The 72,089-nt window shown below is 41.9% G+C and overlaps 1 protein-coding gene, 1 non-coding gene and 1 pseudogene across 2 annotated transcripts; 1 reads left to right on the top strand and 2 right to left on the bottom strand.

Annotated features, from left to right (window-relative positions):
* The first annotated feature begins 9,223 nt into the window (after window positions 1-9,223).
* On the top strand, window positions 9,224-9,327 carry LOC126029068 (U6 spliceosomal RNA). Its single transcript, XR_007502725.1, has one exon. It is a non-coding gene; the product is annotated as a U6 spliceosomal RNA (small nuclear RNA).
* An 11,057-nt stretch (window positions 9,328-20,384) lies between these two features.
* LOC126028660 (NEDD4 family-interacting protein 1-like) lies at window positions 20,385-21,507 on the bottom strand (annotated as a pseudogene).
* Window positions 21,508-21,948: 441 nt separating this feature from the next.
* LOC126028659 (vomeronasal type-1 receptor 4-like) lies at window positions 21,949-26,717 on the bottom strand. The gene is made up of 2 exons (XM_049787598.1): window positions 25,833-26,717; window positions 21,949-21,978 (listed from the first exon to the last, which is right to left on the bottom strand). The coding sequence occupies exons 1-2, from the start codon at window positions 26,715-26,717 to the stop codon at window positions 21,949-21,951; spliced, it is 915 nt and encodes a 304-aa protein (XP_049643555.1).
* Window positions 26,718-72,089: the final 45,372 nt, after the last annotated feature.

Here is a 72,089-nt window from a genome sequence, read left to right as displayed (position 1 = left end):
AAATGGGAGGATCTATTAGCAGGTGAGATTACACCGGAGGAATTGGGAGGTGTGGTTCCAATGCCCAAAGACAGTAGAAACAAAGAGCAAGAGAACTGGCTCCCAGGAGTCAGACCAGTCAGGCAATAGTCAGTGTGACAGGAAGGGGTATAATTCAGGGAAGGGATCACTACAACAATGAGAAAGAAAGTGGTCAATCCGATTGAAGACTGGGAGCTGAAAGAAAGCAAACATATACATAACACCTTATTACTGTAAACTACAGTGCCTTAAGTAAAAGAAAAAGGGGTCATGAGGAAAACTGGAGACACGGGTGGAGGGAAGTAGACATTATGGAAGGGATCCGAGTTGAAGATTACACACCTAAAACACAATCACGAATAATGTTGTAATTTATTGTGATTAAATATTGAGCAAAAAGCAGCATATTGGACTAAAACAATGCTTGAGTAAACAACTGAATATTGTTCCAAAACCTATGTTTTGAAGATTTAGGGGTATGACCATGGGATCTCTTAGTCATGATCAGGGCAAAGAATAGTCTGATGACAGTGACGTAATGTCTCATAACCAAAAAGGGGCTCAAAGTAGGAAAACACAGAGAAATGATGCTTGTGGCACTTAACAACCATCCATTTTTATCATGAAATAGAACCAAAAACATATGAAAGAGGGAGGAGAGTGTATAGAAACACAAGAAAGCACTCACCAGAACAAGGATTCTTTGTGTGGCTCTGGACTCAGCTGAAGACCTGGAAGAAACATGATTGCTGCGGATGTGTTGGACTCTTTGCTTGTGCCTGTGCAGGAAGAGAATCATGGAGCCACTGGCCCAGACTATGAGCACAGAAAATGAAACTTCAGGGAACACAAATAATGCCAAGTAGACTGGGCTAGTTGCTTCCTCAGAAGAGGTCACATGACAGTACCCCCATATAGTTTTATGAGTGACGTTTTTCATTCTCCACTTGCTAGTTACATATATCACATGCAAAGGAAATATTAGATTAATGAACACGTAGAAGATCCAGCAGAAGGAAACGGAAATGGTGACATACTGTGAAGCTTTGATTTTCAGATCTTTCCAGCAGGAGTTCGTGGGGCTCATCATAATGGCCTGGAAGACACTCAAGAGGCAGGTGGTGCCAACAGATACACTCCTGCCGACTCTTTGAACATAAAAAAGAAGGCGGCACCCCAAGTCACTAAAGAAGTGTTTCAGCCCCAAAGTTTCCGTTGTCTGGCGCACTCCATGTAAGGCAATGAGCAAAGAGTTGGCAATTGTCAGGTGCATGAGAATCGAGTCTATGGGTCTCACCTGGCCTTCAGTGCAGTGAAGGAGCAGGTAATGGTAGAGAAGAGAGAAATTTCCTAGTGCTCCCAAGAGAATCTCTGATAAGATGATTGCTCCTGCTGTCACCTCCCTGAATGATATTCTGTCAGTCCATACACTGTCATCTGAGAGAGGGCAGCACTCATTTCTCTGAGCTTGTAGCCTCATTAAAGACACTTGACTCCAAGAATAAGTTTATTTGTCTGTTCTTCTGGGTTGCCTCAGACTAATTCATTGCTGGTTGGTATTTTAGGTTTCGCCCAATCCTGTTCTGGTATTAATCTTGGCTGTGAACTCAGGAATCTCTTGTGGAGAGACACGAGGAGTGTCTGGTGCCAGGGATTGAACCTGGATCAATTGCTTGCAAGGTTAAGTTCCTTACCCACTGTACTACTGTCCCTCCACATCCTGTGGTAGATCGAGGGGCAGAAAGACATGGAAAAAAATTCCAGCGATTATCATGCAGGAGTCTAATGTGAGGGGAAATTATTTTTAACAGGGTGAAGTATTGTTATAGTGAGCGAAACAGGAAGCAAGATGCATTATGAGGGAATAAATGCAAGAATCTACCAGTGTCAGGGAAGGAAATAGTCAAAACTGTCCCCGAGGTCAAAACTCAATCTTGAATCAGTTATTGAATAAAATTTACAAATCAGTTATTGAATAAAATTTACAAATGAATTATGAAGATTATAATTTTTTCTTTGGATTAAGAAAAAGAGCATTCTTTCCTGAACTTTGCATCAATATATATTGAATATATATTAATAACAAGAATTGGTTCTCATCAAACCAGACACAAAGATATAGAATGTGAGGGGGAGTCAGAAAGATAGAAAGAGGGTGTTTTGAGAGACAGAGAGATAAGAAATAAGGGGAGAAAGATATAAGAGAATTCCAATGGAACAAAAACTGTTTTTTAATGTAAAATACACACCTAGTGTTACCCAGGCTTTTTCCTGGCTCTGAAATCAAGGCTCACTCCTGGTAAGGTTGGAGGACCTATGTGGTGTTGGGATTGAACCTGGGTTGACTATGAGCAAAACAGTTGCTTTCCACCCTGTACTATCTCTCCAGAACCTGAACCAAGCACTTTTACAAATCATAAGATGGGTAGAAATATGCCAAATGTTTCATAATGAATCCAAGAAAGTGATTATTCATGAGAAAATATTTTTCATGTGAAAAGTTGGTATCTTTAAAACAAAGAGAACATTCACATTTACCCCATATGTCTTTGCATTATCATACAATACAGAAATCAAATGAAGGAATAACAAAGTCAACTTTTCCCAGGATCTGAATAAATCAATCTCATCAAATACCTGGGTTTACTTTTGAACTGTATTAATATGAGTTCACATACTGTGGCAAATAGGTACGACTTTGTACCTCCATCATGGCGCTATAAAATTTATCATGAATATTATTCGACAGTAGAGACATAAAATTTTTGTGTTGGGGCCACAATCATGAGTTCTCAGAAGTTATGCCTGGCTCTACACTCAAGAGTTATTTCTGGTGGTCCCATATGGGATGCTGAAAATAGAACCCAGGTCAGCCTCCTGCAAGACAAAATCTCCCAGCGATATTATCACTCCAGTTCACTCATTACCCAGAATAGTGAGATTAGAGACTCATTAAATTAGAGTTATTACCCAGAATAGCCAGAAACTCAAAGCTGCCAATGTGCCCCTAACAGAAGAGCGAATGTGTTGTTTGATGTCACATAGTGACACTCTGGACATCCATACTAATGAATGATAATCATGCAATGTCATGGAGAAACACACAGAAGGAAACAAGGGAGTCAAACTTCAGGAACCGTTCTTGGAAAGTGCAGCATCTCTATGCAGTGAAATGGGGAACCACCTATCAAATATAAAATTATCTGTGAGCCTATTTCCCAATTGTTCACTCTTAGCAATGTTCAAGAGAGCTGCCTTCAGGATACTGTGTCAGCAAGGAAACTCAAGATAGCTTTGGAGAGATTGACAGCATTCTGACTCTTGAGAGTGGCATTGCGTAGAGTATCTTTCATGAATGTTCATTCATGTATGAATGTTTAGTAGCTATAGGCTTTCAACTTTCACATGTTTGAGGAACCACATATGACTGTGCTCAGGATTTACTCCTGGCTCTGTGCTCAGGGATCACTTGTAGCAAGGCTCCGAGGACCCTGTGAGTGCTGAGGGTTTAATTTAATTGGTTTAATTTAATTAATTTAATTCAGCAGCTGATTCAGCTAAGTGTCTTAGCTGCTGTTCCTAAGCTCCATTTCTCTGCATGTGACTTTTTCACTAGAAAATTCACTTAACAAGAGAACTGAGAAGGTATACAGTGAGTAGGGGGTTTGCTTTGCATTCAGCCAACAGGAGTTTGATCCCCATCACCTCATATAAGGTTCCCCAAGCCCTGCTAGAGATAATCCCTAAGCAATGAACCAGCGTAAACTCTGGGCATTACCAGGTGTGGCCCAGACTCTAACCTCCACCAAATAAATCCACATAACCAAAGAAGTGGATCAGTGATGGTTTTTGTGACTGCTCCTTACCCTTGTTTTATTTCTGAAAAAGAAGCAATTTGGGATAGCTCAGGTTCAGATTCTGTGTTCAGACACTGGCTATAAACAATGACTATGATGCTGTCATGAAATTCAGCATGGAATTATCTCAGGTATTTTATTATTGCTCCAATTTTTCATCAGCTCTAGCTGAGAATATAAATCACAAAACTTGTATATACTCACATCAGCAGATCCAGCTGTGGGAAATAGAAAGCCCGGTTGGCTGAAAGCTTTCTGTGGTGCCCATCGTTGCACCCATGACTTCTGTGTGGACAGAAAGCCGCAAATTATACGAATTACTCAAATTACACAAATTACTCAACAGTCCCCCCAAATCACTTTTACATCAAAAGTATCTTTAATCTGTTATAAAATTGGACTCATGTGTTCTTACCACTTGCATAAAATAAGATCAAATCCAATGGGCACATTGGATTCCACACCTCTCTCTCTCTGCAACCCAGTCTGACTCTTTTTATGCCTACAATGTTCCTTCTGTCACTGCAGAGAACATTCACAATTACCTTAATCACCAAATCACATTGTCATCTCAAAGACATGGCTACTATGTTTATTAAGTGCATAGCATGTCCAAAGTTAGGTAAAAGATTTTTATTTCGAAAAAAATCCAATATATACCTGATCCTCCACAGGATGTACTCATTATGGTCCTTACATTCTACTTTTGATTCTGAACATGAGGGTGTTCTGAGCATCCCCTAAAGACACTGAGCATTGCATCTGATGATTCCTGATTGAAAAAAAGAACAGACGGATTTGGTAACTCCAAGATTGACACCTTAACTCTCTATTACTTCACTGTTCACCATGACCTCTCTCTGTGAGGATCACAGGTACCTGCAGGAGGATCAGGAACTGGTGACAGGTCTGGGAGCCTCATCCCATTACTAGCTTAGCCCATCACTGAGGAAGGAATTATTCTCTCTCCCTGTGGAGAGAGATCTGCTTCTAGAGGCCTCTAGATCTGTTTCTGTCCCAGCCATGAGCACTTACTCAGCCCTTCCTTTACCCAGTGGATTCTGACCCTCGCGCTGATAGGCACAGCGCTGTGGGCACTTCTTGCTGCCAGGAGAACGGGCACAGGAGCTCCTGCGAACATCCCTGTACTTAATGCCTGTGGGAGGGAGGGGGCCAGACCTGATATAGGTTTGTGGGTAGTGACTTCACCTCCCTGCAGAACTACAATTATTACTTCCCCTGCAGTGGCAATGACAGGGGAGGCCAGGGGAGCTGACATTTTTCAAAATATCTTTTTGAAAGTTTCTAATAGCCTGAAATCAGTGACAAGTTTCTGGTCATTTTTCTGGGGTCATACTCTTGAGGTGTTTGAATAAAGGCTCCTTTTATTCATAATCCCTAACAAAATAAAGGTTGCAGAGAGAAAGGGGCTGAATCCATAGCAAACATGTATATGTAAAAAAAAAAAAATTAGCCCAAAGTACTATATAATCAGTAGCTCTGTGTTCTGACCAGGGTCAGATTAAAAAACATCAATGAAGCTAGTACCTAGGTAAGGGTGATGCTAACATTTGAGAATATAAAAGGCCAAATTATGAGTGGGGGAGAGGTCAAAAGAGGAATTCCCTTGTATGTGGACATAGCAGATGAATCAAGATCATTGGGAGGGCCGGGGAGCCAGTGTATGGGCAGAGAGTATGAGAGAACCTAGAACAAGGGTCCTCTGACTCCATGATAAAACAAGCCAAAATCCTATTAAAGCATACTTTTCTACTTTAAGCTAAGTCAGAGAAAGAGAGTTAACTCAGAAATAAAATTTAAAAAAAAGTTGCTGGGTGGGAGTGATAGCACAGTGGTAGGGCATTTGCCTTGCAAGTGGCTGATCCAGGATGGACCTGGGTTTGATCCCCGGCATTCCCTATGGTCCCCTGAGCCAGGAGCATTTTCTGAGAGCATAGCCAGGAGTAACCCCTGAGCATCACCAGGTGTGGCTCAAAACAAACAAACAAACAAAACCCAAAATTGGTTCCCTCCAGAAATGAAGAATAATAAACTAGGGGTTGAGTGAGTTAGGAGAGCTTTATCTGATGGGGCTCACTTGGCAAATGAAGTTAGGGTGAGAGTGTCTCTGGATGACCAAAGTTGAGCCAGAAAAATCAGTGATGAATTAAGACATTTATGCAATGAATTGATTGTTCTATTAATGCTTGCAATTTCTTTATAAACTGCTTGAAGATTTGACTCAGGGTCTTTGTCAAGACTCCTTTGGTTGGATGAAACTTGGAACTTGGCTGGCCAAATAAACCCCCTTTTGCATCTTGCATTGTAAGAGGTAGTCTTTGACTTTCAGCATTGTCTAGGCATAGGCCTTGGGTGTCAACTCAAACACTAACATGCACAGAAGAGAAAGATGTGGGAGGGCATTATTGTTACTACCAGATCCTCATTCCCATCAGCTGTGTCACTCTACACCTACACATGTAGTATTTCAGGGCTCACTGATCTCATTCTTCGCACATGTGTGCCTTGTTCTGTATTTTTATGCCTTGCTATGAGGACATCTGACAGGTGAGACACATTGTCATTTGTGGCCTTGATGAGCATGGTGGGAAATGATCACTCCTTTGTGCTTCTGTGAAGCAAGGCTCAGGCTTCCTGTATCTGAGACTGAGGCCTCCAGGGGGCACTGTGATTCTTGTAAAAGGTTGACCCTTTATCTTATAAGTGGGGAGGTCAGAAAAGAGATGCCCATTCTTCATCGTGGAAACAATGAGTTTCCTCTTAGACCAGTACTTCTGCCTTCCCACTACCAATATTCTGATATGAATCTGCTCTCTTAAAATAATCATTATATCCATGTAGTCTCTGACATCTACAGTGCAAACTACAATGGGAAAATAGGGTGGAAAAGGAAGAGAGAGAGAGAGAGAGAGAGAGAGAGAGAGAGAGAGAGAGAGAGAGAGAGAGAGAGAGAGAGAGAGAGAGAGAGATAATACCTGACAAGATGTAGGCAAGATAGTGGGCATTAGGGAAAATGGGAGAAAAACTGGACATGGGTATGGGAAATATGCAATGGTTAAGGGATGGGTGTTAGATATCATGTGATTTAAACTCAATCATTTGAACAATTTTGTACTTGTTTATCTCATGGTGATTCAATTCAATAATTTATTTTTAAAAAGTCATTAAAAAACTGGTTAACAACACAGAAGATGGGATGTAGTAAGCACGAGTTGGACGCAATTTGGATTCCCAGCACCACTCATTCACATGAACATCGTCAGTTCAGCCTTGGAGATAGAAAATTGTGGTGACCTGGTGATTTCTGAATTGTAGGGCAGAGTAGCTCCAACACCTCAGACCTTTGCACTGAGACAAGAAAGCAAGTGGCAGGGAATAGCTCCTGGGTTCCTGACTCCATGCATGTGGGGTAAATTTCTACAAAATATTATTTGGAGAAAAGATCTAATTGTCTGATGCTTCCTCTCTCCCTCTACCCTGACGAGTCACTCAGGCCAGTGAGTGTGAGACTGATTTTACCACTTAATTTTTCACTATCATTCCTGATTGCTCCCAGTGTTTATGACCTCTGATAATGCTGAGCACAAAGGGTCAGTTTCTGAAAATACTTACAATGTAAGGCCAGGCAAGCACCCAGCTCTACGAAGTCCAGAGTTTTGTCCTTAATACCTCATGACCCAAGGCAACATGGGATATAACCCCAGTGGTATCTTAAACACCAGTACAGTGACTATTATGTCCCCTGCTCCATGGGGCCTGAGAAGCACCATGTCAGCAGGACCCAGCACTGAACCAAGTGGACCTGTTGGCTAAGAAGCACCTTTAGGTTTCCCAGGGTCACTGAGCCATGCTGGAGAGGCATCATCAACAAAACCAATAGATCAAAGCCCAGAATAAAAGCATTGGCCATATAATAAATATAGAAAAATTCAGGATAGAGGCATCCCATAGGTCATAAGTATGTCAAAACCCCAGGAAGTTATTATCCATTTAATATAAAGGATCAAAATTTAGAACCTTTCTCATCATCCATATATTAAATCCCAGCAGAGGCCTCTTCAATTAATGGTGCTGGAACAACTGGTCAGACACATGCAGAAAAGTGAACTCGAGAGGCAGACGCGGTAGCGCTAGAGGTAAGGTGCCTGCCTTGCCTGCTCTAGCCTAGGACGGACCATGGTTTGATCCCCGGGGTCCCCTATGGTCCCCCAAGCCAGGAGCAACTTCTGAGCGCATAGCCAGGAGGAACCCCTGAGCGTCACTGGGTGTGACCCAAAAACCAAAAAAAATAAAATAAAATAAAAATAAAAAATGTGAACTCGAACCTTCATCTAAAACCATGAATGATCAAATCAAAATGGATTAAAGACCTTGATATCAGACCCAGAACCATTAGGTATAGAGAAGAACACATAACCCTATCAAAATGGGGAGAAGAAATGAATAAAAGGCACATGAAAAAATGTTCCACACCACTAGTCATCAGGGAGATGCAAATCAAAACAACAATGAGGTACCATGTCACACCACAGAGACTGGTACACATCACAAAGAACAGAACAATCAGTGCTGACTGGGATGTGGGGAATTCTCATTTACTGCTAGTGGGAATGCCATCTAGTCCAGCCTTTATAGAAAAAAATGTGAAGATTCCTCAAAAAACTGGAAATTGAACTCCTATATAATCCATGTATACCACTCTAGGGATATAACATAGGAACACAAAAACACAATACAAAAAACTTTTTGAACACTAATATTCATTATAGTGCTATTTACAATAGCCAGAATCTGGAGACAGCCCAGATGCCCAACAACAGATGATTGACTGAAGAAACTATGATACATATATACAATGAACTACTATGCAACTATTAGGAAAATGAAGTCATAAAATTTTCCTACATATGGATGGACATGAAAACTATTATGATGAGTGAAATAAGTAGAGGGAGAGAATAATCGCTCTCATCTGTGGGATGTAAGAAAAATAAAAGTCATTATTGTAATAATACCCAGAAACAACAGAGATGAGGGCTGGAAGGACTGGCCCAAGATATGAAGCCTACCACAAAGAGTGATGAGTACAATTAGAGAAATAAATATACTAACAACTATCATGACAATGGTAGTGAATGAGAAAAATAGAATGCCTGTCTCAAATACAGGCAGGGGTTGAGGGAGGAGAGAGATGGGTGTATTGATTGTGGGAAGGTTGCACTGGTGAACTTCTTTAGAACTGAAACCTAACTACAAATATAGTGTTTAAATAAGGATATTTAAAAAAAAAAAGCAGAGGTTTTGATTAAGAAACAGATATATCAGTGCTCACTTTGGCAGCACATATACTAAAATTGGAACGATACAGAGATTAGCATGGCCCCTGCGCAAGGATGACACGCAAATTCGTGAAGTGTTCCATATTTTTTAAATTAATAAAATCATAAAAAAAGAAACATATCAAAACCCAGGACATGCAGAATTTTAGGACTACAGTTGTGAACACGTGTCTTGCATGTGTTTGTTGTCTGTTTGTTGTTTGGCAACTAGAGCCCAAACAAACAAATCTATGTAGATTACCTTAGCTTCCATGCCTTAACACTGACCCAGGTGACCCTGCCTTGGCCTAGGTTCACAATTCTGAGTTCTGGCTATATCACCCACCACCTTACCAGCCACCTTAAGGCCAGGAGTCACTTGCTAGTGATTCCTGGGGCTGAGCATAGCTGGGAAGGCCTCAGTACCTCCTTCCAGCCAAAGCCTTCAGTAAATATCATTGGCGGGATCTGTCCCAGCTACCTGTCCTCTCGGAACTACCATGTGTCACGGTTGTATCACAGTCAAACTTCCTGCCTTACAAGTTTTAGGAATTCAATTAGTTGTGCACACACTTTATTTTTAACAATTGGATATTTACAAACATTGCAAAGATTCTAGAATCCCCACAAATCTGAGGAGCATCCCTGAATGTCCTTTGCTGGAGGCAGGAGGAAGCCACAAAGGGCAGGTCTGATGTGCTTGTACAGGAAGAAAATGACAGTATCTGAAAGCCCATATCTAGGCTAAATCTCTAGGGATGGTCTTTTTCTGAGAAGTTCTTCTCATATATTTTCAGGTAAACACTGGTTCTTCCTGAGGATCAGGTAAGGTACTTTCTTGGTCTTCAAAGTCTTAGAATCTCTACTATTCCTTAATGTCTTGAGCTTATACACAATTGCCTCATCAATGAGTGATTATGACAAGGCCTTGTACAAAGGAGATTCAGTCCTCTCCTTTCTAGTATAATCCTAGGTGGGTCTTACCTGTTAGAGTTAAACTTTGAACAGCTCTCACATTGCTTGTGGCAGGATCAAAAGGGTCTTAACACAAGATTTAGAGCTATACTTTTTGACAGCCTAGGACACACTCTCTCTCTGTCTCTCTCTCTCTGTCTCTCTCTCTCTTAGATGAAATATCTAGTTCCCCATGCATTAGCCTAACCTCTTCTGATTTTCCTACATACAAACATATGTGCTTTTAACAGGGCCAAATATTTATCATAAACCTCCAAATGAGATTCTTTATCACATGCTTGGACCACTGGTTCCAAACATATCCACCAACATTATCTCCCAAGATGGTCAACCAGACCTTGCGGAACTGTCATCTTTCCAAGTAGCAGGTGTGAGACATAGTGAACTAAAAGGATCTAAGAAAGGTCTTTCTCCTGGGCAAGTGTGAAGTGAAGTGTGTACCATGTGCAATGTTAGTTTCAACCCTCAACTCTGAAGCTTAAAAGAATCGAGCACCTGAATCTGCTGGTAACCAGAATATGGGGAATAAGGGGATAGACTGAACAATAAATCCTGAAGAGGAGATGATACAGACATACATCTTTAGGTCTTGAAGTTTGTCCCTTTCAGTGAGTTTCAGGACTTGATTTTAGTTGAGGTCAAAGAAAATATGCCTTTCTTCCTGCCTAGTTCTCCGTGAGTCAAGTTTGGCTCTGGTGTTTTATGACCAGAGCCTTAGTAATAAAATCATCTTATGCTCTGTATCTCCAACCTCAGGTGAATGAGTCTGAATCAGTGTCGCACATGAAATAAGGCTGAATGGGAAACATATATAATCTGGCAGTCTTCTACCTCACATGGAGAGCCAGCTGCCTGCTAGAATTGCTGTTTTATTTTTTAATAATATAATTTTTATTTTAATCATAGTGGGTTACATATCATTGACAATAATATTTTAGGTACATATTAACATAAAATCAGGGGAATTCCCACCACCGAATTGTCCTCCCTCCACCTCCATTCCTGTCCTACCTCCCATATCCTCTTCCCTCCCCCACAGGGCTGCTAGAATAAGTGGTCCCCTCAGTGCCTACCTTACTACTAAGTGGGCTTAGCCCTGTTTGGTCTTGGTACCTCCCTTATTACCCCCTCTAATTGAGAGGCAGGTCTAGATAGTTCAGGTTATGTGGTTTTGTTTGAAGAAGAGAAAAGTAATAAACTGGGGGAAAAAATCAAATACTCCGAACATGGGTGGAGTCCAGAGGTTCTCATCCTAGGTTTGAGATACGAAGGGGAAAAAGAGGGTGAAACACCACAACAGTACAATAAGAAGTGTCAAATAAAGTATCCAGTGAGCACTCCAGGGGGGGGGGAGATAAGCATCACATAAAAGCCATGGTATTGAAATAAAAACTGTGGCAGAGCACATAAAGGAAGAAAAGAAAAGAAGAAAAGTAAGTATAAATGGAGACAACGACTTCAATAGCCAAACCAAAACAATTGCTGTTTTTATTGGGTACAGAGACCAGCCCTGAGTAGGGCAGTAAGGACAGGTTATCCTGAGCCCGTCTGCCCAGGTTTACAAGTAAGATAATCTCTGTTTTGGGATAAATCCAAGTTGTAAACAAACGTGCAAAAAAACCCAGGGATGACCTTTGTTTTAGGTTAAATAAGGTGTAACCCAGAATAGTCTCACTCATCTATGGCTTTTAAGAAAAAATGAAAGATGGTGAAATAATTCCCAGAGATGAGGGCTGGAAGGACCGGCTCAAGATATGAAGCTCACCAACAAAGAGTGGTGAGTGCAGTTAGAGAAATGACTATGCTGAGAACTATCATAACAATATCAGTGAGTGAGGGATGTAAAAAGCCTGTCTTGAAGAAAGGCAGGGGTGGGGGTGGGAAGAGATGGGGGCATTGGTGATGGGAACGTTGCACGGGTGAAGGGGGGTATACTTGTCATGACTGAGACTCAACTACAATTATGTTTGTAATCAGTGTTTAAATAAAGAAATTATTTACTTAAAAATAAATAAGGTGTAACCCAACACCTTAGTTTTTTTTCATGAAATATTTGATCACTTTTCCAATGAAAGATTCTCTCTCTCTCTTACAAGGCTCTTTTGATTCATTGCTTTTGTTTTTGCTTTTTTGGGTGGGGGGCACATGCCATTGCATTCAGTGCTTACTCCTGCCTCTCTGCACAGGGATCATCGCTATCACTCATCATGCTGGGTCCCTGGCCACAGGTGATACAGGGAATCACACCTGGATTGGCTTTATGAAACAAAATGCCTTTCCATCCTTCCTATTTCTTCCATCCTGTTTTTCTTTGTTAATATAATCTACCTGCAAAACACAATGGTTCCTGGCTCTGTCTAGAGTATGCACATACATGAGAAGCATCATGGAACGTCAGTGGGCAATCAGTGGACCAATAAGTCACATCTCACTACTCACTTTCCAGTGGTCTCCCAAAGGTACAATGGCCATTTGGTCATCTACTTTGATTCAGGGTGAGGAGCTGGAACCCAACTGGCTTCATTATGCTCAGGCAATATTTGATGATGCTAAGGAATATCTTAAAGGCTTTGTTGATTCCCCTACACTGCTGTGATCCCACATTACCACAGATAAAACTCAATAGCTTATAATGTGACTGATTATATCTCATTGTGACTTGTTCACATTCTAAGTTTTTAGGTCATATGCTTGAAGAAATCTACATGCTTGAGTTAACCACTGAATAGTTTCCCAAAACCTATGTTTTGAAGATTTAGGGCTATGACCATGGGATCTCTTAGTCATGATCAGGGTAAAAGATAGTCTGAAGACAGTGACATCATATCTCATGACCAGAAAGGGGCTCAAAGTAGGAAAACATAGAGAAATGATGCTTGTGGCACTTAATAACCACTCATTTGTATCATAAAATAGAGCCAAAAGCATACTAAAGAGGGAGGAGACTGTGTAGAAAAACACAAAGGAGCTCACTATAACAAGGATTCTTTGAATGGCTCTGGTCTCAACTGAGGATCTGGAGGAATCATGATTCCTGTGAATGTGTTGGACTCTTTGCTTGTGCCTGTGCAGGAAAAGAACCATGGAGCTACTAGCCCAGACTATGAGCGCAGAAAACACAATTTCAGGCAATGCGATTAATGCTGAATAGACTGGGCCGTTGATTTTCTCATCATAAGTAATATAACAGTACCCCCAATTTTTTTTCTTTGTGAAATTTTTCATGCTCCACTTGCTTGATATTTCTACTAAGTGCATAGGAAAAATGAGATTAACAAACATGTGTAGTACCCAGGAAAGAGAAACAGAGACAGAGATATATTGTTGGGCTTTGAGTTTCAGACCCATCCAGCAGGAGTCCCTGGGGCTGATCATAATGGCCTGGAAGACACTCAAGAGGCAGAAGGTGACAAAGGACATGCCCCTGCCCACTCTATATATATATACAAAAGAATTTTGCATTCAAAGTCACCGAGGACATTTTTCAGCCCTAAAGTTTCTATTATCTGGTGAACTCCAGGTAAAGCAATGACCAAAGAGTTAGCAATTGTCAGGTGCAAGAGAATCGAGTCTATGGGTCTCACTTGGCCTTCAGTGCAGTGAAGGAGCAGGTAATGGTAGAGAAGAGAGAAATTTCCTAGTGTTCCAAAGAGAGTCACTGGTAAGATGATTGCTCCTACTGTCACCTCCCTGAATAATATTCTGTCAGTCTGTACACTGTCATTTGAAAGAGGGGAGCTCATTCCTCTGAGCAAGAAGACTCATTACAGACACTTGACTCCAAGATAAAATTTGTTTTGTCCTCTTGTGAGGTGGTCTGGGACTTCAATTATTTATTATATTTTTTGGAACAAACCCTTCTCTGTTCACTGTTAGTCTTGGCTTTGCACTCATCGATCACTCCGGGTGGGAAACAGCATCCAAATGTAGTGGCAGCTATCAACTCTGGATCTGCCGTGTGCAGGCTTCTCTATCTTTCCGGCTCCTCCCTGAGACATCAAGACACAGAAAGAAACGGAGACAAAATTAGCAACGTTTATGGGAGAGTCACCTATGTGAGAAAATGTTCTTCATTGTGTTCAGTTTAATGTAGAAGAGAAAGAGGAAACAGAACTTTTTGTGGAGAGAATAAAGGGAATGACTCTACCAATGTAATGTAAGCAAAAAGTTAACTCTACTCCCAGACAATTTGGGCAAATTTATATATAATTTCTATCAATTATTTATAAAGAGACAGAACATTTTATTTAGAAATTTGAATCACTACAATCTTTAGATAGCAAAGAATTTACTAACTGCATATAAAAACACATTATTACAAGTAGCTACTGGTTCATATTAAGTCAAACACAGAGACAGGGAGCAGAGCTACAGTATAATGGAGAGGGCACTTGCCTTGGAAGTCGAGAATCCTCCTTCAAACCCTGACATCTCATACATTCCCTCCAAGTACTTTCAGAAGTGATTCGTGAGTGCAGAGCCATCATTAAATTTCAGCACCTTTCATCCTGGCCTGCCAAAAACCAAACCTAAGCAAACAAAACCACAATAAGAATGAGGGGAAATGGGGCCGGAGAGATAGCATGGAGGTAAGGCGTTTGCCTTTCATGCAGGAGGTCATCGGTTTGAATCCCGGCACCCCATATGGTCCCCCGTGCCTGCCAGGAGCAATTTCGGAGCCTGGAGCCAGGAATAACCTCTGAGCACTGCCGGGTGTGACCCAAAAACCACAAAAAAAAAAAAAAAAAAGAATGAGGGGAAATAAGAAAGACAAAGAGAAAAAAGACAGTAGAAGAGAGAGGCGGTAAAGAAAGAGAATGATGCAAGAAGGAAGAGAGATATAAAGTAAGGAATATTTTTGATGACCTAAGATTTCTTGTTTGGGATGGGGGAGGCCACACTGACTAGTGCTCTGACTTCCTCACTGCATTTCAGGGTTTGCTCTTGGTGGGTTTTGGGGACTCCATACAGGCTGTGATTGAGCCTGATTTGACTGTGTACATTCAAGTGCTTTCCAGTCTGTTTTTTCTCTCCAGACACTGCAACTAGAATTCTTCCAGAATCTACATTTGCTTGAAAATGGCAGAATCTTCGCCTATCAAAAGGTACTAGTCATGAGACAGTATCCTGTGAAGAGCTGATAACCTTGAAACAGAAAATTTTATAGTTAACCTACTGTAAGTCTTTGGATGTACACACAAAATAGAAATAAAATTAGGGTGATAGACAACAATAACTTTGTTCAACATATGGTCTCCCATCTTTGGGGGGCATGGAAATTTGGAACACCTTTTGAAAATCATGTGCTCTTATGTGGTCTGGCAACCAGATGAAACTTTGTGTCCATCATGACACTATTTACTCAAAGAAATGCAGATATTCATCATGAAACATAAATGAAGATTTTGATACTGGAACTACTCATTACCCATAAAGTCTGAAAGTTAGTGCTCCCTAAGTACTCGTGACAGAAGAAATAATGTGCTATTTAATGTTACAGTTTGCTCTCCTGGCCAGCCATGATGATGAAAGATAGACATGCAACTTCACAGGGAATCTCACAGACTAAACCAAGAGAGTGCAAACTGCAGAAATTGGTCCTGGACAGGGCCACCCAGAAGAGGTTGTTACCCATGTCAATGAAAGAAGCTGTGAGCCCATTTCCTGGGTATCCAATCAATATGTACAAGGGAACTACCTACCAGAGGACTATCTAAGCAGGGGGTGCTCAGTCAAGTTTTGGGGAGACTAACAGCATTCTTATTCTTGATCTTGGCATTAGGTAGATTTGTCTGTTGTGTATTAATTTTGGGTGGCTGTGTACTTTGAACCATTCTATGATTTTTTTTTATTGTTTCAGGGTCCACCTATGACTGTGCTCAGGGTTTACTCCTCATTCTGTGGGGAGTACTTCTGTCAGGATTCAGAGGATCCTATGCAGTGTCAGGAATGTAATGACTGTGAAAGACAAGTTTCTTTCACTCTCTACAATCTCTACAGTTCCCTCCTCTGACTTGTTTGTTTTTGTTTTTTTGGGTCACACCTGGCAGTGCCCAGGGGTTCCTCCTGGCTCTACACTCAGAAATCACTCCCAGCAGACTCAGGAAAACATACGGGATGCCGGGATTCAAACCACCATCCTTCTGCATGCAAGGCAAATGCCCTACCTCTCCAGCCCCCCTCCTCTGACTTTTTTTACCCCCAAAATACACTTAAAATAGTGGGTATTAGACATACCATAGTGGATAGGGCACTTGCTTTGCATGCCCCAACCTGGTTTGTATCTTGGCACATTATATGTTCCTCTGAGCCCCATCCATAATGATTCCTGAGCAAAATGCCCACAGAATACACTCACTGATCACTAAGTAGCTCCCCACTAAAAAACAAGCAGTTAAAGAGAGTCAAAGATGGTTGGTGCTTATTTCTGCATAGGAGGTCATTTGTGGTTCTCAGTTCAGATCCTGTGCTCAGAAACATACAGAAAAATATGATTTTGTGAGGCTTCCATCACATTCAACATAAAACTATTGTTGTTCTTATTTTGATGCCCCCCATTGCTGAGAAAACACAAAATTTGGTATAGACTCTACCTGGAACACCAGTTGTGGGGACAAAAATCTCAGTTGACTTGAAGCTGCTGTTTTAGGAGGTGTTCACATGAAGGTCTTAAGCTGGGGGTGTTTGCGAACATACCCATTTCTGTGGACAGTAAGTAAATATGACTCAATATTTCAAGGAACCACTTCCACCTTAGAACTACCCTTTATCTTAAATGTGTGACTAAGTTGGACTCAGGTGTTCTTACCAACGCCACATCCAATCCAATCCAATCAAATAAGCAATTGGTTCCCACAACCCCCTTTCTGAAGCCCAGTCTGTTTTCATGCCTTAAATATTTCTTGTCTCACTACAGAAACATCCATGTTCACCATAATCATTGACTCAGGTTCATCATAATCATTGACTGTCATAATCATGACAGTGTTTCTGTTTCTTTTAAGTACATTGTAAGTTCAGAGGTAGATAAAAATTCTCTTTACCCATAAAAAATGACAATATAAACAGTTTCTCTATAGACTGCACTTATTCTCATGCTTTTATTCTACTCTTGATTCAGAGCATGGGGGTGCTCTAAGTATTCCCTAAATACAGTGAGCATTTCTTCTGTGATTCCTGTATACTGCAGGGAGAGCAGATAGATTTGAAACTCAAGGGTTGGCTCCTAAACTCTATCTCTACTGAACTGTTCCCCACAGTCTCTCTCTATGAGGATCACAGGTACTTACAGGAATATCAGGGATTGAAGGAGTGTCTAAAGCCCTCATTCTGTTATTTGCTCTACTCATCACTGCAGGAAAGGAGTTAATCTTCTCTGTTGTTTTGTCCTTAAACCTGTTTCTGCCCCAACCATGAGCACTTATTCAGCCTTCCTTTCATGGATGGATGCTGCAGCTCAAATTGACATGCAGAGCAGCTGTGGCATTTCTTGTTGTCAAGAGAGCAGCATCAGGAGCTCCTGCGTATGTTGCTGTACCTAGTGCTAGTGGAAAGGGGGCGGCCAGACCAGATAAAGGTTTGTGGGCAGTGACCTCACCTCCCTGCAGAACCGTAATTATCATTTCTCCTGCAGTGGCAGTGACAGGAGAGGTATGGGGAGTTGAGAAGTTTTAGGAAAACTTTTTAGAAGTTGCTAATTGCTAAAGCAGTGACATTTCTAGTAAATTTCTGCAGAAAGGTCTTTGTGGTGTTTGGGGGAAAGGCCCCAGTCTTTCAGGATCAATAAGAAAAAATTAAATTGCAACTGGACTGTGATATCACAGCAAACAGGTGCATGTGTAAAAATTTACCATAAGACATTGGGAATAGGTGATCTGGGCTGTGATCAAGTGAAATAAAAGGATGCAGTCAGAGTGTAAAGAAGCTAAACAGTTCTTAAAAATATTCACAACCTCAAGTCTTTTGGTTTATTCTGAAAGGGATTTTAGCACCACCAAAGGGATATTGGTACATCCATACTGATAGCATCATTTATACAATCACCAAGTTCTTATTAACGTAAACAATGGAACCATTTCCAGTCAAACAGGGATGCAAACATATACACAGGTACTGTGTGTCTGAATGGCAAGATGCCTGCTGAGAGCAAAAACCCAGTCACATGGGGCCGGGCGGTGGCGCTAAAGGTAAGGTGCCTGCCTTGCCTGCGCTAGCCTTGGACGGACTGCGGTTCGATCCCCCGGTGTCCCATATGGTCCCCCAAGCCAGGAGCAACTTCTGAGCACATAGCCAGGAGTAACCCCTGAGCATTACTGGGTGTGGCCCAAAAACCAAAAAAAAAAAAAAAAAAAAAAAAAAAAACCAGTCACTAGAGGAGGTGTTAGGGTCTGAGCAGATAAACCTGCTCTTAGAGTCAAAGACCACCTTTGATAATGTAAAATGCAAAAAGGAAGGAATGAAATCTATAGTCCTCACTTTGCCTTCAGAGCAGTAAAAGGACAGGTAATGATAAAAGAAAAAGAAATTTCCCGGTCCTCTCAGGAGAGTCTCTGATTTGGGAGACCATATGGGATGCCGGGGGAATGAACTCGGGTCAGTCTCAGGTCGGCCACGTACAAGGTCAACGCCCTTCCACTGTGCTATTGTTCTGGCCCAAGACTTTCTGATTTTATATGATATACTCTTAATTGGATTAAGTATTACTGGAACAGTAAGAGGAACTAGAAGAAGGAATCACAATCAGAGAATCAACTGAGTCAACAAGTGTTAGTGAAGGGCAAAGTCAGCACTTTCCACACCAATAATTCAATCCAAACTCAATTCACAAGGAGGCATGAAGTGTTTTATTTATTTTGATTTTTTTCGCTACACAAGAGACGTTTATTAATGTTCTGCTGTATTTACAGTTTTAACATAGCAAACCAAGGTGAGTTACCACTTGGCAGAAAGCACATCATTCTACATTGATAACACATGGGTTTCTGCTAACACACAGTAAAAAGCAAGTCATACAGGATGTTAGGGATAGTCTCAAAGATTCCAAGCTAATTCTTCCTTTGCTCCCAGTATCTAATCCCCTCCCTACTCCCAGCCCTTGGTCTAAGCATCAGGAGACAAAAGAGTAAAAAAGGCTTGAGGGTTATCTTTTAGTATTTAAGTTGCATTTGTCACTGTCTTTTCTATTTTAGTGATAACACCTTTAGAATTCCTTAGGTACACAACACAGAACTGGTACTGCAAAGCAGAACACAGGCTATAAAATTAAAAAAATAATCAGTGCATGGGCCGGTGCGGTGGCGCTAGAGGTAAGGTGCCTGCCTTGCCTGTGCTAGCCTAGGACCGACCACGGTTCGAACCCCTGGCGTCCCATAAGGTCCCCCAAGCCAGGAGCGACTTCTGAGCGCATAGCCAGGAGTAACCCCTGAGCGTCACCGGGTGTGGCACAAAAAAAACCAAAAAAAAAAAAAAAAAAGAAAAAGAAAATAAAATCAGTGCTTATTACTTATCAATTAAGAACATACTCTTGACCACACTTTTTTTTTTTTTGGTTTTTGGGTCACACCTGGCAATGTTCAGGGGTTACTCTTGGCACCATGCTCAGAAATCACTCCTGGCAGGCTCAGAGAACCATATGGGATGCCAGGATTTGAACCAATGACCTTCTTCATGAAAGGCAAACACCTTACCTCCATGCTATCTCTCTGGCCACCATCTTAACCACACTTTAAATGTATTTTGCACTGTTTTTCATCTCCAGGTGTTCACAATACAACTGAATAAACTTCTAGCTTAATTTTAACAGCAAGTATGAAGGATGTGGTGAAATTGCAGTCAAAACGAGAAGTTTTAACTTTGGAGAAGATCCCTTTAAAACAGCCAGCACTATACATCTCCTACACTAAAATACTGAACTCCAAGTTCTTGCTGAATGGAAGATGAATAAAGCAAGAATGCCCCCTACTGACTACAGGAACAAGGCTCCTGCTGGTGAAAATGAACACAAACAATAGATAAGGCATTATTATTAATACGTCACAGACTTGATTGCAAGAGCTTTTTCAAACATTAACCACTATGATTCAGTGATTACAGAATTCTGCATTAACTATTAAAATTTTACACCTAGAAACAAATAGAGAGAAATGATAGTTTTCAACAGTACTTTATTGTTATTTTTTAAAGCAGGTTTCTTTTACTCCTCTGTGTTCTGTGTCTTGATTCGTTTGCTTCCTACAGGTGTTTCCATGCTTCTTGAGAGAGAATTTATTCATACAGGAAGGTCCAGGCCAGAAAACAGCTTTAATAAATAAAAAGAACTCTGGTCCTGGGGAGAATTGGGAAAGTTTCTGGCATCTTTCAAACTTTTGTATAATTGATAAATCCTCTGAGGAACAGGAGATAGCCTAGAACTAGAAACACCCACCAGAGCCAGTACTGACCATCAAAATATCCAGGGAAATAGGTGGGAAACCTGACAATGAGGATCCACTTAATTAAAGAGACCCCGAATCCTGAGATGGCCCCCTACCTTCCTGCAGCTGAGGTGGTCAAGCAAAAACGACAGGAAAAAGCCAATCCAGATAAAATCCAGAGAAATGCCATGAAAAATGTTAACATGAAAATCCCATCATTTCCTATCCTCAGCTGGTCTCCATCATCAAAATCATCCCGACCCATAAAATCATCATCTGGGCCAGGAACCAAGGAGACAGTCGCTTCAGCCTTGGTCCTCTCGGCCTCGTTGTAGCTAGGAAGTTGGAAGATGGAGGCTTTGGCAACCCAGACTCATCTTTGGAGTAGAAATAAACTGTACTCTCGGCAGCGATGCTGCAGGGAGGTTGGAGGGAACACACAGCGGGTGGGTCTCGATGCCTGCCTAGGACATGGCCCCAAGTGTTTTATTTTTTAAAGATAAAGCACACTTCCCCCCTGAATTGTTAGTCAGAAATTATCTCTCTTAAACATCAGACAACTAATGAACTATATATAAATGACAAAAATACACAAATCAAGACTAGTTGTTATCAAGCCAGGCAAAGTCCCATAGAGTGTGGTGAAATCAGGAAGAGAGAGGCAAAAAGAGAGGAGAGACTTCAAGATAAAAAGAGTAGGAGAGAGAGAAAATTATACAGGAGAATGAGTACTATTCTTAAGAGAGAGAATATACACAGGAGAATGCTTATTTTACTCAACCAATATATTTGTAGATTTTTGGGGTCAATCTGAGGGTGCTCAGGGCTTACTCCTGGCTCTTCACTTAACAATCATTCCTGGAGAGAATGAGGGAACCTATTAGGTGTAGAGATGGACTCCATGGTTGGCTGTGTGTGCCAAACAACAGCACCTGCTGTGCTATCTCTCTAGTCCACTTTGTGTAAATTTTTTGGGGGGAGGGTTTGGACCATACCTGGTGATACTCAGCTCACTAGGGGACTCTCTGGAATGGCTGATCGAAGCCTGGTCAGACACATTAAAGGCAAGCTACGTACCACTGTGTATTGGTGGGATTTTTTGAAAGTAAAAAAATTAAATAATTTACATGGGGCCTAGTAGAGCATGAACAGGGATTGAGCCCCCTGTTAGTGACACCACAGAAACGACTCCAAAATTTGCCTAAAATGGTCTTAACTAATGGTTGTTTTGATTATGCTGCTGCCATAGGTGCCAATCTATCACACATACCGTATATACTTACATCAGCAGACCCAGTTATAGAGAATGACTGGAAAGCCAAGTAGACTTAAAGCTGCTATTGCCTAAGGGTACCTCTGCAGGATCTCTGTCTTCTAAAGGATTAATGGAAGGTTGATGCACACATGTCCCAGGTGTGGATAGAAAGCCAGGATGACTCAACATCCTCAAGGGACCACTTTCACCTCAGAACTGCCCTTGACCTTGATAAAGTTGAACCGTGGTGTTCTTACCACCCACATCGAATCAAAACCAATCCAATGAGAAACTGGTTCGCACACCTCCTCTCTTCAGCCCAGTGTTTTCATGCCTTAAATATGTCTTGTCTCATGTAGAGAACATTCATGCCCCTCATAATTATCAACCACACATTTTCATTAGGACAGTTTTTGAGTTCATGAAGTGACTAGTGTGTCCAGAAAGAGATAAAACGTTTGATCCAGGAAAAAAACACAAATGTGTACATAGTTTCTCCATGTTTCACTAATTCTTAGGCTTGCATTCGACTCTTGATTCTAAGCATGGTGGTGCTGTGAGCACCCCCTAAATTCAGTGTGCATTTCATTTTTTATTCCTATACTGCTGGGAGAGCTCGTGGGAATCCAGTTGCTATAGATCAGTGCTTCTCAAATAGTGGGGCATGCCCAGAGGGGGGGCGAGGCTCTGTAAAGGGGGGTGCGTTTGATCTCAGCAAACACTGTCATAACAAGCTAAGCCCCGTGTTTATGTCTCTGTATGTCTCTGGAGCTGAGAGTTGTTGTGTCCTGCTTCAAATCCAACTTCAAAAAGCTACGCATTGCAAAACATGCTCATTGTAGCCATTAATCCAGACATCACCTCTGATTCAAAAATCAGCTCAAATTATTTTAATTTTTGTTCTGCAGGTTAAAGTTTTTTTTTAAATAAAAATACTATTTAAAGTCACACGGGGGGGGCACAAAATGTTTTCTTCTTCCTAGGGGGGCATGACAGAAAATAATTGAGAAGCATTGATATAGAGGTTGGCACCTAAACTGTTTCATCACTCCTAGGACTGTCACCCAGAATCTCCCTCTATGAGGATCATAGGGTAGCTACAGGAATAGAGGATCTGGGACCCTCATCCCATTACCAGCTCAACCCATCACTGCAGGGGAAGGAATCATTTTCTCTTCGCATGTGGCTGTGCCTGTAGACCTGTTTCTGTCCCAGCCATGGGCACTTACTCAGAAGACCATCAACTCCTCCTAACTCTGCCCAATGGCAACCACCTAGCAATAGGACTCTTGCCTATGTGGAAAGCCCCGTGTGTGCAGGTTGGGAAAACCATACCAAAGTCAACTTGGAGCAAAGGAGGTACTCACACGTACTCCTCTGGCCCAGGAACATAATGCCTCCCCACACGTCTCCCTCCTCTCCTCTCTTGAGATGTGAACTTTCTTGCTTGTATAATGTTTCCTGGAGCTCCCATCGAGAAGGGCGTGCACATGTATTGCCTAGGCGCATCATTTCTGAGCACATGCCACCTACTTCTCCCTTCCTGAGATGCGGCCTTTCCTACTTTAGCTCTCGGATGGGTCCAGGATCTCTCTCTATCTTTAGAGAAGTCTGTTATCTCCCTCCGTGTATTAGTCACTCTTTGTCTTCCTTATCTTTTTGTCCTTTCTCTCAATGTCCAAGTAAAGACTGTTTTTACTTTACTGCTTGTCTTCTCCTTAAATTATTTTTGGAGAAAAAGGCTGTGACCAAGAAGGCCTGGCTAAGGTCTAGGTCTTATTTTTCTTTCCTGCTAAGAGCAAGGCTCACAGTTCTGGGTCACTCCAACAACTTGACCAGGTGGCAGAGAGAGAGTGGAGGAGAGAGAGAGTGAAGGAGAGAGAGAGAGAGAGAGAGAGAGAGAGAGAGAGAGAGAGAGAGAGAGAGAGAGAGAGAGAGAGAGAGAGAGAGAGCAGATTCCTTTATTGAGACTGCAGGCTCTTCTCTACTTTGCATAAGTCACCCAGGACTCCCATTGTCATCAGCTGCATTGATAATTTTTTCTAAAGTGGGCAACACATCGAAGGTTCTAGATAGAGATATTAAACTAGTTCTTATGCAATGTTCTTACACAAATATTGAGTTTTACAACTGGCATGTTCCTGGCTTCTTTGTAAATATCTTTAAAAAAAAAAAAGACTTTTTACTTTGTTTCCTCTAAAATAATGGCCCAGGAATATTGTTTTATGTATTCTGACACCATAATAATAACAAACGTTAAATTGTTGAGGAAAACAATATTTATTGTGGGAACGTCATGCAGATGAGCTTTAACATCTATGTGTTAAAAGAGCTGAGATTTAAATGGGATCATCTGTGTTCCTTTATATATATATATTTTTTTTTTTTTGGTTTTTGGGTCACACCTGGCAGTGCTCAGGTATTATTCCTGGCTCCAGGCTCAGAAATTGCTCCTGGCAGGCACAGGGGACCATATGGGGCGCCGGGATTCGAACCGATGACCTCCTGCATGAAAGGCAAACGCCTTACCTCCATGCTATCTCTCCGGCCCCTCCTTTATATATTTTGATGTGGTTATAACAAAATATTGCAAACTAGGTGACTGATAGACATTAGAACTGTATTTCTTACAATTCCAGAAGATGAATTTCCAGCAGACTTAGTATTTGGTAAGTATCTACTTTTTATTTCACAGAGAGCAGGGATTGAATGTGACACTGTGTTCAGAGATGACTTGGAATGAGACTTAGGAGCAACAAATGACAATTTAGATTTCTCTGCTGCAAGGATATGACTTCCCTGCAGTTTTTTCTCTTTGACCCAATTTAAAAAAATAAATTAGAATCTTGCTGATATATACTTTTTCATAAAATAGATTCTATAATCATCTTGAGATGTTCATATGTATGGGAACTCAAAAAGCACTGTCTCAAGAGGACTCAGCCTTTGTATTTCATTATTAGCTTCCCCACAATCTACCCATGGGCATGATGACCAGTGTTCTAAATTAAGAAAGAAGAGTTGGAAGCCAACCTGCCCCATTCTCCTCAAACATCATTTTGTGAAGATGACAGATGTAATGAGTTAAGTTGGTTTTACTCGCATCCCTAGATGCCCAGAGACCCTACATTCACTGAGCCAAAACTCAAAAGCTTTATTCTTTTTAAAAAACTATCTTTTGTTTTATGGGAAATACTGAGCTATTTCAGGGAAAACTGGCCTTCACTCTAGATCATGACAGTGATGTAGGCCCTTATAATTAACTCTGATGGCTTTCTCTTTTACATGTCAAAGATCTATCCTGGCAGTAAGAACTTCTACATAGGTCCTTTACCTTAGTTCCCCCCACGCACGAATGTGGTCCTATCTTCCCAATAAATATCTCGTTCCTAGTCAGCCTCTTCCTCTTGCTCCATGTGTTGGAAAGGGACCTGAAGCCATGTTTAATCTCTTCAGCCTGGTTTGGATTATGTCCTGTGGCAGCCCTGCTCCATATCTGCTTCTCCCTTCTCTGGAGGGATTATGGTGTGTGGGTCTATTCACATGGTGCCCAAACAGGGACCTGAGAAGATCTTAATAACAGTGAATAAGAGGATACCTTGCTCAGAAGTTACTCTAGACTTAATTCAGAAAGCCTTGGTGATCTTCAGGGACAAAATGTGATTCCAGGACTCAGTTTGGTCCCATGCAAGGCAAGTGTACTATCTGTACTGTCTATCCACTGTACTATCACTCTGGCCCAATTATTTAATAGCTTTTAGTGAGTAAATACATCTCATTTTTATGTGGCACATTCTTCAGCCTCCAATTTTTGTCAGTAACGTGCTTTGCTTGACTATTGATACTTCCTTGGTAAACGTGAAAATATTTTTGCAAGAACATGCTTAAACTACTTGTGGGTTTGATCATGGGATTTCATATTTATTATCAGGGAAAATGCTTGTCTGAATACAGTAAAGGGATGTCTCCTAACCAAAAAGGGGCTCACAGTAGGAAAACATAGAGAAATGATACCTGCAGTTTCAAGTAACCATCCATTTTCTTCATTGAGTAGAGACATACACATTTGAAGAAGAGAGGAGAATGTGTGAAAACACACAAAGGTGCTCACCAGAACAAGGATTCTTTGGGTGGCTCTAGTTTCAGCTGAAGATCTGGGGCAAACATTGTTGCTGTGAATGTGCTGGACTCTTTTCTTATGCCTGTACAGAAAGAGAATCATGGAACCACTGGCCCAGACTAGGAGCACAGAAATGGAAATTTCAGGAAATACAATTACAGCTGAATAGACAGCACCAGAGACTTTCTCAATGATGGTAGTATAACAATATCCCAAATCTTGTTTCTGTGTGATGTTTTCCATGTTCCAGTTGCGAGATACATTCAATATGTGCAGAGGAAAAAACAGATTCACAAACATGCACAGGATCCAACAAAGACAAACAGAGAGAGTGACATACTTTGGAGCTTTGACTTTCAGATCCTTCCAGCAGGAGTCCATAGGGCTGAGCATAATAGCCTGGAAGACACTCAAGAGGCAGGTGGTGCCAATGGACACACCTTTGCCCACTCTCTGAATGTACAAAACAAGGTCACAGCCTAAATTATTGAGGAAATGTTTTCTTCCCAAAGTTGCCATTGTTTGAGGGAGCCCTTGGGAGAGAATGAGCAAAAAGTTGGACACAGTCAGATGCATTAGAATGAAGTCTGTGGGCCTGACTATGCCTTCAGTGTGGTAACAGAGCAGGTAGTGGTAAAGAAGAGAGAAATTTCCCAGTGTTCCCAGTAGAATCTCAGATAAGATAATCCCTCCTACTGTCGCATCCCTGAAGGATATTATCTCACTCCATCCAATCATCTTAGAGAGGGCACCACTCATTTCTCTGAGAATGAAGTCATTTAGAATGTCATAACAGACATTTGATATAAAAATCATTTCTGTTCTGCGCACTTCCATTCTTGCCTAGTCAATAAGAGGCAGAAGAAGATGAGGGAAAACTCCAGTGGGTATATCACTGTAGATTTATTTGTTCAATGAAATGCTCTACTTAACTGATTTAAGTATTATTGGAACAGCAAGATGAATATAAGCAGGACCCATCATGATAAGAATTTATTAAAACTGTCTAGATATGTTAGCAATGGAAAATTCAACATTGGTCGTACATATACACACTTATACACATATTAATCCAGACTGAATTATTGAATTCAATTTGTGGATAAGAAATGAGGATTTTTTGGGGCCACACCTGGTGATGCTCAGGGATTACTCCTAGCTCTACGCTCAGAAATCACTCCTGGCAGGCTCGGGGGATCATATGGGATGCCAGGATTCGAACCACTGTCCTTCTACATGCAAGGCAAACACCTTAACTCCATGCTATCTCTCTGGCCCCAAGAAATGAAGATTTTATGTGAGAAAAAAGGTTGTTTTTTTTTTTCAGAACTTTGAATCAGAACATTTCTTTTAAATAAAACAAACATCTTAACTCTTAATAGATATCATTATTAAAATTAACAAGTGGTACTCAGGGCCAGAGTGATAGCATAGAGGTAAGGTGTTTGCCTTTCATGCAGAAGGTCATTGGTCCGGATTCTGGCGTCGTTCCATATGGTCCCCTGTGCCTGCCAGGAGCAATTTCTGAGCAGGGAGCCAGGAGTAACCCCTGAGCACTGCCGGGTGTGACCCAAAAACCACAAACACACACACACAACAACAACAACAACAACAAAAACAAGTGGTACTCATCAAACCAGACAGCAGACACAGAGGGAGGGCGGGAGTCATAAAAAAGAGAGGCATAATGAAGATAGAGCGAGTGAGACAGAGACAAGAGAAAAGGAGAGAGGTGAGGGGACAAATGAGTTCGTAAGTATAGACCAAGAGCTCTCCTTTGTGATAAGGGCCATGTTCTACAGTGCTAAAGGCACTGATTTTGCACCTAAGGTCACTCTTGATGGCACTCAAGCGACCCTCTGTGTTGCTGTCAATAAATCTGATTTGGGCCACTTTCCTGCATGAGACAGCCAAGAAGACGACAGCAAATATAATCTCTCAGGGCCCAACACCCGGTAAACTGTCTCTGCCCAATAAGTGTGGAGGCTTATTCCTGCCATGTGTTTGGGCACAAGAGATTCATTATAAATGGATGCTGCCTCGCTCCCTGCCACTTTCCTACATGAGACGGCCAAGAAGACAACAGCAAACATAATCTTTTCAGGGCCCAATACTCAGTAAGCTGTCTCTGCCCAATAAATGTGCTGCCGCTCTGCTTTGCTCCGTGGTCGCATGTACTAGCCCAGTGGTCGGCAACCTTTTTTTTCAACTGAGCCAAATCTCGCCAAAACCACGATTGAAATTTATTTTGAGAGCCACACAGGGTGCGCACTGACAGAGGCTAGGAGCAGAGTTTTGACTCCTGGAGCGGCCGCCAGGCACACAGAAGAGCCAAATTAAAAGTGGAAAGAGCCACATGTGGCTCATGAACCGCAGGTTGCTGACCACTGTACTAGCCCATGAACTCCACCACAACATGTATTAAAAACCACACTACAGGGGCTGGAGGGGCCAGACTGGTGGCGCTAGAGGTAAGGCATCTGTCTTGCAAGAGCTAGCCTAGAAAGGACTACAGTTCAATCCCCCGGCGTTCCATATGGTCTCCCCCCTCCCCAAGCAAGGAACAATTTCTGAGTGCATAGCCAGGAGTAACTTCTGAGCGTCAAACAGGTGTGGCCCCAAAACAAAAATATAAACATAAATAAAAACCACACTAGAAGCATAGAAATAGGGAAACAATGCAGGACAACACCAGGCATATAGAATGAAGATGGCAGCTCTGATGACCTGAAAAGTACCAACCAGCTAGATATCCTTTCAGATAAGGTATATAGAGAAGAAATATGGAGGATGATCAAAGAAAGCATAGATCAAGCTGAACAGACCACAAAGATAGGAATCAGAGAACTCCAATCTGAAATAGCAGGGCTGAAAATCTTGGTAGATGAATTGAAAACCTCAATGGAAAGCCTCTTGAATCAGCTGAGGACAGAATCAGTGAGCTAGAAGATGAGATGCAGAACAATTCCATACAGTATAAGAGATTGGAAAAGAACCTTAAAGTAAATGATCAGACAATGGAAAAACTACTCAAAGAATGTGAACAAATAAAAATAGAAGTCTAACAAAAGAAAAAAATAGAAGTCTGATAAACTCAACAGAAACAACAAAAAAATCATTGGAGTCTCAGAAAAGAATAATAATAATAAGAGGACTTGGAGGAAGAATGGGAAGAGGAAGAAGAAAAGAAAGAAGAGGAAGAGGGGGAAGAAGAGAAGAAAAAGAAAAGAGGAGAAAGAGTAGGAGAAAGAGTAGGCTAGGAATGTGTTTTAATTTGTAGAGCAGGTGTCAATGCCTAAACTTGATCCCAAATGATCTCATGTTCATACTCTAATATTCTCACAACTTGTATGGATTTGTGTATATATGTATGTATAGAATATGTAAATATTTATGCATGCTCACATCTAATAAAGCAACTGAAGAAATAAATCTGGTTTGAGTGTGAGCAAAAAAATATGCCTCCCCCTTGTACTATTTCACTGGCACTTAGCCAAGAACACTTACAGAATATAAACATGGTCAAAAAACGTGGCCAAAGTTTTACAGTGATTGAGACCGAAGCAATAGCACAATGGTAGGGTGTTTGCCTTGCATGCAGCTGACCCAGAACAGACCTGAGTTTGATCCCCAGCATCCCATATGGTCCTCTAAGCCAGGAGTGATTTCTGAGCACATAGCCAGGAGTAACCCTGAGCATCACCAGATGTGGCCCAAGTCCCTCTCCCCAAAAAAGCTTCATGGTGACTTCAAGAAAAGAATCATGGGGTCGGAGAGGTGGCACTAGTGGTAAGGCGTCTTGCCTTGCAAGTGCTAGCCAAGGACAGACTGTGGTTTGATCCCCCGGTGTTCCATATGGTTCCCCCAAGCCAGGGGTGATTTCTGAGCACATGGCCAGGAGTAACCCCTGAGCATCAAACGGGTGTGGCCCAAAAACCAAAACCAAAAATAAAAGAAAGAAAAAAATTATACATTAAACAGTAGCTTTGAAAAATGTGTTATTATTAGAAACAGAACAATTGCATATTAAAATTAAAGTTGTATTTGCTTGGGATATCATACCAAACTAAAGAAAATTCAATGATAGCAAACACCAGCTTTTCCAATAATACAATAGACCAATTTCATACCATACTTGGGTGTGTGCATTTGGGACATACTTTTCAAAAATGATGTGTATTAGCAACCAGCTGCATCATGGTTTGTTTAACTATTGACTCAAGGAGGCGAATATATTCAGCATAAAACATGATTAGAAACTTCTATGTAGCATCAGTCATGATCCTAGGAGCCAGATAGTTCCTGCTGCCCAATAGTATTCAAAATAGAAGAATGGGGCCGGAGAGATAGCACAGCGGCGTTTGCCTTGCAAGCAGCCGATCCAGGACCTAAGGTGGTTGGTTTGAATCCCGGCGTCCCATATGGTCCCCTGTGCCTGCCAGGAACTATTTTCTGAGCAGATAGCCAGGAGTAACCCCTGAGCACCGCCGGGTGTGGCCCAAAAACAAAAAACAAAACAACAAAACAAAACAGAAGAATGAATGTGTGGTTTGATGTCGCACAATGTTCTCCTGGACAGCCATGCTAATGAATGATAGTGGGGCCACATCACAGAGGAACTCACAGAACAAAACAGGAGAATCAAACCTTGAGAATACCAGGAGACTTCCAGGTGTTCACACTTACAAATGTCCACTAGAAATGGCGTCCAGAGTACTTCTGGGGGGAGAGATTCTCGATAGCTTTTAATAGAGACTGTCACCATATTGACTGTTGCCCACGGAGTTAGTTTGAGTTGTCTTTTTAGTATGAATGACCAGTGTGTGTGCACGGTGACCCTGTCTCTGACTTTTTCGGCTGTCTTGGGGAACACATATGATTTTGCTTAGGATCACAGCTGGCTGGGCTCAGGGACCCCATGGGATGCTGGAATTGAACTCAGGTCCTCTTCTTGCGCCTTCTCTCCAGCCCCTGTGTGTGATTCTTTTCACTAAACATTTCACTTCACCAAAGTGAGGGCTAGAAAGAGATGACAGAGAGCTGGACACTTGCTTGTCCCAAGGCCAACATGGGTTTGAGTCCTGGCACTTTATATAGTCCTTCCAGGGGTGATCCTGAGCACAAAGCCAGGAAAAGCCCTGAGAAACACCAGATGTAACCCACACTTACTCTGCCTTGGCAAAAATTTGCTTAAGAAAAGGAGAGTGGTCTAAGGAGGTTCATGCAAATGCACCTTCCCTGCCGCTTCTTTCTTAGTGAGAGTTATTTAAAGTTCTCATCTAAGGCCTTGAGCTGATATACAAGTCTGTACCAATACAATGACTCTGTGAGATTCTTGTGAAACTTAGCATAAAACCACCCTTGATAATTTATTGGTGCTCTGATTCTGCCTCCATATTAGGAAAAAATAAATGTCACCTAAAAGGGTATATACTCACATCTGAATTCAGATGCCAGGTATGGACAATTGAGTTGATTTAGAGCTGCTGTTTTCTTCAGTTCCCACCTGAAATTTTTAAGGCTGAGGGTATCTGGGGAGGCACCCACAACTCTAGTGTGGACAAAAAGCCACTAGGACTCATTATCCTTGAGGATCCACTTTTACCCCCAAATTGCCCTTGCCTTACACTAGAGTATAGCATTGGACTTGGGTGTTTTTACCACCCACACATTACATCAGACCCAATTAAATAAGAATTGGTTCACACAGGGATTCTCTCTAAGTCCAGTCTGTTTTGATGCCTTAAATGATCATTGTCTCACTGCAAAGACAATTCATACATGCCACAACCATATACCCTTTTTCATATAGATGTCTTGAGCCTCTTAAGTTCATTATATGTTCAGTGATAGAATAGCCTCTTTGATATGAAAAAGGAAATATAAACATAATTCATTTTTAACAGGATGGACTTATTTTTTGGCTTTCATTCTGCTCCATTATGAGAATGGGCTGTTCAATACTTCCACCTAAATAAAGTGAACATTTCATACATGATTCCTCCACTGCATGAAGATCAGATGAATTTGGTAACTACAAAGTTTGGCACCTTCACTGCCTATTTCATCACTAGTGGTTTTGTCCCCCCAATCTTCCTCTGTGAGAATCACAGATATCTCTACATGAGTATCTGAGACTGGTGGAGGGTCTTGAACTCTCATCCTGTTACCAGCTCAGTCCATCACTGCAAAGAAGAAAGCATTTTCTCACCCCACTTGGTTCTGCCTAGTAGACCCTGTTTCTGCCCCAGCCATGAGCACTTACTCAGTCTTTCTTTCCTCGGCGAATTCTGTCTCTCACGCTGACATGCACAGCAGCAGTGGGCACTTCCTGCTGCACGGGAGTGGGCTCAGGAGCTCCTGTAAATGTTGCTGTACCCAGTGCCTTTGGAAGTGAGAGGGCTAGATCTAATATAGATTTGTGGGCAGTGACCTCACCTCCCTGCAGAACTACAATTATCACTTTCCCTGCACTGGCAATGACTGATGTGGCCTGGGGGACTGAGTCATTTCAGGAAAACTTTTTGGAAGTTGCTAATTGCTAAAACAGAGGCAAGTTTCTGGCGATTTTCTGCAGGGAGACATTTGTAATGTTTTGAGAAAGGCTCCTAGATTTCAGGATACTTGAAGCAAGAAAAGTTGGGGAGATAAATTAGACAGATAGATGGATGGATGGGTGGATGGATGGATGGATGGATGGACTGGTGGATGGATGGATGGGCGGGTGGATGGATGGATGGGTGGATGGATGGATGGACAGACAGGCAGATAGGTAGGTAGATAGATTGATGATTGATAGATAGATAAAATTTCCTGGGCCTATGACCTAGACCTCTTCACAGAGCTTTGTCCCTATCTGTAGCTGTCACCAAATTTCTCCTTTTATCCACTATTTATTTCTGATCATTTCATCAATAAACATAACACTTCACAAGGCAATGAACTAATCTCTTGCCATTTTTTTTATTTTTATGAGGTCACCAATTAGTCATATGGAATTTTGAACCCAACCCTAGAAATGCCCTCTTTCTAAATGAAGTCACATTCTGAGATTTAGGGGTTTCAGATTCTACCAATGAATGGGCTGGCCTGGGAGACAATAGAATCTATAACAAGAAATTTGTTTTTAGTTTTTATTGAGACCATTGTGAATTACAAGTCTTTCATTTGTATTTCAGGCATATGGTGACAGTGAACTAGGGCCATTCCAACCACTAGTGTTGACCACCCTCCACCAGAATTCTCAGCATGCATCCCATAATTCCACCCTTAGTCCCCTGGTCCACCAATCCATTTTGTGTTTGGCTTGTTATAGTTTGGGTCTATTAATGATATTATCATTGACTTTGGTTGGGTATTTAGTTCTGACCATTTTTTCCTACCCAATGCACCTGAGGCAACTTGGCTCCTGAGCCTCTACTCTTTTTTTCTCTCTCTCAATTTGTAGAAATATGAGGGAAAACAAAGTGATTCGTGATCCAATGAGTTCTATGAAAAAGGTGGGAGTCCCTATCTAGAAGATATAAATAAAAATGTTAAAAGGGGGGTGCAGGTATGGCAGGTTTTTTGTTTGTTTGTTTTTTGCATAGGCACAGTAAACATTGAGGAAATCAGGAAGAAAATACCCTGGTCTAAAAATAAACAGGTATCTTTACCCATAAAGCAAACTGTTACAAGAGTGATTACAAGCTCTGGGCAAATTAAGTCAAACCCCAAGATCTTTCTTTATGGTCCCAGAAAAAGTTCTACTCAATCACAGTCATTGTAGTAAGTCTTTTGTGATTAGAGATCTTGGTTTTTACACAGATTCTAGGTTGAAACTGGGGTGTCTTGGAGCATGGGTATCTAAGAGCAACCTGCTCTTAGAGCAAGTTGTTGCTATTTTCTCAACAGGTTGTCATCTGAACCTACCCTGAAGCAAGTTGGTGTCAGGGTGGCATTAGGACCTCTCCCAGAGGGAATTTGATTCCTGGTGCTGGTGCAGAAAACGGTGCCAGTTCTAAGATTGAGGTTCAGGGTTAGATGGTTGTTGTTTAATCAATTGAGGCCTAAGTCAACATGACAAATGTTCAGGGTGAAAGGCAGCCCTGCACTATAAAATATATGGGCTCTTATTCATATTAGATAAGAACTTCTTTCTACATGTAAGGTTTTCCCATTTTAGTGTGCCTATGCACTAAGGAACAATGTCATATGATATTACTGTGCATTTGAAGGCAAAAACAACAAGCTAAACAATCTCTATGACCTGGTTTTAACCTGAGCTCAAATCCCAAGCAAGAATTTTCTATTAGAATTTCCTACTTAGCAGATCCAAAAAAAGGAAAGTTACCTTTACATATGGAAATAAACACTAGTTACAACTCTTAAGGAAATGTGTCTACAAAAACATACAGAGGAAATATAGATATCCCCTTTCAGTCTTTTGAGATAGTCTGAGAGGAGATACAATCCAGAAGATATATTCATCTGCAACATGGTCTTGTGGAGTTTGACAAATGATTCGAAGCAGTCAGGGATCAGGTATTGTCCTTGAGCTGAGGGGGTCTCTGGAGCTAAATCTGGTAGCAAGCCACAGTCCACAGTGAAGAGAGGTGGAGAAAAAAGGGCTACATAGTATGAGTCAGCAGGAGTGGTTGCTGCAGTTTCTTCTGGGAGCGAGAGCTGGGGATCTGAGAGGGTGTCTTTTTGCTTGGGGAGCCAGGTGGCAGCTTGCTGAGGCAGAGGCAAGGTTCTAGTTCCTGAGGAGTTGAGAACTCAACTAAAAATGATTAAATAGGAAGAGATACTGTATAAGGGTTAAGGGGGTAAGAGGATAGTTGAGTTGTAAAGTGGTGGATGGGAGAAAGGAAGGAGGGATAATATATAACAGGGACTGTATACAATACAGACAAGACAAACTTAGAGGAGTCCACCACATACAAACTCACACACATATAGACATATACTGGAGATCTATTTGTAGGTTGCAGTTGGAGGACTGACCCTTATAGGATGGGTCAGAATGCTTAAAAAATATGGGGCAGGCACATTATGAGAAAAGTTTCTAATGTCTTAGTCCACAGAAATTGATGAAAAAAGACCTTGGATATTACAGACTCTTACTACAATGCTCATTATAAGAATGTTTTAGGAAAAATGAAAGAAAAATAGTCTAAATGTCTTAGTTTTAAACAATGATTGTGCTCTCTGTGATGTCCAAATGAATTTAATTTAATGTGCAATACTCAAGATATACAGAAAGCAAAATAAAAATAGAATACCATAAGAAAAAAAAAGAATGTTTTAGAAAACTTATTTTCAAACTACATATATTCGCAGAAATTTTCTGCAATTTTGCTTAGAGAAGTGTATGAAAAGAAACTCCAATGTTCTAGACTCATATTATAGTGTAGGCCTGTTTAAGAATTTTCAAATTGGGGGCCCGAGTGGTGGTGCAAGTGGTAAGGTGCCTTGCCTGTGCTAGCCTAGGACAGACCACGGTTTGATCCTCTGGCATCCCATATGATCCCCCAAGCCAGGAGCTATTTCTGGGTGCATAGCCAGGAGTAACCTCTGAGCGTCACCAGATGTGGCCCCCCCAAAAAAAACAACAAAAAAAAACAACAATTTTTTTTTAAAATTGGGGCCAGAGTGATAGCAATAGCGATAGGGCATTTGCCTTGCATGCGGCTGACCTGGGACCCACCCAGGTTCAATTCCCAGCATTCCATATAATCCCCTGAACCTGCCAGGTTCGATTTCTGAGTGTAGAGCCAGGAGTAACCCCTGAGCACCGCCATGTGTGGCCCCCAGAAACAAAATAAATAAATAAAATTTGACACCATTGCAGCTAACTTTTACTGTGCCTAAGCAAAATAACAATCACTTTTATATGTTCTGATCTAGGGTTCCCACCTCTGGAGAAGAGTAGAACTAATGTTTTGTAATGTTTATCATTTTTGTTTCTTTTTGTTTTAAACAGAAAGGGTGGAATTGTAATATGACTCCCAGTGATCAATTCTAAACAAAGCTGTTTCTCCAACTTTCTCATTTCTTAAAGCTCTTCCTTTGACATGTAAAAGCACACTGGATAAAGATTATTGTCTTGCTCTCAGCCTTCTTTTTCTTGGTGGGTAAGGGTGTAATAAAGAAAAGTCCATTTTGGGCTTGGCGGTCAGAGATACCAGCAGGCACAGACTTATTCCATGGTTCTCTCCTGAGACATAAATAATCCCTGAATAATGCTGGTGTGCCCTGAAATTAACTTTACAATTTAAGACCATTCAGTGATTCTACTATGTGTAATAAAAATTGATCAATGTGTGAAACCATATCACACTCGTGTGTCTAACTTTTTAGGAGGACAATTCTGAAGAAACAGAGTAGCTTCCTGTTGCAAGTCAGCCCTTGATGGGGCTGGGTGATGGTGGTATGGAGGATGAGGTCTTTTCCCTCCAGCTCAGAGCACACATCTGCCACCCTGTCTAGCCAACGGTTCTGAGGTGAAACGGTGGGTAAACAGCTCGCAGACAGTAAAGCTTGTGGAAATATTAGCTTTATTCGGTGGACAAGACTGAAGTCCAAAGACTCAGCCTCAGTTCCAGCCAAAAGCCTCTCGCCTTTCACAGACCCTTGTTTTTATCCCCCAGAATCAGGTACCACCCAATGGTGGAAGCAGAATCAGGTACCACCCTAGGGTGGGGGCAGAAAGCCAGGTCACACCCCAGGGTAGGGCACAATCACGGATCAGGTTAGGGTCAGTAACATAATAATCCCCTAAAATATTTACATACACAACAGCTTCCTTTTGCCCAAATGGTACTCACACGTGAAAATCAAGGTCAAGGGCCCGGAGAGATAGCACAGCGGTGTTTGCCTTGCAAGCAGCTGATCCAGGACCAAAGGTGGTTGGTTCGAATCCCGGTGTCCCATATGGTCCCCCGTGCCTGCCAGGAGCTATTTCTGAGCACAGAGCCAGGAGTAGCCCGAGCACTGCTGGGTGTGACCCAAAAAAAAAAAAAGAAAAAAAATCAAGGTCAAGGCACCCAGAACGTGTAAGAAGGTGCCCAGACCCCTAGATATGAAGCTGTGAGTCTGTGATTTTTACCTCTTTTGGAGGGGCTGTGATCATTAGTGTTTTGACACTAATAGGCCTGGGAGCTGAGTGTTTTTTAAAACTTATTGCATAGAACTTCCAGCAATTCCTGACTTTCAACTCAAAGGAGACTTTATGATGTTGGGTAGAGATACTGCATTTCCACTATCCCTGGAAGCAAATGGTGGCCCCATGGAAGAGACAAGAAATCCTGATATCTGATCTATGTGACACCTGCACTGAGTTTGTGTGTCTCAGTGGGTTGTCCTCCTCACCAAGAAGACCCACACAGCAACACATCTTTCCAAAGTTCAGGCAACTAAGACAGCAAGAGCAAATAAACAGGACAAGTTCAGATGTCTTAAAAGAACTGTCAGTGAGATGAAGAACAAGAATAATGCCAATACTGACATTAGTTATTGATCTGTGTGAAAATGGTTTGAAAAATAGATGTAGTACTGACTCACTGGTCATGTGAAGATGACTATTTTCCAAAGAGAAAAGGAGAAATTTCTCAAAGAAATTATGAGGTCACATAGCTTAACAAGGAGACGGATGAATCCTGTTACTATAGATAAGCAATGACATTTAATTCAAGACTAAGAGATCAGTTGCTTCACTCTAGCATTTTTTGTAGTTGTTTTTTTTTTTTTTTTTCAAAAATAGAAATTAGTCCAGCATTTAGACTCTCATGAAAAACACCAGCAGTGACCCCTGAGAAAAGAGCCAGGAGAAAGTCCGTGCACTCCCTCCCAAACACACACACACACACACACACACACACACATATCCCAAAGAAAATCAACACATCCAACTCAGAATCTAGGAGCACTGTGGTGGTAGAGTATGAGAAACAGACCTATCAGTTGAACAGCAAAAGTTTCCATAGTCCAGTAAGAACATCAGACCCAGATTAAATGAGATTGCCTATGTGTAACAACATTATAGAATTCCTAATGAGACCAATATAGTGGGGCACAGGGAATTTCTGCAACGATAAATAGGTTAGAGATGTGGATTTAGTAAAGTCCATGGGGAGACAGACTTATCTTTGTGAACACTTGGATTTATAATCCACCTGCAATGCGATTGGGAAGCTAAGATGGCACACCATGGGCATAAATCAACCAATTACGGAATCGGCTAGGCCTTCACCTATACAGAAAAGATATGGTTCCCTAGCTAAAGGAACTAAGGAGATTCTTCTGAAGTTTCAGAATACAATGTTATCATTTGTTAGTTGGGGAAAATATAATTCATTCCCAACCTAGAGAAGCTCAAAGTTCTAAGTGGTATTATTATTTTAACTAGTGACATGCGTACATTTATTTCTAACATGTCTCATAAATGAATGCATCATTGACATGATGTGGGCAGAATATTCCAGAGATGCTCAAAGGGTCGAGAGGCCCCTCCCAGTGGTCGTGAGAATGTGCTGCTACTCAGGTTTGTGTTGCTAAGGATGTCTGAGATGGTCAGAGGTCTCCAGAGCTGTACCTGGTGATCTTGGGTGATATTGTTGTGCCAAGGAATGAACCGGTGTTGCCCGTGTGCCTGATTTCAGTCAACTGCTGAACTACCTCTGTGGCCTCAGGACTCATGCATGAGTGTTGTACCTATATGAATGGTGAATTATACAGTCCTATTATCTCCTTTGTACTCCCCACATTCACCCCTCTTAGGCCACCTATGGCTCTGATGGTCAGCACAGACACCCCTCTCTCCATGACCTTTTATCCCAGGGGAATGCTGTCATTGTCTCCTCTTCTTTGGCAGATTTCCCTTTTCTGTTGCTTGTAAATGTCTTGTTGGACATTGCTATGAACTGTCAATCTGTGTGGATCTCCAGCATGTGAAATTCATACAAGCGAATGTGTCCCAGGCCAGCAAGAGGGAGCTCAAGAGCATTTCCTTACCCTCTCTTCCTCACTCTCTGCTATTTCTCCATTGTGAGGTTCTGAGAAACACAAGTTCTTAATTTTATTTAAACTTGTTTGTGTTTCCACCTTTCTGGAGGTAGAGCATTTGTGTTGCATGCAGAAGGATGGTGGTTCGAATCCCGGCATCCCATATGGTCCCCAGAACCTGCCAGAAGTGATTTCTGAGCGTAGAACCAGGAGTAACTCCTGAGCGCTGCCGGGTGTGACCCAAAAACTGAAAACCAAAAACAAATAAAATAAAAAAATAATCACCTTTCATATATATATATATATATATACATCTTTTTTATTTTATTTTATCTTTTTGGTTTTTGGGTCACACCCGGCAGTGTTCAGGGGTTACTCCTGGCTCTACGCTCAGAAATCGCTCCTGGCAGGCTCAGGGGACCACATGGGATCTGGGATTCGAACCATCGACCTTCTGCATGCAAGGCAAATGCCTTACCTCCATGCTATCTCTCCAGCCCCTATTTGTTATCTTATATACATTCAATATTTACACCCACATGAACCAAATATATGAGTTAACATTGTGGCATAAGATTACACACACATCAAGTCATAATTCTTTGGTCTTTTTAATCACTGATTTCTAAACACTTTACATCAGCCTCTAAATAGAAATATACAGCTCTCAGTACAACAGCTGAGCCTTGGAATTAAACTAGAAGTCCAACAACAGATAAGTGGGTCATATAGATGTTGTATATATAAATAATGGGACACTCCATGGCTGTAGGGAATGATGCAATTTGCAGCAACATGGATGGAACTGGAAGATATTATGTTAAATGAAATAAGCAAGAAGAATAGAAAACGAATAATAGCATTCATATGTGATATTTAGTCTAACTGCATGAAGACAATGGTCTAAATGGGAGTTGTCTTGAACACCTTGATCTCAAAGTATAGCGAGAATTAAAGAAACAGTGGAAGAAGACAAACACAAATATGAAAGGATAGGAGCCAAGGACCAAATGGTCTTAGGTGCACTAGTAGTAGTGTTAAAAAAGGATAGAACTAAAGGTCCAAGCCAAAATTTTAAAAATGATTTTTTGTTTTGTTTTGTTTTGGCCACACCCAGTGGCTCTCAGGGGTTACTCATGGCTTTGCACACAGAAATCATTCCTGGCAGGTTCAGGGAACCATATGGTATGTGAGGGAACAAATCTGTATCCGTCCTGGGTCAGCTCCATGCAAAGCAAATGCCCTACCAATGTGCTACCACTTCAACCTCATCTTAAAAATGGTTTGTTATAGTACTGTTATGCTAATTTATTTACTATTTTACTCTTTTCATGTGCTACTTGTTTTTATATGAAAAAAATATCAACAATTAAAAAGTATATTGGAAGCCCCAGGAACTTAATATCTGGTGTCTATAAACTGTGGTAAAAAGTCTTTTTTTTATGAATAAAAATAACATTCTGACAAATCCATTCATCCATACTTTAAGAAAATAATTATTTCCAGACATGATTATAGTGTACTTGGAATAAAATGCTCGGGGAATGCTCTCGATATTCTCTTGAAAATGTAAGAATCCCTTCAGGACGCTTTATTAAACTGGCAGTCCAACAGCATGGAAATGGAAAACACTCTATATCTTCCCCATTGGACCCCAAATTTGAGATTCCTCATCCAGACACAGCAAAGCCTGAACACACTAGCTTCTTGACGCATGAGCACAACGGGACTGACAACGGGGAAACTGGCAGCAATGACTGCAGCTAAATTCTCCAACAAAGTACTTGTGTTATCCATAATTGCTAATGCCACTTGGAAGGAGCAGGAAAGGGTGTAAAAGCAGACAAAAGTGCTCACCAAGAGAAAGATGCTTTGGGTGGCTCTGGTCTCGGGGGAGGACAGGAGGAAGATATTTGTGTGTAGGTGCTGGATCCTCTGTGTAGGTGTAAGATGTAAACCATAGAGCTACTGGCCCAAAGCATGAGTCCCAGATAGAGCACATCAGGGAAGGTGAGCAGCACTGCATTTAATATAATGAATCATAGCAGAATAATACCCAAAGACTCTTTTGCTTGAGCTGCTGTTGCTGGATATGGCAGTAATAAAGAGAAGGAAGGTAATGTTCACCAGCATGGAAACAATCCACCAAAAGTAAAGAGCAAGCCATGTGTGCTTGATAACTTTTGTTCTCAAATGGCCCACCTGGAGAATCTGGAGCTGATGGTGAACACCTGGAAGACACTCAAGAGACAGACACTACCTATACAGACACCTCTCCCCACTCCGTACAAAAGAAAAGTTGGCATGCAAGATCAGTGATGAAATGCTTTCACTCAAATAATGCCATTGCATTTAGGACTCCTTTACAAAGGACCAAGAAGTTGGCTATAACCAGGTGCCTAATAAACACATCTGTGCCTCTTAACTGGCCCTTGGTGAGATGAAGGACCAGGTAATGTTGGAGAAGTGAGACATTGCCCAAAACACCTACCACAGTCTGCACTATGAAGATGGCCCTTATTGTCAAATACATCATCCAAATTCTGGGATATGTCCAGATCCCTAGTATTGATCTTCTGAGCTAGAGATTCCGAGATTGGATCTGATGTTTGATCAGAGCTTTGAAGCACAGTCTGCTGAAATCTAATATTCTTCACTTACCCTCATTCCCATCTACATACACGACTCTGTTTTTCCTATTTTTTTTTTGCTTCTCCTAGCCATTGTGCAATGGTTGAATAACTCCAAAAGAACAATTTGCATGTAAAATGACACCCATAAATGTACCTTACAAAAAACTTGATTCTTTACCACCATGTGGAAAGTTGCCAGTAAGTTCATTTTACACTTCCATTACAAAGAGTTGGAAAGTATTTACCCAGATTTGCAGGCAGGTCAGGCCCAAGTGGAGGTGGCCAGCCAATGGGGTGCTGATAAATGAACTCCCAGGTTCAACAGTAGAGAGTCAGCTGTGCTCACTAGATCAATGCAGTGATGGGTCCAAAATTGTCCGTGGTTTGAAACTCTCTGTTTTGGGCCGGGCGGTGGCGCAAGAGGTAAGGTGCCTGCCTTGCCTGCACTAGCCTTGGACGGACCACAGTTCGATCCCCCGGCGTCCCATATGGTCCCCCAAGCCAGGAGCAACTTCTGAGCGCATAGCCAGGAGTAACCCCTGAGCGTTACCGGGTGTGGCCCAAAAACAAAACAAAAAAACAAAACAAACAAGAAAGAAACTCTCTGTTTTATCCATTAATCCTAAGAATATTCCATCTAAGTGTCCAAAAGTTTTATTTTGAAGGTCAATCCTGCAGAATGGAGTAATAGATGATCAAAATCATTTGGACAAATCCATTCCCCCATGCTTTAAGAAAGTAACTATTTCCAGACATGATTATAGTGTAAAGATTATATAGTAAAGATTATATGTAAAAGTAAAAGAGTATTGGAAAATTTGCAATATTTCAATGAATATTAATAATAGTAATAAATTAATAATAAATATTTTACTATAAAGTATTAGGAAAATAAAAACGAAAATTACTGGGGCCAGAGTGGTGGCGTAAGCAGTAGGGTATCTGCCTTGCCTGCACTAGCCTAGGACGGACCGTGGTTTGATCCCCCGGCATCCCATGTGGTCCCCCAAGCCAGGAGCAATTTCTGAGCGCATAGCCAGGAGTAACTCCTGAGTGTCACCACATGTGCCTCCCCCCCTAAAAAAAAAAAAAGAAAGAAAGAAAGAAAGAAAGAAAGAAAGAAAGAAAGAAAGAAAGAAAGAAAGAAAGAAAGAAAGAAAGAAAGAAAGAAAGAAAGAAAGAAAGAAAGAAAGAAAGAAAGAAAGAAAGAAAGAAAGAAAGAAAGAAAGAAAGAAAGAAAGAAAGAAAGAAAGAAAGAAAATTACTATTAGGAGTAAAAGTTTATATGGTCTAAATAACAAAAAATACAAATCACTAGACAAAACCACTTACCACCTACACATGAAACAAACATTGCATGTAATGTTTGTAACAGACTCACATGTTTTTATGTCAGGAACATGAGATAACGGAAGAAAATGAATTTATATCAGTTTCCAAAATTTTGCCACAGAAGATCCAAGATATGATAAAAGTGTAAGACCAATGAAAATATTATTACATTGAAGATCACATACCTTAATGTCAAAATTATTATGTTGAGTGAAATGAGACAGAGGAAGCGGGATAAACAGTATAATTTCACTCATCTGTGGGATATGTGGAAAATAAAAAACAGTGTGGTCATGTTATCCTGAGACAAAAGGATATCCTGAGACAAATAAGAATTAGGAGGGCCAGGCCATGATAGGCAGCTTGCCACAAAGCAGACAGTGCAGTTAGAATTGAATAGGGTCAACGATAAAAGGACAATGTGTGGCACCCCTTTAATAATAGTAATACAAATGTGGTATTGAAAGAGAGAGAGAGAGAAGTACAATGCCTGTCCCCAGAGCACGCAAAGGAAGTTGGATTGGAGGGAAGAGGGTATCAGGGATAGTGAGAGGGAAACTGTTGACACTGGTGATAGTAATTGCATTCTTGAGAAGTTATTTTACATTGTATGACTGTAATTCAATCATTACAACCTTATATGTAAAAATACCTGTAGTATGAACAACCTCGTGTCCATGTTGATTTAATTAAAAAATTAATCAATTAAGAATGCACAATATTTTGTGAATAACCCTATGATTCCTAAAAGGAAGGTAACATAGCAAAAACAAAACAAAACACTATATCCTTAAACATCTTAACTCCACATGCAAGCCTGTCCAGTCCTCCCAAGATTGCTTGTTTTCCATCTGATCACTTACACAGTATCTGCCTATGGCTGATTTAAACACTCACCCAGCTCCTTCCTTTGTCGGCATATGGGGCTCAAGCTGAGGATCACAGCGCAGGTATGTTCAGGAGGGAGGCCCCAGAATGAGATTTTATGGAGTTGGGATTCTCACGCCCCCTCATCCACATGGAAAGGCAATTGCCACTTCAAAATTGGAGTGTAAACTTGAAGAAGAAACTTCTGAAAAATTTCTAAGTGCTTATTCACTAATAAGCAATTATGTGTTTACAATTAGTCCTGTTCAGAGGCCTGTGTCATCTTCCAGAAGCTCTGTTTCTTGCTGTATCCCTGGAGTCGGTACTTCTCATGGGCAAAGAACTGGAAATGTTGACTGGGACAAGGGAGGACACATCGGACTCCAGTATCCTGCTGGATTTCTTGGTTCCTGAGCAGTTCTCTCCCCAACCTTCTTCCTTTACCAACTTCACAGTATTCAGCAGATCTGTCAATGAAGATATGAGTTTTGGGAGTGGACATGGGTAGACACTGATCCTTCCCAATGAAAGTTCCTGTGTCTTGAAGGCTGATATCAAGCAATGGGGTGGCAGGGATATATAGTAGCTGTATTTTTGGTTATTTTGAGGAGTCTCCATCATGTTTTCCATAAAGGCTGAACTAGAAAACATTCCCACAAGCAGTGTGTGGTATTTCATCTTCCCCATTCATGAACCGCCAGCACTGGTTGTTCAGATTCTTTGATATAAGCCATTCTTTTGGGTGTGAGATGGTATTCATTGACATCTTCATTTGAATTTCACTCATAAGTGACAATGAATGCTTTTTGATGTGCCTACTGGTCATCTGTCTCTTCTTTAGAGAAGGGTTTGCTCATCTTCTTTCCCAATTTCTAAATAATTACTATATTTCTTGATGCTGAATTTTGTGATTGCTTTGTATATCTTGAAAAATCATCCTTAACATGATGCATTATGTGCCCATGTTTTTTTTTTCCCCAATCAGTGGGCTGTCAATCCATTTTAGCCTCTTTTGCCAAGCAGAAAGTTTTCTGTTTTTGCTCAAAATACGAAGTAATGAGAAGAGAGGCTATAAGAGCAAGGGCATGTTAGTTTGGTTGAAAGGGTTTGATGCTTGGGCCCTGTGGTAAAAATCTGTAGGTCTCGGTTATTGCTTCGGTGATCTGGCTGGTCCTGTGCTTCAGGTCCTAAAAAAAGGCATAATCTAGAGATAAAGGGTATGTTAAAGAGTTTTATCTGGCCATTTTCATGCTTCAAGCAGAGTATGGTACCTCGCACGACTGAGCACCGAGGTACCACCATAGGATGCTCACACTTTGTATCCAGGAACCCCTATGGACAGAAAAACTGAGAGGTTATTTTAAATGTGGTAAGGTTAAGGCATTCAAATATAATGTTTTGATGAATTTCCATTGGACTCAGTAAGTTCCCATCATAATCTTTACCTGTAATCCTGTATATGATCCCTAGTAAATTATTATGGGCCTTTGTAGTAAAATAATAATTACATACCTGTTCTATCTATGCTGCTGTTTCTGTTGTTGTTCATTTCTTTATGATATAATGTGTAGTCGGGCTTTGTGTTGTTTCTCTCCCCTTTGTTTTGGGCTATACTCCCCAGTATATGGTGATTATTACTGTGTTTGAGGTTCCTATCCTGTTATACCCTGTTATTTAATTGTGGGGTATTGGATGTATATCTGGTGTATATTCTAGGTACTTCAGAATAGTGCTATCATTCTGTGTTTATCTTTCGTCTTCTGGCTTCCTTCATTTAACATAATATGTTCTAGGTCCATCCACATTGCTGCAAAGTCTGTGATTGTATCATTTCTGACTGCCATTGTGTATGGATACCACATCTTAATGATCCACTCATCTGTGTTGGACATGGTCTCCTGGTCTGTAGAGAGGCCTTCTAGAAGGGTGGAGTCTTAGGGTTGCCAGACCTACCTGAAGGTTGGTGTCTATTGACCCCACATAGTCTTCCAGGTCAAGGACAGCCAGTTAGAGGGGTGGAGCCTGTTGAAGGGGCCTGGTCTACCTGGAAGGTGACAGCTTGATTGAGGGCTGGGCATCTAAATGGGGCTGGATCCTTACTTAGGGTTCAGGGACCTACTTGAGGGGCATGGCCTGTGAATTGGGAGTGGTCTCCCGAGACAGGGACAGGCCAATTGGAGGGGCGGGGTCTATGAGGAGGCGTGGTCTCAAAACCTGGCAGAGGCCTGCTTAAGGGGGGATTCTTAAGGTTGCTCTGCCTATTGGAGGAGTTGGGGCTGTTGAAGGGGCTTTGTCCCCTAGCTGGGAGAAGCCATGCTTCAGTGGGGAGCCATAGGTTTGCAGGACCTACTAGTGGGGCGGGGCCTATTGTTGGGGGCGTGGTCTCCTGGAAGGGGTGGGTCTAACTGCCCGGGGTGTGTCCTGCCACAGACCGTGTCTCCCATCTTTTCCAGGATCTGGTGCCATTGAGGACCAAGGTCATCAGACTATCGTGCCAGGCTCTGGGCTGGTTCTCGGGGGGGGGGGGCGGGGCAGCGCCCCATCTTTTGGGGATTTTTTTTGCCACTATAAAGAGGGTTACAGGCCCGTTGGAGACCCTTGGCTGACAGGAGGCCTGTGCTGGGGAGCATATCCAGAAGGTTCCCAAAGAGAAGCACTTGGGGGTGTCCATGATGTTTGGGCATATGTGGTTGTGTCCGTGTCAGAGAAAGCTGGCCTAGATTAGTTTTATATCTAAGGCCATCCAGTTATTCTACTGTATTGTAATTAAAATATATAGGATTAAAATTTATTCTGCGTCCCCTTTAGAATCTCAAGCTTCTCTATGTTAAGACTAAATTCTATTTTTAACAATTGATGTCATTGTATTCTGAAACATCTGAAAATCTCTTTAGTTCTTTTCAGAAATGGAACCTTATCTTTGCTAAGGTCTAGTGCAGGGGTCTTCAAACTACGGCCACATGTGGCCCGCAGAGGAGTCTGATCAGGCCCGCCAGCAGTGAGCACTGTTTGGTTGCCAAGATACCTGCCAGCATATACACTCAGTGTCACGGTTTCTCAGGGATGACGTCAACCACCTCCGCCCACAGCATGTTGTGTGCTGGGAGGGTCAGCGTGAGGGCATTGTTGAAGGGACGCTGATGTGCCCTTGCGCTTGGCGCGCATGTTGCTGATGACATCACTAGAGGGCGCCAGATGCCGCGTGGCGAGGAGTACCACATGTGGGTGACTATATGATGTAAAAAGGCACCTGCTCCACCCCCAGGCAACGTGGTGTCTGTGTGCTGTGCCTGCCTGTCAGTGAGGTTTTCCTCCACTGCCAAAGGTCAGTCAAAAGTGCCATAGAAATAAATTTTTACCAAGATGGGGGGTTCTGCCCGATTGGGCTGTGGGTGACTCATATGAAAATTCCCCTTTGGGGGTGGTGAGGCGTTCAGTGCTGAAATCAAAGTTAGGGAATGGGCTGTGGTTGGGAGGTTAGGGGTTCGGTGCTGAATTGCCCATGTGGAAAATTAGGGGTTCGATACTGAAGCATTTTAAAGGGGTTACACTGAAAATTTTATATGCATTTTGCAATTCCTTTTCAGTGTTCACATGCTGATTCCGAACATATCAATTTGGGCATTATATAGGGAGATATCAGAGACTGAGCTGGTCTGCTTAGAAAAGCCTGCAAGGGGGCCTGGAGAGATAGCACAGCGGCGTTTGCCTTGCAAGCAGCCGATCCAGGACCAAAGGTGGTTGGTTCGAATCCCGGTGTCCCATATGGTCCCCCGTGCCTGCCAGGAGCTATTTCTGAGCAGATAGCCAGGAGTAACCCCTGAGCACCTCCAGGTGTGGCCCAAAAACCAAAAGAAAAAAAAAAAAAGAAAAGCCTGCAAGGGGTAAGTGTTCACATCAGGGACTAATGGTGGTTCATACACTGTGTGTATATATACACACATATTTGTATTTCACTAATATCAGTTTGGAATCCCTAGGAAACAATGATGTCAAGAAAAAGAAAAATTGACGGTGAGTGTATCATATTCAAAGAACAGTGGACTTACGATTACTTTTTTATGTGGTACAAAGAAAAAGCTGTGTGTCTGATATGCCAGAATATAGTTGCTGTGTTCAAAGAATACAATTTGCGATGCCACTATCAAATTCAACATAAAGATAAATATGATTGTTTGGTTGGAGAAGTGAGAAAAGATAAAATATTACAACTGAAACATACACTGACAACTCAGCAAAATACTTTTGTGAAGCAGAAGCAGTTAAATACTTCCTCACTGCGGGCAAGTTTTCAAGTTGCCAAGCTAATAGCATGCAATGGCAAACCATTTGTGGAGGGAGAATTTGTTAAAGAATGCCTTATTTCTGTTGCCAAAGAGATGTGTCCAGAGAAGGCCGATTTATTTAGTACAGTGAGCCTTTCAAGAGTTACAATGACACGAAGAATTGAAGAAATGGGAGAAAATTTGCTGCACCATTTGCAAAACTCTACAAAGAAACTTTGCTATTTTTCCTTGGCACTCGATGAAAGCAATAATGTTCGTGATTCTGCCCAACTTCTCATTTATATGCGTGGGAAAAATGAGTATTTTGAAGTCACAGAAGAGCTTGCTGCACTGCAAAGTATCAAAGGTACAACCACAGGAGTGGATATATTTGAAAAGGTTTGCCAAACTGTGAATGGTTTGGAGCTGGACTGGGTTAAATTAGTCAGTGTATCAACTGATGGTGTTCCTAGCATGGTGGGGTCTAAGAGAGGAGTAATTGCTCAGATTACACAAGAGATGGACAAACATAACCATCCTCATCCAATTGCCATACACTGCCTCATTCACCAACAAGCGCTGTGTTGTAAATCACTGAAGTGGGACTCTGTTATGAAAATTGTGGTATCTTGTGTTAATTACATTCAAACTCATGCACTAAACCACAGACAATTTCAGGAATTTCTATGTGAAGTAAATGTTGCCCATGAAGATGTTCTGTACCACACAGAAGTCCGTTGGCTGAGTAGAGAAAGAGTTTTGAAACGTTTCAATGACTTACTTCCGCAGATTACAGCTTTTCTACTTTCAAAAAACCAAGAAGTACCAGAGCTCAATGACGCAGAATGAAAATGGCACCTTGCCTTTCTGACAGATATAACAGAGCTACTCAACAGTTTCAATCTGCAACTTCAAGGCAAGGGGAAGCTCACCTGTGATATGGCATCAAATGTGAAAGCATTTGAAGTAAAATTAGGCCTTCTCATCAAACAAGTACAGGAGGAAAACTTCAGTCATCTCCCAACAACTCAAAACCTGTCAGCAGACAAACCATTGGTTGCATTCCCAAAGGAAACATGTCTGGCTTCACTAGAATTGTTGCAAAAGGAGTTTCAATTTAGATTCAAAGAGCTTCATCTCCATGAACAGGACATACCCATTTTCTGTTGAGATTGAAAATGTCCTTACAATTTACCAAATGAAACTGGCTGAACTGCAGAATTGTGACTCTCTGAATGACACATTTAAAGTCAAGTAACCTTTTGAATTTCTATGCATCTCTCCCCTCTGAGACATATCCAAATATCAGGAACTATGCACTCAAAATGGTCACCATCTTTGGTAGCACTTATGCCTGTGAACAGACTTTTTCAAGAATGAAACATCTGAAATCTCCAACCAGATCAAGATTAACTGATACCCACTTGCATCACTTGTTACGGCTGGCAGTGACAAATATGGAACCGGACATTGACCATCTCATTAGCCAAAAGCAGGCCCACAGTTCCCATTGAAATACTGGTGTGTGATCTGTTTATTTATAAATGGTTCTCATTTTATTTATATAAGATATGTGCAGTGTGAGTAGGAATTAGTAGCTCATATAGTCTGGCCCTCCAGCTCTCTAAGGGACCGTAATCCGGCCCCCACTTTAAAAAGTCTGAAGACCCCTGGCCTAGTGAATTCTGTAGTTGGCTGATTTATGCCTAGAATGTGGGTGTGGACTATGACTGAGCGGCATGTGGCCCCAGGGAGGAGACCTGAGGGGGGGCAGACAGAGCTCCAATGAAGAAGATAAGAAATCCTGAGGTCTCATTCATATGGCACCTAAACTGAGTTTGTGTGTCCCAGTGGGTCATCCTCTTCACAGAAGACCCACACAGCAACACACCATCCAGGACAGAAAGAGCAAAGACACTCGACAAGTACAGCTCTCTCAGGAACAACTGAGTATATGTGAGTTTGTATGTGTGAGTTTTCCCTCGTAACCAAACACACACACACACACACACACACACACCCCAAAGAAAACCAGCACATGAAATTCAGAAGCTCAGAGCACTGTGCTGGTAGGCAGGGTTCCCCGAGCACCACCAGCAGTAATTCATGAGAACAGAGCTGGGAGAAAGTCCTAAACATGATCAGTAGTGCCCTCCTTACCAAACTTACACACATACACACACACACACACACACACACACACACACACACAACGAAAACCAGCACATTCAACTCAGAAGCTCAGGGCACTGGGGTGGTCAGGTGGTCACCAGGGTCTGAGCATGAGAAACAGGGAATCATTAATTGAACAGTAGAAGTTTCCATGGTGCAATAAGTATTTCAGACAAAGAAGTTTAAATGAGAGTGCTTATGTGTAACAACACTGTAGAATTTCCTAATTTTCTATATTTTTTTGATATTTGGCCACACCAAGCCATGATTTGGGGTTGCTCCTGACTCTGTGCTCAGAAACTCTCCCAGAAGGCTTGGGGAACCAAATAGGATGCCAGGAGATGAAACCAGGATGGCCTCGTTTGAAGCCTCATCCCTCCTTTCTTCCTAGATAACTTGACCTTACCTGCAAGACCCTGCCCATTCTGGGAGGGGTCTTGGAAAAGGTAGATAAAGCCTTTGACCCAGGGGATTAGGGTCGCTCTCTCTTTTGGTCTTTGGCCAGCATGGAGGTCAAAGGGAAGATGGCTGAAAGGAGTTAAGATGCAGGGTTAGCTAAGAAAGGCTGAATGCTTGAAAGGTTATGATATAGGCCACACATGTGGTGGATAGGGTATGAATAAAGGTGATGCTTCCTGATGCCTGTCTCTGGATGAGTCTGATTCCGCCGTTCACCTAAACCTGGGACCTGCCAACTGAATGGGGATTGCGGAGTCATGTGGCCTAAGAATAAAGGCCTCCATCCTTATCCATCCACCTCAATCAAGACCCATCGCTAATTATTTTTTTTTATTTTTTTTTTTTTTTGGTTTTTGGGCCACACCCTGTGACGCTCAGGGGTTACTCCTGGCTATGCGCTCAGAAGTTGCTCCTGGCTTCTTGGGGGACCATATGGGATGCCGGGGGATCGAACCGCGGTCCGTCCTAGGCTAGCGCAGGCAAGGCAGGCACCTTACCTCCAGCGCCACCGCCCGGCCCCCCATCGCTAATTATTTAATGCAACACTCATTCAAGGCCAATACCCTTCTCGCTGTACTATTATTCCTGCCATGATTCCTTATGGAAGGTATTTGTGTGATGCTCATCCCAATACTGTGTTGATGACATGCCTTTTGTGTGAGATTATATTAAATCAGATTGCTACATTGGAATTTCCTAATGAGACTGATCTTATGGTACGTTTTTAATCTCAAACATGTACACACATATGTGTGTGCAAAAAGAAAGCACAAGGAAATTTCTGCTATGATAGATAGGTTTGTAACATGATGTGGTAATGATCATAGGGAAAGAGACTTATCTTTATGAACACTTGGATTTATAATCCAATTGCAATGAGATTGGGAAGCTAAGAGAGCACACTCTGGGCATAAATCAGCCAACTACAGAATCCGCTAGGCTTCACTCACATAGGAAAGATGTAGTTCCCTATCGAAAGGAACTAAGGAGATTCTTCAGAGGTTTCAGAATACAATGATAAGTTGTTAAAAATAGGATTCATTCTCAACATAGAGAAGCTAAAGGCTATGTGGAATAAATTTTTTTTTTTTTTTGGTTTTTGGGCCACATCCGTTTGACGCTCAGGGGTTACTCCTGGCTATGTGCTCAGAAATCGCCCCTGGCTTGGGGGGACCATATGGGACGCCGGGGGATCGAACCGCAGTCCATTCCTTGGTAGAGCTTACAAGGCAGTCACCTTATCTCTAGCGCCACCTTCCCGGCCCCAAGGAATAAATTTTTTAAGTCAGTGTATTTTTATTACAACAGTAAAATAACTGGATGACCTTAGATATAAAATTAATTCTGGCGGTATACCAGTGTTATTCACGGATTACTCATGGTTCTGCGCTCAGGAATAACTCCTGGTAGGCTTGACAAATGGTATGTAATGCCAGGGTTTGAGCCTGCATTGGCTTTGTGTAATGGAGCCACCCTCCCCACTGTGCTATCACTCAGGCTCCACAACTAATTTTTTAAACCAACCATTCCCATTTATTTTTGCTCAGCAAATGGAAAACAAAAATTTTTTTCAAAGACCACACTCTCCAATATGGTGGCTACTGGCCATCTATTACCATTGTTGGATTAATCAGCCTCCACCCTTAACTGTTATGCATAGAAGACTTCCTCTTCAACAATTGTGGCTTCCATTTTTAAATGTCAAAGACCCACCTGGTGGGATGAACGTCTAGACTTGTCTTCACCCAATTTATTCTCCTGGGGTGAATATTCTTGTGGAGTGGTCCTATCTTCCAAATAAATACTGTGGTCGCCGTGGGCTTCTCTTCCCACATGATGGAAAGGTCCTATATCTATAATTCATCACACTCTAGTCTGGTTATTTCCTGTGGATTATTTCCTGGGATTACTTCCTGTGGTAGCCCTGCTCTAGATACACTTCCCCTTTCCCCTGGAGATTACATCATGTGGAATTACTCACCATGAGAAAATTCTAATAAATGCAATTTGATATATTTTTTATTTTAAATGGTCTACATAAAATTATAAGTTATTCATGATTGACTTTCAGGCATACAGTATTTAAACACCAATCCTTTCACCAGTGTCCACTTCACTCCACCAATGGCCTCTCACCTTCATTTGCCACTCCTGGTCTACTTCTTCAAGAGCTTTTAAAACTATGTATATATTAGAAATTATTTTTTGTTTTGTTTTGTTTTGGGGGGAATCACACCCAGTGGCACTCAGGGGCTACTCCTGGCTCTGCTCTCAGAAATCTCTCCTGGCAGGCACAAGGGACCAAATGGGATGCCAGGACTTGAACCACAGTCTGTCCTGAATCTGCTGCATGCATGGCAAATGCCCTACTGCTGAGCTATCTCTGTCTCCAGCCTCTAGAAAATTGATTCATTTTTTGGGGGGGGTCACACCTGGTGGCGTTCAGGGATTACTCCTGGCTCTAGGCTCAGAAATCTCTCCTGGCAGTCTCAGAGGACCATATGAGATGCCAGGTTTCAAACAACCGTCCTTCTGCATGAAAGGCAAACGCCCCACCTCCATGCTCTCTCTCTGGTCCCAAAAATGATTCTTAAACACTATCTACCACATAGAAACATGAACAAGTTTTCATAAAATTAATAATGGGTGATTCTCAGAACCACACAAGAAGGAAAGAGCTGAGAGTAAGGGAGAGATGGTAATGCAATGCTCTTGAGTTCCCTCTAGCTGCTCTGGACTGATTCTATTGTATGAATTTCACATGCTGGAATTTCACACAGATTGACAGTCAGTCTACAGCAATGTCCAATAAGACATTTACAAGTAATAGAAGAAAGAAAACCACCAAAGAAAATAAGACAATGACAGCATTGCTCTGGTGTAAAAGGCCATGAGGACAGGGGTGTCTGTGCTGAATTCAGAGTCATAGCTGGACTAAGTGGAGTGAATGTGGGGAGCACAAAGGAGCCAATGGGACTGTATAACTCATCATTAATATAGGTACAACACACAAATATGAGTCCAGTGAGCAACAAGCTAGTACAAACCTGGTACTTGCCAACCCAGTTCAGTCCTTAGCACAGCAATATCGCCTGAGATTGCTGGGTACAGCTCTAGAGGACTCTGAGCATCATGGGCATCCTTAGCAGCAGAATAGTCACAGGCCCTTGCAAGGAACCACTGACCCACTGGTCATAAAGCACCACTGGGAGGGGCCACTCACCCTCCTAAGCATCTCTGGGAGGTCCATTTAACACCATATCAATGAGAGACACGTTAGAAAAAATGTAAGTACATAGTACCAGTTAAGATATTTAATCATGTGAATTGTTACATGTATAGTACACTCCAGGAAGGATATCTAGAGCATCCGCCATCTTAAAGATTGGCCCAAATCTAACTCCATCTGAGGACATTCAGTGTGCAGTCACTCTGTCTCACTCTCGCACACACATTTCTCTAAATATAGCCATTACATTTTCTAAAAGTTTATCTAAAGTAAAAGCACTGCTAATACTGTTTAAAGATATGCAATATTGTATGTTGATTTCTAGGGAAAACTCTTTTTTTTCTTTTTTTTTTCTTTTCTGGGAGAAGAGGAGGTGGAGGAGGAGGAGGAAGAGGTAGAGGGAGGAGGGAAGAGGAGGAGGGGGAAAAAGAGGAGGAAAGGGAGGAGGAAGGGGAGGAGAGAAAGAAGGAAGAGGGAATGGAGGCGGAGGAAGGGGAGGAGGAGAAGAGGAGGGAAAGGAGAAAGAGGAGGACTAAGAGGAGGAGGAGGGGGAGAGAAGGATGAAGGAGAGGAGGAGGAGGAAGAGGAATGGGGAGGAGGGAGGAGAAAGAGGGGAGGAGGGAGAAGGATGGAGAGGAGAGGAGGAGGGAGAAAAGGATGAAGGAGAGAAGGAGGGATGGGAGGAGAAAGAAGAGGAGGAGGAGGGAGAAAGATTCTAGGGAAAACTCTTAATACACATTTTAAATCTTAAGGGGTATGTGTATCCTTATTTTTTTTCCTTTTTGTATTTTGTACCACACCTGGCAGAGCTCAGAGAATTCACCTAGCAATATGCTAGAGATCACTCCTGGCAGGACTGGGGAGCATATTCTGTGTAGGAGATTGAATGAACCCAAGCTATCATTGTACTAGACAAACACTATACCTACTAAATTATAACTTTGACCCCTGAGTCCTTATTTTTAAAAGTTAACTGAATTCTAGTGATATGTTTTCATGATTGAGTGTATGCCCTTCAAATGTCAATCCCTGCATTCAATCACTGGCACTGTTAAAAAAGAAACCCGGGACTGAAGAAATAGCATGGAGGTAAGGCATTTGCCTTGCATGCAGAAGGACGGTGGTTTGAATCCTGCCATCCCATATGGTCCCCTGAGCCTGCCAGGAGTGATTTCTGAGTGTAGAGCCAGAAGGAACCCCTGAGCGCTGCTGGTGTGACCCAAAAACCAAAAAAAAAAAAAAAAAAAAAAAAAAAAAAGAAGAAAACACAATAATCTAACTATTACTTTTATGCATAAAGATACAAATATGGGGGCCGGAGAGATAGCTTGGAGGTAGAGCATTTGTCTTGCATGCAGAAGGATGGTGGTTCGAATCCTGCCATCCCATAGGGTCCCCTGAGCCTGCCAGGAGCGATTTCTGAGCGTAGAGCCAGGAGTAACCCCTGAGCACTGCCGGTATGACCCAAAAACCAAAAAAAAAAAAAAAAAGATACAAATACATAAATACATGCTAGTATACTTGCATTGTCTTCTTTCTTCATCATCTTATATATATTCAAATTTTGTACCCATATGAACTAAATATATGAGGTCATATTGTGGCATAAGATTACACACCTGAAGTCAATAATTTTTCAGTACTTTTTAATCACTGATTTTTAAACACATCAGGGGTCTCAAACTCACGGCCCCTGGGCCGCTGTACAACATTTTGTGGCCCTGCCCTAGAGGAATCTTTTTTTGTTTTGCTTTGTTTTAGTTGTTTGGGTCACACCCCCCAATGTTCAAGGCTTACTACTGACTTTGCACTCAAGGATCACCCCGACTTTGCCTCCTGTGGCCCCCAGTTAATTGAGTTTGAGACCCCTGCTTACATCAGCCTCTAAATAGAAATACACAGCTCCCAGTACATTAACTAAGACTTGGAATCAACCTAGATGTCCAACAACAGATGAGTGGCTCATGTATATATATACATACATATATATACATATATATACATATATATATATATAATTAAAAACTGCATTGTTACCCCTCCCTAGGCTAAATGCTAATCCTACCTGTTGGTCAAACCAGCCCACATCTGGGAGGGTTTTATGGAAGGTAACAAAAGGGGTGTCCTGAGGAGATTGAGAGGGAGATTCAGCAACAGAAGGAGCAGGAGAAGTCTCAGAAGAAAGAGGCAGAAGGCAGCATGGAGAGGGCAGAGAGAGAATTAGATGCAGTGCAGCTGAAATGGCTGCTTAAAAGGTTAGTTTAGAAGGCACACATGGTGGCTAGGGCTTGTGAATCATTTCCTCACCATTATCCTGAAGCCTCAGATCTGCCAGCTGGAAGGGGATGCAGGCACCTGGCCTGGCTGAGAAAGGCCTCACCATCCATCCACCATCATCCAGCCAGATCAAGGACTTTTATTAATTTAATTAATACTACACTACATGTCTATAAGGAATGAGGCAATCAGACAATTTGCAGCAACATGGATGGAACTAGAAGATATGTTAAATGATTAAGCCACAAGTAGGATAAAAATGGAATAATATCGTCTTTATATGGTATTTAGAATAACTGCATGAAGAAACAATGGCCTAAATGGGAGTTGTCTAGAATACCCGTGGCCTCAGTGTATAGTCAGAAGAAGGAAAGAAACTAAGTGGAAGAGGACAAACACAAATAGGAAAGCATGAGACCCAGAGGCCAAATGGCCTTAGGTGCATAATAGTGTTTAAAAATGGAGAGAACTAAATATCCTTGCCAAAGATAACAACAATAAAATCAAGAGACCCAAACTATAACGATCAAAAACTAAAAAGGGCCTGCTATAAGGGCAGGTTGGGGGGGGCAAAAGAGGTTGGAATGGGATGTACTTGGAGAACACTGGTGGAGGGAGGTGGACACTGGTGGTAGGACGGGCCTGATTCCCACTGAATTCCACCAGTTTTCAGACTGGTATGTCTGAAATCCAACAACGAAAGACTTTGTAAATCACAATAGTTTTAATATTCTAAAATTAAAAAATGGTTTTACATAGTACTGTTATGCTAATTTATTTACTATTCTTATCTTTTCGTTATTATAAAATTATTATTTATATAATAATAAATTATTAAATAAATTATATATATATTATATATAATGTGCTACTTGTTTCGGTATGAAAGGATTCTCAAAAAGTCTGTTGCCAACCCTAAGATCTAAACATCTAGTACCTGTAAAGCGCTGGTAAAAGTCTTGTTTTTAATGAATAAAAATAATTTCTACCTTGGAACAAATAAAAATACAAAGAGAAATATATTGAACTTTTCCCTGAGATTGGTAAAATATAAGACTGGTTCCTTGCTATCCAAAACACAAACACCATAAATATGATGATGACTTCCTGCCTTTCCCTTGTAGCTACTATTCCTTCAATGCCTATTCAATGAGCTTCAGGGAATCTAATTCCACTACTCAAAAGACCAGTGAACACATCCAAACTCATTCATGCCAACCAAAACATGTTATTCAAGGACATTGAGATATCCTGAAGCCTCAGATCTGCCAGCTGGAAGGGGATGCAGGCACCTGGCCTGGCTGAGAAAGACCTTTGTCTTTGTGTCATTTTGTTTTGGGGCCACATTTGACTGTGCTCAAGGATTACTCCTGGTTCTGTGCTCAGGCATCTCTTTTGATGGGACTTAGAGAAGACTATGAAGTGCCAGGGTAGAGTGGACAAAGGCAAGTCATTCAGCAAGGCAAGCTCCTAAACCCCTGGACTACCTATCTGGCCCCAACGTTTGTTTGTTTCTTTAATAGTCACCACTCACTCAGTGGGAGTTTAACTCACATTATGTTATCGTTGGACTCATCGTAGACCACTTCATTTCAACCTGCACATTTTCTTTTTTTTTTTTTTTTTTTGGTTTTTGGGCCATACCCGGTGACGCTCAGGGGTTACTCCTGGCTATGTGCTCAGAAGTTGCTCCTGGCTTGGGGGACCATATGGGACACCGGGGGATCGAACCACGGTCCGTCCAAGGCTAGCGCAGGCAAGTCAGGCATCTTACCTTTAGCGCCACCGCCCGGCCCATCAACCTGCACATTTTCACCCAAAAATGTTTTGCCAATGCTCCTCTCCTGCAACTGCTTTGCAGAGAATGGCTCTCTGCCTTGAAAGGTGATTTGTTGTCAGATTTCCCATCACCCAGAGAGGGGAAATAACATTGATAAGCACTGCAAAGATCAGCCACAAAACCCAAAGCATATAAAACTCCTGCTGACTCTCCAGGCCTTCCTGGGGCTGACTTGCTCCTCCATTCCCCCACCCTGGTCTGCACTGTACTATAGGGGACATGGCATTCTTCAGTCCCCGATGGATGGTCACAGTGCAGGTCTTTTGTCCAAGAGCCTAAATCTGATAGTCCATGAAGTCGTCATTCCTGATGAACATGCATGTGATGGCTGAAAGTCACTTTGAGACTGATATTGTTTTGCCTGGTTGACTCTAATTATTGGTGCCATATTGCAGACATTCAGCAACAGATACCCTCTGATGGCATTTGGTCAACTCCAATTACCCTTGTTGTAACAAGGTAACTTTTTCCAGACATGATTATGCTGTACTTGGAATAAAATGCTTGGAAAATGCTCTAGATATTTGTCACCAGCATGGTCTAGGAACTTATCAGAAGGCCTGATGAGGGGCTTCCCTCTCCCTCAGTGCAGATGGATAACCATACTTCCCTAACAGTGAGGATGGTATTTCTCAAGCTTAGTTTCAAACATATATTTGGCCTAAATAGGATTCTCCCTTCAGAAATCAGAATTCGTACAGGCAAATATAGCCATGATTAAATTTCTCTTTTCCTGGAAAACTCATCACCAAGAGATCCATAAAAAGAATGCTAATCCGGGGCCGGGTGGTGGCGCTAGAGGTAAGGTGCCTGCCTTACTGGTGCTAGCCTTGGAAGGACCGCGGCTCGATCCCCCGGCATCCCATATGGTCCCCCAAGCCAGGAGCGACTTCTGAGCACATAGCCAGGAGTAACCCCTGAGCATCACCGGGTGTGGCCCAAAAAAAAACAAAACAAAAAAGAAAGAATGCTAATCCTCACTGTCTTTTAAAAGCCTTGTAGCTTTAAGCAAAGTGCTCTCAGATGAAAGGAATGTTTGCTTTAGGACATCTCTGACTTACTAGCTAATTTTTGTTTTGTGCCACACCCTGTGACACTCATGAGTAACTCCTGGCTATGTGCTCAGAAATCACTCCTGGTTTGGGGGACCATATGGGATGCCGGGGAATCAAACCAAGGTGTGTCCTAGGTCAGAATGTGCAAGGCACAGGCCTTAGTGCTGCGCCACTGCTCATGCCCCTAATTTTTTTATAAAGTTTGGCCTGGAAGTAGCAATGGGTTGTTAAGAAAGCATTTACTGGGGCCGGAGAGATAGCATGGAGGTAAGGCGTTTGCCTTTCATGCAGAAGGTCCGTGGTTCAAATCCCGGCGTCCCATATGGTCCCCCGTGCCTGCCAGGAGCGATTTCTGAGCATAAAGCCAGGAGTAACCCCTGAGCGCTGCCGGGTGTGACCCAAAAACCAAAAACCAAAAAAAAAAAAAAAAAAAAAAAAGAAAGCATTTACCGGGTAAAGATTTTCATCTCTTTCAAATAAATTTGTGACTTTAATTGCCCCTTCTAATAAAAACTGTTTCTTAGTCAGACCTAGGAAGTTAGTTATGTAAAAGCCCTAAGAACAGAAAGCCTATTTCCTTGATAGGAAAACCTGGCTTCTTGCTAAATCCTTTAATCTCCAGTAGAACTGACATTTAAGGCCTAGCTAGAGGGAAAAAACTTTGAGATGTTAAAATATACCCTGTCTTACTCTCAGGGAAGTCTCTGGGCTTTTAATTGAAATGTATCTATTCAGAAGGTGTGCATGTGAAAAACCGCTTAGAGGCATGTGAATTGTTTGAAAGATCAAAGAGAGCATACAGATAAAGCTTCTGTTAAGGAGCTAGATAAGTTTTGCTTTGCAAATAAACAAAGGTGAGCTCTTTTTTACTTTACATACCATAAACAACTGTGACTGGTAAAAAAAAAAATCTGCAAATATACCCCATGTATGTTGATTAAAGATAGAACACTAGTTCTCCTACACAATGCGTGTGGCTTCTGTCATTCATCCTTCGCTAACTCCTGCATCTATTTTCCTGGGAACCCCGTGAATTCCCTGAAGTGTTCGAACCAAGACAGACTTGACATACATTCTGTTGAAAATTCAAGAATTCATTCAGGATGCTTGAGTGAACTGGCCGACCAACACAATGAAAACAGAAAACATTCTACATGTTCCCCACTGGGTCCTCAAATTTAGGATTCCACATACAGACACAGCAAAGTCTGAACACACTAGCTTCTTGGCGCATGAGCACAAAGGGGCTGACAACAGAAAAACTGGCAGCCATGACTACAGCTAAATTTTCCACCAATGTACTGGGTTTATCCATCATTGCTATTGCCACTTGGAAGGAGCAGGAAAGGGTGTAAAAGCAGACAAAAGTGCTCACCAGGAGAAAGATGCTTTGAGTGGCTTTGGTCTCGGGGGAGGATCGAAGGGAGATAGTTTTGCATAGGTGCCGGACCCTCTGTTTGTGTCTGTACAAGATGTAAACCATGGAGCAGCTGGCACAAAGCATGAGCCCCAGACAGAGCACATCAGGGAAGGATAGCAGCAGCGCATATAATATGTCAGTGCTTGTATCTTGATTCACAGCAGAATAATAGCCGTAGACTCTTTTGCCTGAACTGCTGTTGCTGGATGTGGCAATAATAAATAGAGGGAAGGTAATGTTCACCAGCATGGAAACAATCCACCACAGGTAAAGAGCAACCCATGCATGCTTGAGGACTTTTGTTCTCAACTGGGCCAACCTGGAGGATCTGGAGCTGATGGTGAACATCTGGAAGATACTCAAGAGACAGACGCTTCCAATGCAGACCCCTCTCCCCACTCGGTGCATATAAAGAATAAGTTGGCATGCAAGATCAGTGACAAAATCCTTCCACCCAAATAATGCCATTGCATGTAGGACTCCTTTACAAAGGACCAAGAAATTAGCTACCACCAGGTGCTTAATAAACACATCTGTGCCTCTTATTTGGCCCTTGGTGAAATGAAGGACCAAGTAATGTTGGAAAAGTGAGAGGTTGCCAAAGATTCCTACCATAGTCTGTGTTATGAAGATTGCCCCTATTGTCAAATACATCATCCCAATCTAGGGATATCCCCAGATCCCAGATATTGATCTTCTGAGCTAGAGATTTTGAGATGGGATCTGATGCGTGATCAGAGCTTTAGGGCACAATCCGCTGAAATCCTGTATTCTTCACTTACCTTCACTCCCACCTACGTACATGAGCCTACTTAATTTTCCTTTCCTTTTTTTTTTTTTTTTTGCTTATCTAGCCATTGTGCAATGGTTAACTAACTTTGAAAGAACAATTTGAGTGTAAAATCACTCCCATAAATGTACCTTAATAGAACTTGACTCTTCACTACATGTCGCAGTTGCCAGTATGTTAATTTTGCACTTTCATTATAAGAGTTGCAAAGTATATGCACAGATTTGCATGCAGCTCAGGCCCAAGTGGAGGTGGCCAGCCAATGGTGTGCTGACAACGCTGATGACTGAACCCCCAGGTGTAACATTGCTGGGTCAGCTGTGCTCACCTAGATCAATGCAGTGATGTGCCCAACTCTGTCCCTGGTTAGAAACTGTCTCTGTTTTATCCGTTATTGTTAAGAAAGTTCCATCTGTGTGTCCTCAAGTTTCATTTTGCAGGTTAATCCTGCAAAAATGGAATAAAAAGGTAGATGTAAAAGTAAAAGAGTATTAGAAAAAATAGCAACATTTCAGTAAATATTAACATTAGTAATAGTAACTATTTTCATAATAAGAATTACAGAAATCGAAAAGAAAGTTACTAGTAAATGTAAAAGTTTAGATAGCTAAATAACAAAACATATAAGCTGTTAGACAGAACCACTCACCACTTACCATGAAACATTGCATGTAGTGAATGTAACAGTGACCCATGTTTTTTTATGTCAGGTACACGAGAATAATGGAAGCTATCTGAGGAAAATGAATTCAGATCAGTTTCGAAATTTTGCCATAGAAGATATAAAACATGAAAAAACAAGTGTAAGGCAAAGGAAGAATCTAATTTCATTGAAGATCACACACATGAATATTGAAATTATTATACTGAGTAAATTGAGTCAGAGGAAGACGGATAGAAAGAATAATCTCACTCATCTGTGGGATACAAGAAAATAAAAGATAATGTGGGCAAACCATCCTGAGATAATAAAGATAAGGATTAGGAGGACCAATCCATGGTAGGCAGCTTGCAACAAAGAGCAGAGAGTGCAGTTAGAGTAGAGAAGTGTCTACTATGAAAGGAGCATGCATGACACCCCCTTATTAACTGTAGTGCAAATTGTAATGTCAAAAAGGAAAAGAGAGAGAAAGTAAAATGCTCACCCCCAGAGCAGGCGAAGGAAGGGAGTTGGAGGGAACAGGGCATCAGATACAGTGAGAGGGAAACTGTTGACATTGGTGATGGTACTGTGCACTTGAGATTGTACATGGATTGTACATGTAATTCCAATCATCACAATTTTATATGTAAAAAACTAGTTTGAACAACCTTGTATCCATGGTGATTAAATAAAAATCATCAATGACAAATGCGCAAAATTTTGTGAATAACCCTGAAAAGACATAAACTTTGTAACTATGAAAAGACATAGATTGGATTCTCCATGGCATGGTTTCTTGAAGTTCTTCAATTTACTAAATTTTCTTAAGATGCCAATTTATGAACTGATAACAGAATATTTTTTAATTCATACAAACCATATAATGTTAGACGATTCTCACATTGAAAATCTTACTATGTCAATACTTACTAATTGTTAATTTTCTATTTTTGGCAGAGAAAAGGCTCACTGTTCAAATGACTATGGACACTACAATTAATTTGAAAGAAAAAAGGAAGTACTGTCAAGGAGGGAAGGAGAGAGACCATGAAGGTTTCGGGGCACACAGAATTACTGCCTCTCTAACCACATCACAATGAAACTCAAATCATTTTTTTTTTTTTTGGTTTTTGGGCCACACCCGGTAACGCTCAGGGGTTACTCCTGGCTATGTGCTCAGAAGTTGCTCCTGGCTTGGGGGACCATATGGGACACCGGGGGATCGAACCACGGTCCGTCCAAGGCTAGCGCTGGCAAGGCAGGCACCTTACCTTTAGCGCCACCGCCCGGCCCCCTCAAATCATTTTCATTCCATTTATTATTTAAAACATTCATTCTGAACAAGATTATTTGACTCTGCCAGAGTCACTCTACGTTTTGATGTTCCCAGGAGGGTGACAGTGCAACTCTATTCAGTCTGTGATTCTTAACAGGGCATAGACTAGCAGAACAAAAATAACTATAGCCTTAAACATCCTAACTCTACATGCCTGGTCTGTCCAATCCTTCCAAGACTGCCTGTTTTCCATCTGATAAGTTATGCAAATTATCTCATGGTCTCAGCCTCTGTTAAATATAAATACTCACCAGGCTTCTTCCTTGGTCAGCACATGGGGCTCAAGCTGATGATCACGGCACAGGTGTGTTCAGGAGGAAAGCGCCCAGAATGAGATTTTATGCAGTTGGGATTCTCCCGCCTGCTGCTCCACATGGAAAAGTAATTACCACTTCACAAATGGTGTGCAGATGTAGAGGGAAAACTTCTGAAAAGTTCTCTAAGTGATTATTCACTAATAAGCAATTACGCATTTACAATTAGCCCTCTTTAGAGACCTGTGTCATCTTCCAGAAGCTCTGTGTCTTCCAGGATCCCTGGAGTCAGTGGTTCTCAGGGGCAAAGAACTGGAAATGTTGAGTGTGACAAGGAAGGACACAGCGGACTCCTTAGTCTTCCTGGATTTCTTGGTTCCCTGAGCAGTTCTCTATCCAAGTTTCTTTAACAACTTCACAGCACTCAGCTCTGTCAATGATGATATGAGTTCTGTGGAGTTGACACAGGTGGGCATTGCTCCTTCCAAATGATAATTCTTGTGTCTTATGGGTTCATATCAAATAACAGGGTGGCATGGCTTATTTGATAGCTGTATTTTTTATTATTTTGAGGAGTCGATCTCATGTTTTCCATATAGGCTGGACTAGACAACATTCCCATTAGCAGCACATGGGATTGCATTTCCCCATACATGAATCACCAGCTCTGGTTATTCTGATTCTTTGATATAAGCCATTCTTGCTGGTACAAGCTGATATTTATTGAAACCTTCATTTGAATTTCCCTCAGAATAAGTGACAATGAATGCTTTTGGATATGCCTACTGGCCATCTGTCTCTCTTCTTTAGAGAAGGAATTGCTAGTCTTTTATCCAAATTTTTAATGTCCTTACTGGATTTCTTGATTGTGAGTTTTGCGACTGCTTTGTATATCTTGTATAAGAATCTTAACCTGATGTATTGTGTTCCAATCTTCTCCATAGTCAATAGGGTATCCTTCCATTTTAGCCTCTTTCTTTTGCTAAGCAAATAGGTATTGTTTTTATTTTATTTTAATCAATTTATTATTTATTTTTGGTTTTTGGGCCACATCTGGTGATGCTCAGGGGTTACTACTGGGTATGAGCTCAAAAATCACTCCTGGCTTGGGGGACCATAGGGGACGCTGGGGGATTGAACCTCAGTCCATTCTGCGTCAGCCACATGCAAAGCAAATGCCCTATCACTGCACCACCTCTCCAGCCCCAGAGGTTTTGTTTTTTGTTTAGGTTTGGGGGTCAGTTTAAGTAGTGCTCAGGAATTACTCCTTGCTCTGTGCTTATGTATTACACCTTGCGCTCCTTCCGGGACCATATTGAATGCCACAGATCTAACCCAGCTCAGCTGCGTGCAAGAAAAATGTCCCCCCACCCACTCTACTACTGCTCTGAAATTCATGCAGAAATGGTGAAATTTGATGTGTTCCATTTGTTTATTCTTTGCTTCTGCTGTCTTTGAGAGTAAAATCATATTCAAAACATGACTGAGATTACAATCCTGACTGTTCTGTCCCGATTTCCATCAAAGTATTTCATAAAATTTAGTTAAAACTCCAAGTCTTTAGTCTACTTCTACAAAATTGACTTTTGTCGAAGGTGCAATATGGATCCACTTGCTTAATTTTGTATGTATCTTTCCTGTTTCTCCAGCATACAACACAGTTTATTGAAGAGGCGCTCTTTGCTCCATGTCATGGACCCAGCTTGAGAGTTGGAAAAGAACATTTTGTTGAAGATGTGATAGTTTTCAGCAGTGAGCACACCTGGATAGACTTTTGGTTTGTAACAGGGAGGGATTATTAATAACTATATCAATTTGTTTGTAACTGATTTGTTCAGGTTTTCTTCATTCAGTTTTATTTAGATTGGAGATTAGATGCATCTAGAAATTCATCAGTTTCTTCTATGTTCTCCAGCTAGTCAGCATAGAATTATTCATAACCTCTTATGATCTTTTATTTTTCTTGACTACTTTGAATTGGTTAGATGTTCTGGTAGGCCTCAGGATTTACTCCTGGCTCTGTACTCAGGGATCAATCTTGCTTGGAACAGCAAACCACGTGTGTTGTTTGCGATCAAATCCACATGCAAGGTCAATGCCCTATTGAATATATCATCACTCTTACCCCACATAGTTTCTTAGCACAGATTATGATATTGCAAATATTTCCCTATTCTGTGTTGCTATGTTACCCATGCTCTAATGACAAAATAGTTTTATTTTCAGGCACTTTGCAGCTTTTTTTCCATCCATGTGGGACAGTGCTGAGTACATTGGTAGCAACTAGAGCCAACCTGAACTTAGGCTGGTGTTGTGTTTGGGCTGTGAGACAAATGGAAGATAGGGAATCCCAGAGACACACCAGGATATGCTGTAATGCGAAAAATCCATTTTCTGAGGGCCAGAGTCTATCTAAGGCTTATTAGATCTGTGGATCCCTTCAATGAGACTCCTTCGAAGATGCTTTGCTAAGGAACTTAATCACACAAATCCAGATTTTAGAGTAGTTATGCTCAGAATGGACAGAAACAGCAGTGAATTCATTCACATGGTGAGAAGCAGGATTGGGATTGTCAAGGCAGGGTAGGTCCAGCTAGGCACATGTCAGAGGGGGAAAGCCAATGGAAGCATAGGGAGTATGACTAGCGGGTTCAGGGGACCGCACAGGCACCACAAATCCAACCTGATTCAGCTCTGTACAAGAAAAAATACCCTACCTATTGTACACAAGCTCTATCATATATGTCATATATATATTTAATCTATTTTTCACCATAAAGCAGCTAATGAGACCTACGTTATTAGTATTTCAGTTTACTTGAGAATAATGTGAAAAAATCAGGTCAACTCAAAACAAGCCCACCTTGACAAGTTCATAAGTTTGTCCCACTTGTCTATTTTGCATAGAAAAGTGAAGTTATCTCACAATTATTGCCAGGACATTGAGAAGGACAAGAGAAGGAGATAGTAGTGATGATTTTCACTTCAATAAGTTACAAAGAAGCTATAATCACAGGCTATAAGCAGATCTGAAGATTCACCCAAACATTATAGGAGGATCTCACCTCCTGTAATGAACTTAGACTTAAGGATCCTATCAATTTAAAAAACTTCCTGGTCTAATTTTTCGAGGAAACAGTTTCCTTTACTCCTGTGCCCCTTTAGTCAATTTTGCATCTCTCCCCCCAGATAATAATTTTCTTCTTTAGGATTGTCACCCTGGTGAAAAAACATACTTTATTAGCCTACTGGCTTTTCATTTTATTAGTTTTTAATTAAACGTTAACACTAGGTAAATCATGTCAATAGCCCAACTTCACTGCTTCACCAGAAATTCAGCAGATTCCTAACTGATGAAAATTCCAGGCACACCAGTTTTCAGACTGAATACTGAGAGTTCTTCAGAGTGGGAGTGGGCAGAGTCACACACGCACTTCAGCCCTGCATTGCTGGAAGCCCCAGCAGTCACACCCCACATCCATAGCTGCCAATACACCGACCCAATTCTACAGATCCTGGAGTTCCTGGAAATTATGGCTTTGCATGACACCACCAAGTTTCACAACACTAACAGCCGAGTAGGAGCACAGCAAGTTAGCTAGGGAAGGAGCACCAAAGACAACTAAGTTCAAACATAAACAGTAACACAAGATCTCAAATAGCAACAGACAGACTAGTAAATTCTAGAGTCCTGCACCAGGTTAATGGGTCTGAAGCAGAGACATCCTGAGGATTAAGAAAATAAGACAGGGCCTGGACAGATAGCACAGGTTTGCCTTGCAAGCAGCCAATCCAGGACCAAAGGTGGTTGGTTCGAATCCCGGTGTCCCATATGGTCCCCCGTGCCTGCCAGGAGCTATTTCTGAGCAGACAGCCAGGAGTAACCCCTGAGCACCGCCGGGTGTGGCCCCCCTCCCAAAAAAAAAAAAAGAAAACAAGACAGACACTAGAGAGAAAGCCTGGGGTCAGTGGGCTAACTGCCTCGTGGACAGTGGACTGTCCTCTCCATTGGATATTTATTAGTCAGCAATCATTGGTCATAGAAACAAGAGTAGATAACAAACCACTTCTTTAGTACTAACTCGATCTAAGAGGGTTCACAACTTCAGTAAAGAAATCTGAAGGATAAAGAGGTTTTAGATAATAATTTATGGAGAATGTCTTTCTCCAGGGAAGGGTGACAGACAGAAGACTGTATGCAAGGGCTCCCCTCTTAGGACATTCCCTAAATGGCATAGTCATTCGGGTATCTTGCATTAAGAGTCCTTTAGTTTACTTATCTGTACCTTTTCTCAGAATCCCTAATATCTAAAGGTTTGAGTTTTTTTTCACTACTTATATTTCTAACATGTAGCTTCCTACTACTAATAAACCCTCAGACAATGATTTCATGATAATGTCTCCATTAACATTATATTATCATTATCATACCGTATTTGCCGGCATATAAGACAACTGGGCGTATAAGACGACCCCCTAATTTTGCAGTTAAAACATAGGTTTAGGTCTATATTCGCTGTAACAGACAGAACGTTCCTGTGCTGCATGTGTTCCTGTGCTCATGTACCACAGTGAGCCAATCACAACAAGCAAAGGTTCAAAAGTTATACTGTAAGAGACTTCCTCTTGGGGCCGGAGAGATAGCATGGAGGTAAGGCGTTTGCCTTTCATGCAGGAGGTCATCGGTTTGAATCCTGACATCCCATATGGTCCCCCGTGCCTGCTAGGAGTAATTTCTGAGCCTGGAGCCAGGAATAACCCCTGAGCACTGCCGGGTGTGACCCAAAAACCAAAAAAAAAAAAAAAAAAAAAAAAAAAAAGAGATTTCCTCTCTTACTCTGGCCAGTCTGAAAAGGCTTTTGACAGTGTAGATTCGGGTCCAGAACATTGTCTAGTTTGCATGCATAAAAAGCCTGCTTGTGTTGGCTGAGTTAGAGAGGTGGTCCGAGCAGCCTGGCAGTGTGATTGGTGCAGGATTGAATTGGAAAATTTGTTTTGTGGCAATATTCAGACAATTTTCGTTTAGCGGCATATTGAAACATTTTTCGGGATATACTCGGCGTATAGGATGACCCCCGATTTTTGGTTGACTTTTTTGTTTCAAAAGTCGTCTTATACGCTGGAAAATACGGTATATATTATGAGATAAAATTTTTTCAAAAATTTTCTTTTATTGAAGTAGTTTTCAATGATTCTATTAGTTCATTTAGTTTTAACAAACAATATAAAATACATTATTTCGTATCAACTAAGGGAATATGCTTGGGAGGTGGGTAGGGAACTGGAGACATTGGTGGAGGAAAGATCACACTGGTGATGGGACTGGTGTTGGAAAACTGAATGCCTCAGACAACTGTATTATGTACTACTGTGTAAACCATGGTATTTAAATAAAGGTTTTTTTTTTTTAAAGCCAATTCACTGAATTTAGTAACTTCTTATTCTTACTTCATAAAGACAGAAAATGGTTAGCTGGGAATTTTTTAAGGGATAACACCTGGCAGTACTCAGGGTTCAAGCTTGAAGCTCCCACATGCACTCCAACCCTTGAAACTTCAGACATAGCTTGTATTTCATTGTGCATAATTCCATTAAGAAGACTTGTACTTCCTTCGAAAATGCATGAAGCCTCTTCAACCAATGAACTCTACATCCCCATCATATTTCCACTCACACAAGGTTAGTGAGATTAAAAAGACACCACTGTATCAGGGAGATAGCAGAGGGATAGCCAATGTATGTGTCCTATACCAGACTCCAAGTCGATATCCTCCCACTGCAACCTTCACCGTCACTCACTAATACCAAAACCACCAGGCTGAGCACTGCCAGGATTCACCAAGTCCGGATCCCCAAGAAGCCTTTGGAAAAACTTCCTCCCCTCAAACAAAAGTATAGTCTGACTCTTACTCAATTGAAGCCATTGTGGGCTTTATTCGTTGGGAACATTCTCTTCACAGTTCTGTAAAACGGATAAGAGCATCAGAGTATCCCCTTGCGAGGCCAAAACTGTCTTTTCGCGGGCTCTTCCTTCCAGCCCATGTTCCTGGGAACACCGCTACAGCAGCTGGTGAGGGCCAAGGAGCTAATATGTCCGCCCATCTAGCCCAACGGAAGCCGCCTTGTTGGAAAACTTGCCGTACAGGAGCTGATTCTGCGAACATATTGATAGATGAGGTGGTTTGTGCCTGATGAGGGCACAATATAAGGGATTTCAAATTTTAGCCAAATGTTGCAGAAACAAGCAAGCATATTAAGCCTATGGAGGTCTCCCCTCCAAACCTAACACGACTGGGATTAGAGAGGTGGTGCTCCTCTTGCAAGCAGCTGACTTGGGTTTTACCCAGGTAGGATCTCATGAGCACTGTCTGTTGTGATGCCTTAGAGCAGAGGCAGGAGAAAGCCGGGGGACCTCCGGGGTGGCCACAGAACCAAACCTAACGTGAATTGTTTATTTATGACATCAAGTGGATTTTCCCTAAGTCTCATTTAGTTAAGAACTTTTGTGGGTTTTATTTATTTATTTATTTATTTATTTATTTTTTGGTGGGGTGGGTCCAGGGTGACCCACATCAGAAGCACAACAGTTCAGTTGGGAATTGTGAAATGGCAACAAGGTATTTGCTTCCAAAAGAAGGAGCAGCTGTAGCTTGGATACTCCCACTGCAAATGAGATAAACTGGGAGAAAGTATGCAGGGGCCCCAGAAACCCAGTGCCAGTGAGAGTCCACTGAGGGTGTCAGTCCTGCCCTTCAAACTTGAGCAAGTGACAGCAGCTCTGTGGGGAGAGGCAAGGAGACTTGGCTGGGGAGCTGGGGAGTTGAAGCAGGGCAGCTCCAGGAACAATCTTCTGCCATTAGAGGTCTCTGCAGGCCCAGTTGGGGCTGTCTCCATCATTCTGCTCCTGGCATGACTCAGGATTGCCGCCCTGGGCTTCAATAGGTGGAACACCAGAGGTGGGATCAGATGTGCCTATTGGTAAGGGCAGAAGCAGATATTTGAGTTGGCCCTGAGGGCAAGAGGAAGAGCCATCAGCTACAGGGCGGGGCCTGTTGGTGGGGTGTGTTTTTTTCCGGTGTATAAGACGACTTTTAATTATCTTTATTTAAACACTGTGATTACAAACATGATTGTAGTTTTATGATTTCAGTCATGTAAAGAACACTCCCCTTCACCAGTGCAACATTCCCACCACTACTGCCCCAAATTTCCCTCCTCCCCACCCCAACCCACACCTGTACTCAAAACATGCTTTCTACTTCCCCCATTCATTCACATTGTTAGGATAGTTCTCAATGTGGTTATTTCTCTAACTCTTTGTGGTGAGCTTCATGTCATGACCTGCCCCTTGCAGCCCTCATTTCTTTTGTCTCTGAGAATTATTGCAAAAACCCATACATGAGTGAGACTATTCTGCGTCTCTCTCTCTCCCTCTGACTTATTTCATTCAGCATAATAGATTCCATGTATATCCATGTCTATGTGGCGTGGTTTCCTGACCTGCAGAAAGTTCTTCTAGAAGGGTGGGGCCTTTGAGTTACCCTAAGCCTGTTGATGGGTCTTAGTCTCCGTGATCAGGAACAGGCACATTGGGGCAGGGCCTATTGATGGGACATGGTCTCATGGAAGGGGCGGGGCCTCCTGGCAGGAGGTGTGACTTGCTGCAAGCTTTTGCAGGTTCTGGGCCTCTAAGAACCAGGGGCATCAGATGGTCAGTGTAGGCTCTGGGCTTGTTCCCTGGGGACAGTACTTCCATCTTTTGTTTTATGGGGGGGGGGGTATTTTTGCTATTCCAGAGTGGAGTCCAGGATGTGTTGGGTGTGCTTGGCTGGTGGGGGACTCGTGTTGGGGCACATGTCGAGGAGATTCCCAGGGAGAGGAGCGTTTGGGGATCCATGGTGTCCAGGAGTATGTGGTCATGTCCATGTCACAGGTAGCCATCCTATTTTGTAGTACATCTAAGCCCAGGAATATGCTCGAGATCACGCTTGGCTTTTCGCTGAGAGTGAACCTGGCTGCTACTGCAGCTGCTGTCTCCGCAAGCTTCTTATTCGCCTCTCCAGGCAGAATTTGGAAGTGTAGCTCTTTGCCACGTTGGCCATGTAAGCCAAAGTCCGAAGTTTCCAAATTCAAAATCCAAGTCCAATCTGAAGGTCATGACTTAGAAAATCAGTCTATTTAGATAAACTTTTTCTTCCTGGCTCATTTCCAATTCAGGCCCTCCATCAGTGTCCTAGGAGGCCGAGGTATTTGGAAAAAGGATTTTATGCAACAAAGTCTCAGTCCTGGGCCTCGGATGGGGGTGATCCAATCTTTCACTTCCCCTCTGGCCCTGGCCCTTCTGCCCCCAGAAGGGGTCTCGGCCATCTTTGAAAATGGCTCCATGTGGTGGCCCACAGCTTTGGACTCACTTCAGCTGAAAAGAGCCAAAATTACACACAAGAACAGGAATCTCACCATGATCGCTGTCCTCTTGGGTGCAGAGTTCAGATCCACGTTCAGGATGCCATTTGTAGAATAAAATAATAAAGAGGCCTTTGGATGGAGCTGGATG

The sequence above is a fragment of the Suncus etruscus genome, chromosome 14, assembly GCF_024139225.1.
Source record: "Suncus etruscus isolate mSunEtr1 chromosome 14, mSunEtr1.pri.cur, whole genome shotgun sequence".
NCBI classification, from domain to species: domain Eukaryota; kingdom Metazoa; phylum Chordata; class Mammalia; order Eulipotyphla; family Soricidae; genus Suncus; species Suncus etruscus.
The sequence above is the reverse complement of the archived record's forward strand: the minus strand, read 5'-3'. Positions and strand labels throughout refer to the sequence as shown.

Bases quoted from the DNA above. Each gene is read 5' to 3' on its own strand.
- LOC126028659 (XM_049787598.1), bottom strand. From the start codon at position 26,717: ATGATTGGATGGAGTGAGATAATATCCTTCAGGGATGCGACAGTAGGA. The intron at 21,979-25,832 runs GTTAGGAGACAT...TTAATCCTTTAG, and splicing joins CTACTGTGAGCCCCTTTTTG to AAGACAGAGATCCTGCAGAG.